The following is a 72,089-nucleotide window of genomic DNA, read 5'->3' on the forward strand; positions in this document are numbered from 1 at the left end:
TTGAAACCCTAATGGGTGACAAGTCGTGTGAGGGTGAGTGAGTGTAGTGGTAGAGATTCCTAGGGACTAGGGTTTGCATCATTCTAGGCGTCCCTTCCCATTCCAATCATTGCATCCTTTAGAAAAGAATCCCATCTAATGCATGCGTGATACTTGGTGAAAAGTGGGTTGGTCTCTCTCTTAGATAGGCATGAACCCCCTTTTGGTCGAAACCCTAAGGCATCTTGGAGGCATGTGCTTAAGTCTCTTGAGATCCCCTATGTGCCACTTCCCTATGCAATCATCTAGGAACTCTCATAGTCTTGACAAGTTGGAAGAAATATGGGTGGTTGTTGAGTGGGTGCATTGGCCGAGAGTCAAGGGGGATGGATCTTATCTTTCCCTAGGCATCTCATGATTTCTTCCTTCTAGAACCCTCCTTCTTCATGTGTCACAAGTGTAAAAAACAGTGGCCTTTGTCATCATAGGCATGCTAGGGCTTTTGGGTAAACCCTAAAGTCTCTCACCCTTATTTCCCTTAATCAAGTCTAGGTTCATTGTGCCTTGTCTATGACATGTGGCCAAAATTTTAGTGTGTTGGGCGTGTGCCCCTTTTCCCCTAGGGGTTTAGGCTTTAGCACAACAGGGTTGGCCGAAAACCAAAGGCCTACTGGGCCTCTCTTCTTGTCTTAGAAGTTCAATGCACCAAGAAAAAAAAATTAATAAAGCCCAAGCTTTCTAAGTACTCTATACCTCTTGCATGTCCCAAAATCAATTATAACATGGTGAAAAACGATAGGTGAGGACTTGGCTAGATTCCGGTTGTCACATCCTCCTCCATTTAAGAAAAGATTTCGTCCTCGAAATCGGCACTGTAACCATTAACTTAGAACAACTTGTACAAGAACATACTCGATTTTACCTCTATTACTAGTTGTCGTGGGATCCTTAGATGATGACGCGGATGGCACCTCATTCTCTTCTTCTCTCACCAGATCTTGTGACATGTAGAATATAGTGTCCAAATCATAATCGTAATATATACTCACTCGCATCTCATTCAGCTTATGTTCTATTTCAAGTTCACTGTCCTCTATGGGCTAACCCTCCTTATGGAGACAAATACGATCTGTAGAGGTATCTGAGGTCTCAAAAGGTGTATACCTACTAGCACAAGCTTATGCAGTGCGGCTAGTTTCTGCCTCTTGATTGAGTTCGAGTAAACACATTCTCTCGGCATCCTTCCATACTACGGGTCGTGTTGGGGTTGTTGCTCTTCATGTGGTAACGCTCGTCGTAGAAAAATATTTCCTTGAGAATTCACATTCATCACATGAGTGCGATGATGCTCGAACTTATCCATTTGTTGCCAGTGAGCAGCCATCATTCAATCTCTTTTCTCATCGATTTCTGCAAGTACGTTCTCGTATTTCTTAATTTGAGCTACTTACGATGTAGACATACATGCAACTTTTCTAGGTCATGCCATGCCCTATTTCAAGGGTATTATGGTAGGCGCATACAATGTTACCAACAACGAAGAGATTAGAAAAACAAACAAGAACTTATATCCAATCATGCCAAAGTACAATTAGTCAGACACAAATGCTTATCAAATGACTAAATCTAAGATACAAACAAATAAGGGTATTTAGCCCTCATTGAATCTTCTCTTTCCTAGGTTGCTTCTTGGAAGTTTGGATTATTCCAAAGCACTTTTACTAGGGATGTCTTTCAATTCCTTAATTCTTTCTCCTTACAATCCACAATCCGCACAGGCCATTCCTCATATGATAGGTTAGGTTGAAGCCGAATAACGTCGTGCTCCATCACTACTAGTCGTCTTTCTCCAAACCTCTTCTTTAGATATGATACATGAAACACATTATGTACTCCTTGCATTTCGGTTGGAAAATCCAATTGGTATGCCATGGATCCAATTCTTTCTACGACTTTGTATGGTCCTACATACTAGGGACTCAACTTTCCTCTCTTGCCAAATCGTACAACTCCCCTCATTGGCAAAATCTTAACATATACCCAATCTCCTACGGAAAATTCCAGATTTCTTCGTCGCTTGCATCCTTTCTCTGATTAATGCTACTTTCTTTCGAACTTCTTGCAAATATTCAGGCCCTAGTATTGTATTCTCTCCAACTTCATCCCAATACAATGGGGACCTACATTTTCTCCTGAACAGTGTCTCGTTTGGCGCCATTTGAATTGTGGCTTGAAAACTGTTGTTGTAGGAAAATTCTATCAAACGCAAGTGACTTTCCCAATCACCACTTAGTTCCAACATACAGCAGCATATCCTCCAATGCTTGGATCATACATTCAGTTTTTCCGTCTATCTATGGATGATATGCACTACTAAACCTCAAACTGGTGCCTAGCAACTTTTGCAAACTCTGCTAGAAACGTGAAGTGAATCGCGTATCTCTGTCTGACACTATGGACTTGGGTACTCCTTGTAATCGAATTATCTCTTTAGCATAAATTCAAGAAAGCTTATCCATAGAGACTGTATTAGCTATGGCTAGAAAATGTGTGCTCTTCCTCAGCCTGTCGACTACAACCCAACTAGAATTCATTCTTGATGATGTCCATGGCAGACCTATTAAAAAGTTCATGGGCACATTCCCATTTCCACTCTGGGATTGACAATGGTTGTAATTCTCCAGCTGGCTTTTGATTTTCAGCCTTCACCAATTGGCAAACTGGGCATTTTGCTACGAATTCTGCTACGTCCTTCTTGATTCCTTCCCACCAAAATTGACCTTTCAGATCCCGATACATCTTAGTGCTACCAAGATAAGCCGTATAAAGGGTACAATGAGCTTCCCTCAAAATCCTCTCCTTCAATTTCAGGATTGCAGGAATCACATTCCTCTCCTTATAACACAACATCCCGTTCTTACCAATAGTAAAATGTTGCGGTCCTTTGGATTTTGCAATCCTTTGTCGATGTTTCTCGAGTTTATGATCTTTTTGCTGCCCTTCTAAGATATCTTCCTTAGCTAATGGTATGATCTCTTGTACTGCTACCAATATGGCATCCCTGGGTGGATTCCCAATCAACAAGCTCCTCATTCCTACTAATAGAGAGGGCAAGTCGGTTTGAGCCTTGCGGCTGAGGGCATCTGCCACCACATTAGCCTTTCTGGGATGATACTTTATCTCGCACTGATAATCGCTAATAGTTTCAACCCACATTCTCTGCCTCATGTTCAAATTCTTCTAACTAAACAAATACTTGAGACTCTTATGATCCATAAACACTTCGCATTTTTCTCCGTACAAGTAATGTCCCCAAATCTTCAATAAGAAGCTATTGCAGCTAATTCTAAGTCATGGGTAGGATAATTCTGCTTGTGATCTTTGAGCTATCACAAATCATAAGCGACGACTCATCCCTCCTACATCAGTCCACATCCTAATCCCATCTTAGAGGCATCACTATAAACCACATAAGGCTTATGCGGTTCAAGTAAACCCAATACTGGTATTATGGTTAACCTCTTTTTCAATTCTTGGAAACTCTTCTCACACTCCTTACTCCAAACATACTTCGCATTCTTCTTTGTCAATGTTGTTAAGGGACCAGAGAGTTTAGAAAATCCTTCCACAGACCTCTGGTAGTATCCTGCCAAACCAAGGAAACTACGTATTTCATGGGCATTGGTCGGCCTTTGCCATTTCGTTATGGCTTCTATCTTATAGCTACACCTTTACTAGAAATGATATGTCCCAAAAACATCACCTCTTGAAGCCAGAACTCACACTTACTAAGTTTGGCGTATAGTTGGTGTTCTTGCAAAGTTTCCAATACTAACCTCAAATGTTCCCTACGTTCTTCACCACTTCGGGAATATATCAATAAATCATCTATGAATACTACCACAAAACTATCGAAACACTGTCTAAAGATCTGATTCATTACATCCATAAATGCTGCTAGGGCACTATTCAATCTGAAAGGCATTACTAGGAACTCAAAATATCCATAACGAGTCTGAAAGGCAGTCTTAGGTATATCCTGATCCTCGATCTTGAGCTAGTGATACCCTGATCGCATATCTATTTAAGAAAATATCGAAGCTCCTTGTAACTGGTCCAATAGATCATCAATCTGTGGGAAGAGATACTTGTTCTTGACAGTTAGTTTGTTTAATTCTCGATAATCGATGCACATTCTCGAAGATCCGTCCTCTTTTTTACGAATAGGACTAGTGCTCCCCAAGGAGATGAGCAATGGTGGACAAAATTCTTCTCCAGAATTTCCTCAATTTGAACCTTCAATTCTACCGGAGCCATTCGGTAAGGTGCCTTGTGCACTGAGGCTATTGCTGACTCTAGTTCTTTTATGAACTCCGTTTCTCGATTCAGGAGTAATCCAGGCAAATCATCAGCAAAAATTTTAGGGAAATCTTCTATCACTGGTATTCCCTGGACTCCTTTAGGCTCCTTCGTTATACTAGTCATAACCACAAGATAAGCGTCAGCTCCTTCCATCAAACTCTTCTTAACTTGTTTGGTTGTTACTACCGATAGAAGTAACTTAATTGCCTCTCCCATGCAATAGATTCTATCTTTGGTAGGTAAATCGAATACCACCTCCTTCCTTCGGTAGTCTATCTTGGCATAATGCCTAGATAGCCAATCCATCCCTAAAATTAAGTTGAATTCGATTAGATGGAAAACGATTAGGTCAGTAGTCAAAGTTAAACCTGCTACTTCCAACGGACAATCCTTAACTACATGCATACACCCAACTATCTTCCCGTCCGGGATAGCTACTAGAACCTTCTGAGACAAAGGTTTCGCTTTCAATTCACATCTTCCCACACAACCAAAAGACACAAAACATCGTGATGCTCCAGAATCAAATAGAGCACAAGTCGTGCGTTGCATCAACTTAACCTTACCTAATAAGGTAACTAAGGTTCTTCAAGGATTCTCAAACAAGCACTATTAATTAGTTAGGGTAGGGTCGGAAATGTTATCGGTGATTACTCCAGCATTAGTTGCCTTGTCTAGCTTCCAAATCTACCTCTCCAAGTGTGATGGCATAAACCTTAGCCTTCACGGGAGTCTTTACTTTGCCACCAAGTGTCATTGCTCCTCTAGGCGTGTTATGTGGACAATCTCAGATCAAGTGGCTAGTCTGACCACACTTGAAGCATGCTCTATATTTCTCCCACTTTCGGCATGGGAAATATGGCCCATATTGCGTGCTTTGCTTTCGTGGCCCATACCACCTCTTCTTTACTTCATTCCATGGCCCATACTGCGTGCTTCGCTTCCATTCACATTTTCATAAAGATCCAAATCTATAGCTATAAGATTGAACCCTATAACTATAAGATTTCAAACCTAGTATTTGGTATCATGTTCCTCTAGGACAACTTTTGGGTTTACCCAGAGACATAATTGCTCCAGTACCAGCATCTATGATGTCCCCAGCCCCTGCTTGGGACTGGCCGGTGACTAAAGCGTCAGGACATGTAACTCAAGACTACATACTTCCGTACATGACAGTTAAGATACAATACACCTATTGTAATTCTAGCAATGTGCAATAAATTGCAGAGAAATTTGATGTAAATCTAAGTAAGATTTATAGTAATTTTGCGAAATATCATGATACCATAAAACTAAATATCCCAAAAAGATTTCATTGTTTGAACATCCCAAAATACAAGAGGGTCCAAGGGATAACAACTCAAACCATTCCCTCTTTTGACTACAAATTTTAGGATCCATCTCAAAATTCTACGAGGCCTTCTCTACTTAGCCTTGTCCTTGTTGATTATCTTCCTCAACTCCTCAAAAAGTTGTAGCACTTCAATTATGAATTGATCAATGGCTTCTAGTCTCTCCACTAAGGATGGCTCTGCCGAGCACTTAGGGCTCTCTGAGGCCTCTTTGATTATCGAATGTGCTGGCCTCTTGCATTTTCCCATATCTGATCTCTTGTTCTGAAACAACTTCTACCATTTCAGATTGGGAATGGTAGTTGAAAGTACCACGGTGAGATTTCAAAAAATTTCAGTAAGTAAATAGACAACATACCACAGATAACATTGGCATATAAAGGCAAACCATGAAATGAATTCATGGACATGTACTTTGCACAAAACTTAGTTCATGAAATTTGACTTGTTTGAAAACATGTAACGGAGATCCTTTGACTTTTTCAATAAAACATATTTTCCATTTGCACATTTCACATTTCACATTACAAATAGCACATCATATCTCATTGTCTTGTACCCTTCTTGTAACATGTAATTTGGATACCTCACAGTTCCTCTATGCACTGTTGGTTCTCTGCTAGTTACCACATCACCCAATGACCCACTTGACCTTGGTGACTACGTCCTAGTTCTTACTATGCAGCAATTCACCATTTCGCATTCACTGCATATAACATATGTGACACCCACTAGCTTTATGTGCTAACCCGCTCTAGTATCCTTTTCACAAGGATCATTGGAGGCCCGCTAACTATACTTCATTAACCCAGGGGCTACCACTCCAATTTATGCACTCCAGAGTCGATCGATGAGTTCCACTAGGACATTCCTCCATCATAGCATTTGGGGTCGTGATAAAACATGTATAGACTCTTTTCTTTGAAAAACAATATAGTACACAACCCAAATGCATGTGACATGAAACTTGTGACACTTTTCTTTTAATGCATCATGTGAACATGTAAATGCTAAAATTCATATAACCCTGTGACACAACATTGAACATCTCATGTTATGAAAATATTAGAACATTCAAATGCTCAGTTCACAAAAATAGGCAATAGCATTCGTGTGACGCCCTTGGATTCTGCTTGGGATCGGACGGACATCCGAAGCATGAAGACATCCAACACAAGGTTACCTGCTCCTGTTCATGACATATAAGATGCAATGTTCCTAACATGCATCTAGCATTATGTAATATTCGCAGCGGATAATTTTTTTTTTAGCAATACTATGCACCAAACTTATAACATCCCAAATAATTAAAACATAATCCATGTATTCTTAACAAAATAAACACCCACGATTATAGCACGGGTCTCAGAAGACTGTAATAACAAAACAACAGAGACCTGGCTCCATACTATCCAAAGACCTAACTATGGAGGCTGCAATCTCCGTGTTGCGTCTAGTCAACCTCCTCCAGTCTGCCAGTGTATGCTCTCTGCTCTGATCTTGGCACATCGCCTACCATTCATAGGGAATGGTAGTTGGGACTACTACGGTGAGATTTGCTTACAAATCTCAACAAGTTAACAGGAAACTTCCACATAGGTTAATGATGCATGCATGGCAGTAAAAGTATGAATGCATAATCAAAGTCATAAGTAAGCATAGCATAACTTGACATATAGCATGGCGTAAATGACATAACTTGAACTGAAACTGAAACTTAGTTTAACGTGACATCACATGTACGTGAACTTAAAACATAACATGGACTAGCAACACATCATGAACGTGAACTTGAAACATAACATGGACTTGAAATATAGCATAAACATGAACATACATAATTTGAACATGGACTTGAACATAACATGAACTTGAGCACAACATAACATAAACGTGAACTTGAAATATAACGTGAACGTGAACATGACATAACATAAACGTGAACTTGAACATAACATGAACATGAACAGAACATGACATAAACATGAACTTGAAACATATTATTGTCTCATGTGGTCACCATGATTGAGTAATCTTATCTCATGGGGTTATCGTGATTGCTTTCATGGGGCTACCATGATTGACATGAACTTGAAATTTGACATTAACGTAAACTTTAACATAACATAAAGTGAAACATGACTTGAACGTGAAATACATGAATTTGAAATTTTATTCAATGGACTTAATTAGTAAAATGACCATACGGGTGCTACACGGGTCCCCTTGAGTTGTGTGTCCCTGCCAATTACCGCATCACAACACAGGTGTCTATATCAACTGTGAGTATGTCAATACATACTCCACAGTTGTTGTGGCACCACGTATTCTACATGTCATAATTGTTGTGTCTCACGTAGTGTATGCTCCACAGTTGTTGTGACCCTATGACTTGTTTGTGCCACACTTGTTGTGGACACACGTAATATAAAGTATGGCTCCATCGGCGATAGTGTCTGGCGCACTCCGGTGACCAGCTAGTTAGACCTCATTCTCAACCTGTTGACTGTACTTCATCAACCTAGGAAATTTCACATCTATTTAGACACTCCAGTGTGAACAAAGGAGTTCCATTATGATATTGCCATATCCTAGCGCTTGGGGTTGTGATTGACATGAATAACTTAAATGACATACATGACATTTCGTAACGTGACGTGACATAAACGATAGAAGTCCTAACGTAGCATAACATGACATGAACATAAGACGATAGACATGACATAAAACGTAACAGACAACATTTAATAACATGGGATACATGTAATAGACAATATTTCACAACATGACATAACATATAACAGACAACATTTCGTAACATTGCATAACATGTGACAGTGAATATTATATGACATGATATATATGTAACAGATAACATACGTAACGTGACATACTTGTAACAGATAGTAACATGAGACAAAATATATTGTGTAACAAATAAATATTTTGTAATAGAATAATTCGTGTAATAGATAAACATGTGACGACATGAAGATATAACAACATACGAATATAAATTATAGTTCTCTTACCCATCACATATACACAGTAAAATGATAGTAAGTTAAGAGCTAACTTACCTCGATCGTCGTGTTCTAAGAGAATAAAGCGCGAAACACAAAGAACTGTAAGAGGGTATTCTAAAAGGTAAAATTTAATTACTAATAATTAAAAACGTGGAAAGAGACAACTTAGAGTAAAATTACCATTTTACCCTCTACATGTAGAAAAATGATCATTTTGCCCCTAACTTAAGGATTTTATACCCTAACTCCAAAAATTATCAAAATTTACATTCCTCATGTAAATTTTGTCCTAGACTCAAATAACAACTTAGAAAAAATTAAAATCATTGACAACTATGGAAAACTCACAATGGCCGAACATTCATAGGTCATTTCTCATGATTTTGGTTGCAATTTCTTCCATGTTCAAAATCCATGATTAAACCAAAATTTGTAATAAGGATCTTCCTATCCTAAGTTTAAAAATACACTTAAAATATCCATTAAGAAAAGCTAATCATCAACCCCAAATGTTTTGTAAAAATACCTAAATTTTTTAACAAAAGGTAAACCCTTAAATCACAAGTTTTGGCCTTAATAAAAACATCTCCAAGAATTTCAAAAAAATAAATCTTACTTCTAACATATTCATAACATCATCCTAAGATCAATCATGATTTAAAAGATAAAAGAAAAAAGTCACCAAAAAGCACAATATAACACTTGGAGTTTTTGGTTTTACACTTAGTCTAAAAACATTAACTTTTCTCTCAACTAACTTTGATCAATCTCTTGATCCATAACTTAGAGAAATGTGATCTTCAAACTAAAACATCTCATGGTTTAAAAGTGTGTCCTAAAGAAGATCCAACCATCAAACTTAAAATCACATTGCTAAAACTCAATAAAACATGAATCTAACCCAAAAACATCAAATCTTAGTCCAAACCGAAATCCTCTTGCATAGAAGATCATATCTTTAAAAATAATACTAAATATCTTTGAAATAACATCCTAACATGTATATAAGAGGCTTAGGATCATTATATAAAAATATCAAAACCTTTGGAATAAGATCAAATCACAAAATATTCAAACTTTCACAAAACAAAAGCTGTTATTCCACTTTCAGTTTTCAAGTTTCGAAATCTAAGGAAATCTATCATCAAAAGCTAACAACACTCCATAAAATTTTCGGACCAAGATATGTCCACTAGCTTGGTCAAAAATTCCAAAACATATCATACTCTCCAGTTTAACGCCTAGAATGACTTTTCTATGGTTAAAAATACTTTTGACTGACCAAATAAGCATGGAATGAGACTAATAAGATATACACGAAAACTATACTCAAAGAAAAATAATATTTATGATTCATTATGAGAAAATACTTACAAAGGGTCAAAAATGGCCACGCAAAAAGACCCAGAAATCTGTCCAAGAGAGCTTTTTTGGGTTTCTCTCTAAGAACGGGGTAAAGAAGTGATAAAATGGAGAGAAGTGTGTCTTGCACGACTTTAGACTCCTAGAGGGGGAAGTTTTGGGCTTGAATGACCCTTTATTGGGGTTGGTTATGTGACATAAAATTGAGATTAGAGAGGAGCAAGGACAGCTGTGAGAGATGGAGGTTGATGGAGTGAATTTCTCCTTCACATCAAGGCACTATTGGGTGCAGCCAATGGCAGTGGATGGTCTGCCATGTGGGGGAGGAAACTTCTTCAAGAAGTTTTGCCAAGGTGGCCAATTTCGTGGGCCTTGGTGGGCCCCAACCAAATGACTTCAATTGGGAGTTTAAAGAGAGTTTGGTTAGGTTTTGAGATGCTATCGAGCCCAAAACCAATTTCTTATTGGTCCAATCAAATTTTCAAGGTTTAAAAGGTTGGATAATGATGTCATAACAAGGATTTGATTAATTAATAGCATGTGGAAGTGATTTAATCAAGTGATTAAATACAATGCTAGAAATCTGGTTAGAAAGGGTTTGAGGGCCAACTTTAGGGTTTGGGGGAACCGTTTAGGGTTTTGGTTTTTAGTCAAGCTTTTGGGGTTACAATTGGATTCCAACCATTTAGGATTTTTCTAGGATTGAAACATTCTTTGGTCTGGCACAATTTTGTTAAACAGATGAAACAAAGTTTTACTTAGGTGGCATGATCTCACACCTTGACTTCCTTCATAAATCCATCTAAAGGTTCATCTTTGTGCCAAGTGTCTAATACCATTTATTATGTGTGGCTAAGATCTTATCAAGTGTCCAAATAAAATTTCTCTAACCTAATTTGGACATTCCACACTGTGATTTTGAAAACACTACACTGAGTGCGCTTTTCGAGGTTACTATTCGCTCCAATAAAATACATAATAAACTTAGTACTGAAAAATTCTAAATATTCATATTAACCTATAATGAAAATATTTTACCGAAATTCAACACCGAAGTACCCATAAAAATAATTTCACAATTTCGAACAAGCGTTTTGTTCGAAACTATGAAAATGGGCTATTGCGTCATAAAATCCTAAATAATTAACTGAGTCTAATGGCGTAAACCAAAACACATTCTGACACTACTAACTACCTCAAATAATTAAACTCATATTTCTAGCATCATAGTGAGTGATAACACTGACTATGTTGACAGACTAAAATTTGTGCGATTGGTCATTCGTAAAAACTTAGGGGTTTTCACGAGATTCCTAAAGTCAATAAAAATTCCACTACTGAATTTCTAGAGGGCCGTTACAATTCATGACATGCCAAAGTGGAAGAGTAATATCTTAGACCCAAACATGTTATAAGAAGCAACTCGAGCGAATATCTCTAAGCATATCCAAAATATCATGAACAAGTAAAAATAGCAAGAACATCATGCAAATCCGATTATAAGGCATCACACAACAAAATGTTATAATCAATCAACTAATTTGTATGATAGCACAAAAGAATGCAAAGTTCACATGATGTATACAAATATTATCCAAACTAGGTTGAAAGTCCTCTTACAAAAATCCAAAGTAGTGAAACTTGATCAAGTGAGCTGCAAAAAGTGTTTGCTCAAAATATGAGAAACAAGAAGACGTAATCTAAATTCAACGTGGGTGGTCTAGCTAGGGCTTCTTTTTTGCTCATGGTGACACTCCAAGCATTCTACTTAGAGATCCTTGGTTAAGGGTAACCGTGTTTTTCCTCTTGACCTGAGAAGGTCATAGGCTTGCGCATGAGTGCATGGTCAGGTGCATGTTGTGCAAAGTGGCCAAGATTCCTAAGAAATGAGGTGAGAATCTCTTCTCCTAGTTTTGGCTTCCCTTCTTGGAAAAACTCTAGTTTTTCCTCAAGAAATTCTCTCAAAAAAAGGTTGAACACTTAGGCGTGATGGTGGTGGTCTTCCTTGGATCCAAAACCCTAGTGACCCCATCACCCTTGTGTGTGTGCGTGACTTGTGAGTAGTGAGAGTTAAAGTGGTACCATGCAATGTGTTCCTTGAGAATGTGGTTGTCACCTTCTTCCCTGCTTGTGACTAAGAAGAGAGAGTGGGAGATGGTGTTTGTTTAGAGAGAAAATAGAGAGAAAGTTGTAATTGTTGGCCTTCTAACCGTCGGCCTCTATCCTTTTATATGCCCCTTCGGTTTCCTCTCACATTTCACCTTGGTAATGCATGAAATCATTGCATGGGTGCCATGTGGTACATCCCTCATCACTTGGCCGAATCCCCTCTTCATCTTCTCGTATCTTTGTTTTTCTTGGGAACTCAAAGGTATCTTAACAAGTGGCGTGTAAAGCTCCAAAAATGAAATCCTAATACCTTTTTGAGCCCCTCCTCTAAGAGCCCATTTGGAACATGTTACAAGAAGTGAACAAGGCAATGAGTTAAGTGAACATGTTACAAGAACATGTTACAAATTGCATGAACTAAGCTTGACACTAAGTTTTGTATCAAGTACATGTCCATGCATTCATTGTATGGTTTGCCTTTATATGCCTATGTTATCTCTTGCATGTTGTTTGTTTACTTACTAAAATTTCTCAAAATCTCACCTTGGTAATTTCCACTACCATTCATAACCCAGAATGGTAGAAGTTGTGACAGGTACTTAGGACCCTAAGCAAGATGAATGAGATTAATGACTTAGTAGAGGATGAGTTTACTGTTGAAGCTTGCTATAAGTACATTGCTATTTATTTAGAGCTTGCCACTCAGCGTCTTAAAGACATTCAAGATGTTTCTCAATAGGGATAACGACGGGTCATGATCGTCTGAGTCAAAGAAAGCTTCCAATTTGAAAGATCATGTGGATTTTGTGAATGGGCATCTTAAACATGCCAGTAGTTACTTAATCGAGGCGAAGAAGGTTGACTCAAGCCTGGGGCTTCTAGAGCCTGAACCCTTGCAGACAAGGGGGATCTTTCTGACCCTAACTAACGAGGGATTCTTGTGTTGTGTCGGTTTCCGGTGTGATTGTCAAAAAGGAAATTTTTTATTTATCTTTGGGAGATCCCTAATGTTATTAGGAGACTTCATAATAATGTTTATTTGGGTAATTTGAACAACGAAATCTTTTGGGATATTTAGTCTTTGTGGTACCATGATATTTAGCAAAATTGCTTTAAATCTTAGATTTACATGAAATTTCGTTGCGATTTATTGCATACTGCTAGAATTATAATAGGTGCATTGCATTTTAACTGTCATGTATGGGGGTATATAGCCTTGAGTTACATGTCCTGACACTTCAGTCACTGTCCAATTCCAAGCGGGAGCTGAGAGAATCACACGCCCACTCTCCCAACGATGATTAGGGTTTTAGTAAAAAGACACTTAAACCCCAAAGGTTCATTGAACTTGGACATAGAGGAGGGACACGAAGAGGCATTAGGGTTTAGGATTAGAGCTCAACGTGCCACTTGTCAAGAGGCCTTTGAGTTCCCACGGAAAAGAAAGATATGGGAAGATGAAGAGGGATTCGGCCAAATGATGAGGGATATGCCACATGGTGCCCATGCAAAGATCTCGTGCATTTCCAAGGTTGAGTGTGAAAGGAAACCGAAGGGCCTATAAAAGGTAAGGGCAAATGGATAGAAGACCTTTTGGATGCCATCTTAGTTCATGCTTTGCAATCTCTTCCCCTCCCACACGCCCAAACCTACTTTCTCTCCATTTTCTCTCCAAACAAGCATCATTTCTCACTCTATCTTCTTAGTCACGAGCAAGGAAGAAGGTGACGGAACACGTTGCACGATACCACTCTAACTCTCACTACTCATAAGTCACACACGCACACACACAAGGGTAATTGGGTCACGAGGGTTTCGGATCCAAGAAAGACCACCACCATCACACTGGAATGTTTAACCTTTCTTTTGTGAGAGCTTATTGAGGGGAAAATTAGGGTTTTCCCAAAAGGGGAGGTCAAAACTAGAAGATGAGATTCCCACCTCATTTCTAAGGAATCTAGGCCACCATGCACACGTGCACACGCCTACGACCTTCCCAAGGTTAAGGGAAAAACATGACCACCTTCAACCTAGGGCCTCTAGGCCGAATGATTGGATTGTCACCATGAGCAAAAGAAACCCTAGCATGACCACACAGGTCGGATTTAGCTTACGTTTTCTTGTTTCTAACATTTTGAACAAATATTTTTTACAGCTTGCTTGATCATATTTCATTGCTTTGGATTTTTGTAAGTGAACTCTCAACCCACTTTGGATAATATTTATATACATTGTGTGAACTTTGTATTCTTATGTGCTATCATATGAATTAGTTGATTGATTATAATCTCTTGCTATGTGGTGCTTTGTAATCGGTTTTGCATGATGATCTTGTCATGTTTTGCTTGGTTATAATATCTCGGACGTACTTCGAAGTTAGAAATATTAGCTTGACTTGCTTGTTATAACATGTTTGTGTAAGTCTCAAATGATTTGTCCATGCATATGCATTCGAGTTTAAGATATTGCTCTTCTACTTTGGTATGTCTCAAATGCTATTGCCTATGTTTGTGAACTGAGTATTAAAATGTTCTAATATTTTCAAGTCGTAAGATGTTCAATGTTGTGTCACATGGTTACATGATTCTCGGCATTTACATGTCCACATGATGCATTAAAAGAAAAGTGTCACAAGTTTCATGTCACATGCATTTGGGTTGTGTACTGTTTTTAAATAAAAGAGTTTGTACATGTTTTATCAAGTCCCCAGATGCTAGGACCGGGGGGGTGGGGGGGAGGGGGGAATGTTCTGGTGGAACTCCTCTATCCACTCTAGAGTGTGTAAATTGGAGTACTAGCCCCTGGGTCGACAAAGTACAGTCAGCAGACCTCGAATGGATCTTTGTGGAAAGGATACTAAAACGGGGTAGCACTTAAAACTAGTGGATGTCACCTGTGTTATATGCGGTGAATGAGAAATGGCGAACTGCCTCATAGTAAGAACTATGATGTAGTCACCATAGTCAAGTAGGCTGTTGGGTGATGAGATAACTAGCAGGGAACCAATGGTGGATGGGGGAGCCGTGATGTATCCAAATTATATGTTACAAGAAGTGAAAGTTAAATATGTGCTATCTGTAATGATATTGTATCAATGAAAAAGATGTTTTATTAAAAAGTCAAAGGATCTCTGCTATATGCTTTTGAAAAGTCAAATTGCATGAACTAAGTTTTGTGTCAAGTACATGTCCATGTGTTCATTTCATGGTTTGCCTTTATGTGCTTATGTTATATGTGGTATGTTGTATGTTTACTTACTAAGATTTCTCGAAATCTCACCGTTATAGTTTCTACTACCATTCCCAACCAGAAATGGTAAAAGCTGTGGCAGGTACTCAGGACCCTAAGCAAGATGAATGAGATTAATGACTTAGTAGAAGACAAGTTTACTGTTGATGCTCGCTATAAGTATGTTGCTGTTTGTTTATATGTCGTCGCCCAAGGTCTTAAGGACATTCTAGAAGCTCTCAACAAGGATGACAACGGGTCAAGGTTGTTCAAGCTAAAGCAAGCCCCCATTTTGAAAGACCAAATGGATTTTGTGACTGGATATCTTAAGCATCCCTGTAGTTACTCTATAGAAGCAAAGGAGGTTGCCTTACGCTTGGGACTTCTATAGCCAAACACTTGCAGACAAGGGGGATCTTTTTGAGCTTGACTAGTGAAGGGATTTTGGTGTTGTGTCAGTTTCTTGTATGATTGTAAAAAAAAAAAAAAAAATTATTGTTTACCTTTGGGAGATCCCTAATGTTTTGGGAGATTTCATGTAACACCCAATTCAACACCTAAGCCCAGGCCTAGGCCATGTGAAGCCCAACCCGTTGGAGAAGGAAACGACTTCGTTTCCTGGAGGTCAGTTTCTCCCTCCCGACTTTCTCTCCTCCCCGCTTCTACTTTCCCTCACGTCTCGCAAGCTCCCTCTCAAATTCTCTCATTCCCCACAATTGCTCTCCATGCACCACTCATTTAGATTTTTTGTCAGTTTGCTCTCTCTCCACATCTCAATTCCTTCCTCTCCCTCTATCAGTTTCTCTTCTTGCTTTTTTCCCCTCTACCTCTCTATTTCTTCTTCTTCTTTGCTCAACAGCCCTCTAGAAATCATTTCTTCCAGCCGAACTCTCTCTCTTCTTCTTTGTGAATCTTGCTTCCCAAGCCCCACCTCAGCCTATCCATCGATGGGCAGTAACGCCTGTCACAAGGGATCATCGAACTCCACCGTCTGACACCGAAACCAAACAACCACTGGCCACTGTTTGAAGATCCAATACCAACAAGCCAAACCGCCATGATCTACCCCACGGATTTGGACCAACCATTGTAAGCCAAACCAAAAACCCTCTGTTTCACCACAAAAAAAATAAAATATAATAAATAGAGAAACCACCTCCTTTGCTACTGCTCCTTCGTGTTGCACAATTATGAGCACCCTCGACTCTCTCTCTCTCTCTCTCTCTCTCTCTCTCTCTATGTGAGACACTCTCTCCCTTTGTCTTTCTCTCTCTTAGAAGTCCCACCACCGTTGAACCCAGCTGCACCGCTATCAAGATTAACCCAGATCGCCACCGCACGTAGCCTCTCTATAAGGATCAATTGCATGGCTCCTCTATGCTCAGTGGAGTTTTGTTTACAAGATGGAAATATATTCTTTATGTCTCTGGTAAAGGGGGAGCTTTGAATTGAAATTACATTTTTGCCCTTATTATTACAATTGGGCTTGGACTCACATGGGTTTTATTTACGTACTGGGCCTATTATTAATTGGAGTTGGGTCACGTTAAATAATTATGAAGTTAGACATGTATATTATTTGGTTGGACTTGGTTCAAAATCATCTTGGGTTTGGTAATATTTTGGTTACAACAACTGTTACAATACTTAAGTGGATTGGACTTAATATTTTAAGTGGGCTCAGTTTTAATTCATAATAGTCCAGAAACTTTATTTTTACAGAAAATATTTAAAGTATTTAAATTAGGTTGTTAAGTATTAATTTTTATAATTTAATTTCAGAAGTAAATAGTAACTGTGTAATTTTATTTTGAACGCTTTAAATCTGATTTAGTCTACTTTTATTAAATGAAGTTTTGTTGTTTACTTTAATAATGTTTGATATAAATTATATTATCTAGTATAAAATTTTTATAGTTAGATTTCAGTAGTAAATAATTTAGAGTATAATGTTTTAGTCAAAGAAATTAAGTGGATATCGATGAATTTGAGAAGTGATGGTATTTTAGGGTTATGAAAATTTTAAGTTTTAAGGAATTAAAATAGGTTATTTAAGTATTTCATGTGCAATTACGAAGTATGTTCAATTGGAAACTTACTCAAGTTACATGACTTTTCTATAGGTAACTATTGATATTCCCTTGGCACTGTTGTGAAGAAATTCAAAGAAATTAAGAAGTCCAGGTAAGTGGAGTTTCTATGCTAGACTTTGCATAAAAGAAATGAATTGAGGTTGATTTGAAAAAAAAAATGCATGTTTTGTTATGAAAATAAATTTGAAACAACCTCAGTTATTTGTTCTGCATTATTCATGAAATCTGTATAAAAGAGAAAAGTATTTTTTGACATGAGCAATATTTTGGCATTCTATTTCTGAACTGCATAAAAAGAGCGAATATAAAATTTGAAATTTTTTGCATGTTATATAAAGATGCTCTGAATCTGTTTTGATTATGTGAAGATGCTTTGAATTTGCTTTGATTATGTGAAAATGATATGAATTTGTTTAGTACTCTGTTTTGATAAGATGTGGCATTTGAAAAACTTTTGGCATGACATTCTAATTCTATTTCTGGTCATGATCTGATGATTCTGGTTCTCTTTTGCTCTGATACATGGCTCTGACATGGGTGATAATAGTAGCATTTGGCCTTGTCAAGGGTGATAATAGTGACCTATGACTCTGTCACAGAACATAATAGTGATATCTGGTCTTGTCACAAGACATAATAGTGACCTCTAATCCTATCACAGAATATGATAGTGACCTCTGGCCCTATCACGAGACATAATAGTGACCTTTGGCCCTGCCACATAATACAATAGTGGCCTCTGACCCTACCATAAGATATAATAGTTGTGGCGCCCCCAACCCCCATGTAAGGAAACACGGGAATCGAGACGCCAGGATGATGACAACACGGTCACACATCCCAACGAAACGTGCCCAAGTGTGTGTACAAGCGACAGTGTACAAAAACAGCGCAGCGGATTAGTCAACTAAGTACCAGAATTTAAATACAAGTAAACATCAGTAAAAGGGTTTACAAAATTATACAATCATCCCAAAATAAAGTTTAACACATGTCCCAAAATACAGATAAGTAAAATAAGATAACAAAGCCAGTGATCCCAGATCACTCTCACCATGGAGCCAAAGCCTAAGACTCATCATCCTCATCTGCATCAAAAGCTACGATACCATAAAACGGTACCGCAGGTAAGTATAACCCAAAATAACAACGTAATATAAATGCATTAAATACGACCAACATGCATGCATAAAAAAAGAATATACATTTCTCTCAAAACATCATTTTTCCCGAAAATGATAATTTTCCAACACACGCCAAAATCTCATTTTTAGTCAAAACATATAATCCAACATTTTCCCAGAAAATGATTTAAACAAAACTCAACAATTTATCGGACACTGTAGGCGGGACTCACAGGCGGGACTCTACCACCATCCCTGCTTACCACCATCCCTACCGCGTGCACCGTAGGCGGGAATCACAGGCGGGACACAACCACCATCCCTGCTTACCACCATCCCTACCGCGTGCACCGTAGGCGGGAATCACAGGCGGAACTCTACCACCGTCCCTGCTTACCACCATCCCTACAATTCCTTTCCACACAATAGATACATAACAGAGCACTGTAGGCTGGAATCACAGGCGGGACTCTACCACCATCCCTGCTTACCACCATCCCTACCGCGTGCACCGTAGACGGGAATCACAGGCGGGACTCTACCACCGTCCCTGCTTACCACCATCCCTACAGTCTCTTTCCCTTCTTCTCAAATCAATCAATCCAAACAAATCCAATTTCTCACACATGAAATCATAACTTTTCCAAATCACACATGCACATGAATGCAATACACGAAAACCCAGTTTTCTTTACAAACATGATCATGCATGAAATATTGATATGCACATGTACCAACACAAATCCACATTCCTCAATAACCAATAACCAATCCAACCAAACCAACCCAAACAACTCCAATCATCAATCCATCCGACCCCCGAACTCCTCGGACTCAGTCCGGCATGTCAAACAAATACAGTGTAATATGTTAGTGCAAAAATACATTTAAATTACGAAAGTTCTTTGGAGAAATACTTACAGTGCAATATAGCAATTTCCGAAGGATCACGAAGTTGGAAAAGGCGACGTCTGAGCAACACCACAGTGTAAAATACACTGTGGCCGTGGGTCACAAATACCAACTTTTCAACGGAGACAAACGAAGACCCAAAAATGGTAAGGTAGGGCCTAGAGAGGTCGGTGAAGCCAATGGTGGTGGTGGTTTGCCGTGGGTGGCAGCGCAAGGGGTGTTTTTAGGCCAAAAATGCCGAAATCGGAAGATGGGCTTGGTTGTGCTTCACCGGTGACGGATCGGAGCCGGGGTTGGGTCCATTGGGTTGCTAAGAGGTCGGGGATGAAGTGGTAGGAAGATGGTGGCCGGAGGTGGTGCGACGGCGGCGCTGGAGCGAAAGTGACGCCGCGGCTTGAAGGGTGCGTGCGGGCTACCAGCGGCGAGGTAGGGGCTAGGATTTGGAGGGTGAGGTCGCCGGCCGATGGGGGAGCTAGTCGGCCGGGCGGTGTCGCGCACGGAGGCGTGACGGCAGCGGTCTGGGTGAAGGTGACGGACGCACGGGGAGAGAGAGGGAGCTGGGTCGCGCACGGGGGGAAATGCAGCGGGAAAAGAAAGAAAAAGGAAAGAAAAAGAGAAAAAGAAAAGAAGAAAGAGAGGAAAGAGAAAAATAGAGGGAAAGAAATGAGGTCCAGTCCTCATAACTTGGGTCACGAAAATGATCTAACGAAAACGATTTTAAAACCACAAATTAAATAAAATAATTTAAACGTAATGGTAAAATCAAATTGAAATAATTAAATCCCACAGTGATTAATTTAAATATTAAAAGCAATTTAAATGCACAACAATAAATAAATAATAAGAAAGCACATAAAAATAATTTTCACCAAATTAAAAATCCTAAAAATAACCCAATTAAAAATCCAATAATTTTAAAACAAGAGAATAATTTTTGAATAAAATAAAGATAATCCTTCAATAAAAATACACTAAAATACGGGGTGTTACAATAGTGATCTCTGTTCTGAGTGCAATCGCTTTGGTATCATGGTGATTTATGTTCTGCTTGGATTTCTGCAAAATGCGCAACCCTATCACGGGGGTTAAACATGGTCTCTGTTCTAATATGATTTTCTAATATGATATGATATGATATGATGATGATGTCCAGTCATATTATGCCAAATGACATTTCTGAATATGAACATTTTTGGACTATTGGTCTGATATTCTGATAACATGTTTTTGGATCTGCATTCTGAAACTAAAATGTTTTGTTTTGCATTCTGAACTATGTGAAAAAACTCATGTTTACATTCTAGTATATATTTTCTACTTACTGAGTTGTTGATAATTCACTCCTTATCTCCACAATATTTTCAGATGACATGAATGTGTCGACTGAGGATCAAGAATAAAAAGCGGGAATAAGATTGTTGTGTGTAGGGGATAAGTGCTGAGATTTATGGAGACTACTATCTAGTAGATTGATTTATTTTATCGATTTGGTTTATTGGAAAGTTAACACTTTTATTAAGACTTAAGGAGTTGGTTTATTTGTTAGATTATTATTTTGATGACTTTGTAGAGAGGGAGATACATGTCTATTTGGTGGAAATAGATGAATTTATATTTATGGAGTTTTTTAAAAAAATAAAAATAAATGAGGTTATGTGTATGGAGTCTTTTGGAATATCTATTTGTATTGTGAAAGATGATTTTAGGTGACAGGTAGCAACTCTTCGAGATCGGGACGTTACATTTCATAACAGTGTTTATTTTGAGGAAATTTGATCAATGAAATCTTTTTGAAATTTTAGTTTAATGGTATCATGGTGTTTTGTAAAATTGCTCTCGATCATATTTAGACTTCCTTGAATTTACGTTATGATTTATTGCATACGGTTAGAATTATAATAGGTGTATCACATCTTAATTGTCATATAGGAGATTTATAACTTTGAGTTATATGTCTCAATATTTTAGTCATCGTCAAATCAAGTGAGACTGAGAGCGTCATAGGCATTGAAATGTCAATATGAATAGTACATGTCACATTTTCCTTGGAACCAGAGTGCCCAGACTTGATTTTGGTTGGAACTTTGAGGTAATCGAAGAACTGGTGGACAGAGCAAGAAAAACAGAGACAAAAAGGAGGAAGTTGGAAATCAAAAAGATTTAGTAGTAGTTTAGATTCAGAGATAAATAAAGATGGGTTGAGATGGTTTGTAAATAGTAAAATAAAAGTTGAATTATTTATTATATTTTGTGTAGAAATTTAGAAAATATTATTTTGAAATTTAAAAAAGTTGAATTGGTTATTATATTTTATATAAAAATTTAAAAAAATTATAATACTAAAATAAAATAAATTGAGAAAAATTGAGATAGATTACAAATACAAATGACGATATGCCGGCGAAGACAAGTCAATTAGCAACGTAAATGAAAAGCCAAAAAAACTAATGGAAGCCTACAGCCAACTTGGAAGTCAAAGGACATAATAGGCAAAAATGCATAATTATTTAAAGGGCAACCAAAATGTGCAGCTGTAAGACTACATTTTGAAGGATATTTTTGTCCATTCAAAGTTTAAGAAAAGAATAACAAACTCTCATTGTATTTTAAGTTTGGTTTGTTTTCATGAAATAAAATGAATTAAGATAAAAGTTAAAAATTAAATAAAATATTATTAAAATATATTTTTTTAATATTATTATTATTTTAAGATTTTAAAAAAATAAATTATTTATTTTATTTTATATAAAATTTGAAAAAGTTATAATAATTAGATTAGATTAGATGAAATGATATGTGCTGTGAAAACAAACGAGATCAAGCTTTGTTTGAATTTAAAAAGTATCTCAACTCATCTAATATCATTTCATTTAATCATTACAATTTTTATAAATTTTTAAAATAAAAATATTATTTAAAAATAATATTCTAATAATATTTTATTCAATTTTTAACTTTTATCTCATTTCAATTCACTATACAAACCTCTCATTGACTAGACATATAGCCAATCAATGCCAATGTTCACGAATGGTGAAGTTTGGATAGTGAGATTATATGAGATAGTTTTAGATAAAAATTGAAAGTTGAATAAAATATTATTAGAATATTATTTTTTAATATTATTATTGTTTTGAGATTTAAAAATATTGAATTATTTATTATATTTTATATAAAAAATTAAAAAAATTAAAAATAATAAAATAAAATAAGATAAACTGGTTGAATTGAATATTGAATCCAAACCATATATGTTGTGATTTGCAAAAACCGTCGCCACTAGGGGTGGGCGGGCCCCAAGCTTCCCCTCGAAGCTAAAGCATTGTGGGAATGGTGGGGCCCTTTGACATGCATATAGAGGCTTCCTCCCTACTCCACATTAAAAAAAATTTTTATTTATATATATTAAATAAATATATTGTATATAAATATACACAATTTATAAAAGACTTAAAATTATATTCAAGTCATTGGATTGCTTTGGCCTCCTAGGCCAATCTTTATATAGGAGGCCAAGGCAATACAATAGTCATCTTTAAGCAATGTGGGACTTAGTAGTAAGTCCCACATTGCTTAAAGATGACTATTGTATTGCCTTGGCCTCCTATATAAAGATTGGCCTAGGAGGCCAAATCAATCCAAAATCTAACTCTAATGAGTTTAAATTTTTTTTATATTTATAAATTTTAATTTATTATTTAAATTATATTATAATTTTGGTCTAAAAAAATATTTAGACCCCCATCACCCCCTCCCCGCCTCCCCGCCTCCCGGGGGTGGGGTGCGGGGGAAAAACCCCCATCACCCGCATGGTGCGGGGCGGGGGGCGGGGAGGGGGTGCCCCCGCCCCGCACCATGCGGGTAGCACCCCTAGTCGCCACTAATAATAAAACCGACGCATCAGTTGCCTACAGCTCGAGATCCGACTTCAACGCATCAGTTTCACCAATGTCCTTGAACCTGAAAGAGAGTTTTGGATTGGATTAGAGATGAGTCGAGAGAATTTTAGATAGATTGAATGAAATATTATTAAAATATTAATTTTTAATATTATTATTATTTTAAAATTTTAAAAAAATTAAATTATTTATTATATTTTATTTATAATTTTAAATAAAATTATAATTTTAAAAAAATTATTATTTTATAATAATAAAATAAAATAAAATAAATTAAGATAAATTTTCAATTCAAACCGAGGCTAAAACACGTTGCATTAATCCTCAAAATCTATTCGCCAAAGCCAAACGCCGAGGTTCTTTGGATCAATTCGCCAAACGCGGCGTTCAAAGGCCACGTGAAAGTGGAGGATGAGCCAGGTAGGCAAACTGCCTAAACCGTGTTGGCTAGAAACACGAGTTCTTTATGAGGAAAAAGAAAAAAGAAACAGTAGTATTTGTCCGCGTGTTCCTCGTTTGAATTGAATCCAAGTCCTGCTATGCTACTGCTACTTTTCTTTTCTTTCTTCTGCATGGTTTGGTCTAGCCGGGTGCTTAGGTGGAGCGAGAAGGCCTCCTTCCGGGGGGCTGCTATGGTATTGGTCTATTTCTCGCACTCGCTCAAAGTCTGCCTCGGACTTCATGTTTACCTTTCTACCTCCATTACCAAATGCTTTCACAATCCCCTTCCACGAGCTTGGATCGCTCGCAGCTACAGCAGCAGCTTCTTTGCCCCTGTAGTAGACTATGGCGATTTAATCCCATCACCATTCCTTTCTCCAAACGAAAGAGAAGAAATCTCTCTGGAAAATGGAGCGTTTTCTCTTCTTCCATTCCCTTGGAGGCTCCCAACCGTGGTCTTAACGTGGAATTAGCCCATGCCGCGAGACGGAGCGCCAAGATCTTCGTACTGAATCCGTTTTCCCATGAAGTGTACGACGAAGAATTGCCCAGAGAACCGCCAATTCAATTGATGTCCAATTTTACCGAATTCCAGAACGACCTAATCTTAGATAAACTGAGAACCCAAATGGAAGTCATACGTCCGATCCCCTCGCCCCCGTTTAGTCGAAATATAGTCGGACTATTCGTTGTCTTTTTCTTTGTTGGTGTTGCTTTCGATAAGCTCTGGACTTCGAGGAATAGAAACCAAGCGGATGGTGCGAAGAGTAGGCGTGGTGGGGCCGGCTCCGGAGGCTGGCCACAAGTGCCGAAGAGCTTTTCCTTGCTTTTGGAGAAGGATTTACAGAGGAAAGAGTCGGTAGAGTGGGTGAACATGGTTTTGGGGAAGTTATGGAAGGTTTATAGAGGTGGTATCGAGAATTGGATCATTGGGTTTCTTCAGCCAGTTATTGATGACTTGAAGAAGCCTGATTACGTTGACAGGGTTGAGATTAGACAGTTCTCGTTGGGAGATGAACCGTTGTCGGTGAGGAACGTTGAGCGCCGGACTTCGCGTCTCGTTGATGATTTGCAGTAAGCTACCCTTTTGAATTATTTGGTTGAATGGAAGTTCTTCTTCTTACTTCTGCTCTGCAGTTATTATCTCATATCTCCGTGTTAATTTGTTCTGATTTAGCGGTGCGCCTGTTTTTGTTTGCTCCGTATGGAGTCCCAGAAAGCTTACCGGTGTTTTTTTTAGTGTCTTTATATGTTATCCTTTTAATTTCTTTGATAGTTCGAGAGGATTGAGGCAGAGAGATCTGCTGTTGTTGTTATTGATTGCTAGTCGCGCGCACATGAAGATATAGTTAATTTTTTATCCTGTTCATAATATGATTGTCGAATTTCTGAGTGTTTCATTCTTTGATCACTAACCAATAAAAAAGAATTTCTGAGTGTAGCATTCTTTGTCACTTTCACAAAGACGGTTCATTGCAAAGATTCTTGGAAAGAGGCCCCAACTGCTCCCCCTTTCTATTTAATCACTGACAAAACTTACCTTTCAATTCGACTTAATGAAACAACTTCGAGTTTAGTAGAGCAATTCATTGAACGAGCACCTTTCAGGAGTGTCAATACCGTCACATGAATCGTAAATGCATGAACGTGACATACCAAAAAATCTGCATTTCCTAATGGAATAAGTAATAAAGCAACTTTTCTGCCCACTGCCACTAAATCAGCACCCCCAAGTCAAACTAGTGCTTGGCCTTGTCCTCAAAGGGAATAAAGGCTAGAATAAAGTTTCGTCCCCCATGAGCAACAGGTGAAGAAAATAGTAGCTTTGCTTGTTGTCCCTTCTTTTGGCAGGATTAGTTAATAAATCAATTTGGTCTTCAGGCTTTAGCTAACCAAATAGGCATTCATAGATTTGAGAGGAGAATAAGTTTGTTTGATGGACATAAACTGTCTGCTTGCATGAGATATGGCAAATATTGAATGTGATTTGCTAAATTCCATCATTTCTGAAATTAATATCCTTGTATACCAAATCAATAATGCATTTGACTGATTTATAAATCTTTTGATGTCATCTAGGTACCAAATAGGCCTTCGATATGCTGGCGATGCCCGTATGCTGTTAATGCTCTCACTAAAATTTGGTATTATCCGCTTTACCGTGCCAGTTGGTGTTCAAGATTTTGACATTGATGGGGAACTTTGGGTAAGACTACGATTGTTACCAACAGAGCCTTGGGTGGGAGCTGTTTCATGGGCTTTTGTTTCACTCCCAAGGATCAAATTTGAATTGTCTGCATTCCGCTTATTCAATTTGATGGGTATGTCTGCTTCTTCATGGCTATCATAGATTTTATTTGTATACTTGCATCTGACTAAAGTAGTTACATTTATAAATTTTCTCTTGGTAAATTTTCTAATTTGGGTTTCTAACCAAATAAACCATAGTGATTAGGGTAATGATAGGAAATAATGAACAAGAGATTCTTGTGGGAACAAAGGATATTCGTAATATTTAAGCTCTTGGTTTTTGAATTAAAGGATGAAGTTTTTTGGTCACTACTGAAGCTTTTTTGTTGTTGCATGCCATCTTGTATTAATATTTTTTTTCTCAGGATTTTCATTATTATTTTACCATCTGAGTCTAGTTTCTCAGTAGGTGCTTTTGCAATATCTTTTCCATCCTCTTCTACAACAGTGCCTTTGGATGTTATATTGACCGCATTTTTCATCCTTGCCACAAAATGAACTTTGCCAAATTTCTCGAACTTTATTTTATTTAATTCAACAATAGATAATCCCATGTTAGGCAAATTCTTTTCCTCGATATAACTCCATTCTCTCACCCTATGCCCTGCTCTTCAACCTGAAAGTTTCAACTCCTGCTTGATGCATCACTGTTATTTCTTGCAGTTAACAGAGTAATTTTATCGTGTTCTGTTATTTTGTCTCATCGGGTAGTTGCCATAGCTTCTTAGAAAATTCGTTCCCTTTAGAGTATATTGCTTTGAGTAATGCTAGATACTGTTCTAGGATATGCAAGCCCGGCGCACTCCCTTTGAAAAAGAGTGTGGTCTATTATTAAAAATTTAATTTTTTCATGTGGGTCCCATATTTACCCATTTTTTTTAAAAAGAGTACGCGGGACTTGCACAACCTAGGACTGCAAATATCATTTCCCTACTGGGTTTTACCATCAGACATCAATCTCACTATTGTCATCTTGGGTAAATTCTCTTTAAAAGCACGTAGGTTATATAGTAGCCAGTATTTGGTAATACAAGGAACGGCTGGCAAGCCTGGCATCATAGCCACTTTGTGAATCTGCATTCTTTTTCTAGGATATGTTTTTTAACAAGTAAAAGTTTTCTAATCTAATTTAGACCATCAGTCATCAATCTCACTATTGTCATCCTGGGTAAATTCTCTTTAAAAGCACGTAGGTTATTTAGTAGCCAGTATTTGGTAACACAAAGAACGGCTAGCATCATAGCCACCTTGTGAATCTGCATTCTTTTTCTAGGATTTTTTTTTTTTTGAACAAGTAAAGGTTTTCTAATCTAATTTAGAGACCAACTACCATATGACATTATAGCTATTTGACAATCATACAACCTTCTGGAAGTACATCTTCATCTCTCTCTCTCTCACTGAATTCCTGACATTCTTGTAAAATCATCCTGCTGTTCACCAACTTCTGGGAATCTTCTTTCAATGTTTACTGCTCTAAAAGTGTTAAGGAGTTTTAATCTTCCAGCTAAGATTTATCAATTACAGATTCGAGTGGTACTATTATAAATGGGACATATATTCATGTATTGTCAATAAATAATATATATTGCTTTGTAGAAATGCCTTGCAGTTTCATTCATATCTAGTATGGGAAGATAAGATTTTTTTTTTTTTTTACTAATTTCCTTTTGACAAGTACTTGAGTACCAGTATTGAATGTGGGTATTTATATCTAGTTATCTATGAAGCCAATACTTGTCCAATAAAACATTATTAATGATAAAATTGAAGATCACAGGGTGTGTATACGTGAGAAATACCTAGCAAAATAATGAAAAAAGAATACGTAGAAATAGAAATGGAAAATAAGCAAACAACAAATGATACAAAGCTTTGAAAAAATAAATCCTTAAGGTCTGCGACCATTTTCTCCTTGTCCTCAAAGAACCTGTCATTTCTTTCTCCTCATTTACACCACAAAAAGCAACATGGGATCATCCTTAACAATGCTTCTCTTTGAGAACAACTAAACCTCCCTTTCCAACATGCTAAGAGCTCCATCACACTATGAGTTATGACTCAATCTAAACTGAAACAAACCAGATATAGCATTCCAGAGAGTGCTAGTCACCACAAAGGAAAGGAGATGAATATCAATTCCCCACTCCTACACATGCAAAACAAATCCATCAAAATGATTTTCCTCTGTCTCGAATTATCCATAGTAAGGATCTTCTGAAAAGTAGCACTCCAAATAAAGAAAGCTATTCTCACAGATGATTCGTTCCACGAAATATTCTTCCAAAGAAAAGGGTTACTACCATTGGGATATTGAACATAATAAAAATGATCTTACTGCAAACACACTATGCTTTCAAACAGATTGTCCTCACCATCCATTCTCAAAGAATACAAACAATCTGAAGACAAAGTAAGAATCTGCTTGATAAAATTCACATCCCACTTAGGAGCATCACTAATGTAAATGATCCACAATCAAAGTTTCCTTAAAATGAACAATGTTAAATAACTTTCAAAAAATTACCTGAAGAGACTAATACCACACCAGACATTGTGCTAGAACCTTATCTTTGATAAAGTACTATATATGTTACAAACTCTGATTTATTTTATGTACACTGAAAGGTAGTGCACAAAACAAAGGCTGTCAACCAGTTATAAACTCCTAGCCCCTAATTAGGATCACAGGAATCTCTTGTTCTATCAGTCAAGGGAATATCTAGATTATCTCTGCCTCAATCTCTCTCTTAAGAGGATTCTGAGAATGACTCTTCTGTTTTTCCTCTCCATTCATATGGTTGATTCATGTCTAAGTCTAGTAAAACACTTTCAACATATAAAGATGGTATTAGGAATTCTTTTGGGTTGGGTTGTTGCATGCTGAAAGTTTGTTTCTTTATGCATTGCTATAATGATTATGATATCACGAAAATGTGTAAGAAAGATAGCTTACGAACAGAGATAATATTTGAAATCTGAGAAACCAAGTCATCTTAAAAATATAGAATTAATATTTGTCTTATATGCCATCAGAATCTGACATAATTGAAGGAAACATAAAACGTAGTAAAGTCATTCAAGGCTCGAGAAGTCGAATTCTGCATCACGCAAGGACCAATTGAATCGAAAATTTGTGACAAATTTGAATTCGGTATTTTAGTGTTAATGAAAATATAAAATATATATAATGCATTTCAAACATCCAAACTCATGTATAAATGAGTTTAAAATATGAATTCATCGGTAAGCTTCAATAAGAATATGAAACGACAAATTTTAAGTTTTATGGTCATGTATGGTAGTATTTTGTGCATAGTCGCAACGTTAACACAAAATACTCATTTTTTTTCCTAGTTTTTCTCTTCAACTAAATAAAGTAAAGAATTTCATATTCCTATCCTTCAATGTTTCTACTATTATTAACAAACACAAGCTTAAAAAATGTTAATATATGTTCAGCTCTCTCGTATTTCTTACAAAAAAGAAAAAGAATGTGACCTCTGAAATACAATTCAAAAAAGAAAAAAAGTTTTGAATTCACTGGATCAACTGGGATCGGTCTACTTCAACTAATCTAACTAGTTTTGTATCTGAATCAATTAGTGCACTGAAAATAATTTGGTTTCTGCTGAACTAAGTTGATTTGGTCAATTCAATCCTTTCTTTAGCTAACAATGTGTCTTTTTTCCCATCTCAAAAAATGTCCAACTAACATTTGCCTAGTTCTCTTTAGCTTGGAGACAAACCGGTTGACGTTTTGCTATGAATGTTTATAAATATTCTCGGTATTTGTCAACTATTGGCACAATATAAGAAAGCCTCTATCATGCGTAGTCTTACAAAGTTTTATATATCTATCTAAAAGCTATGCTTCTTGATGTACAAGTTTTTTTTTGCTGAGTATTCTTGATATCGAAGATACTGACGCATGTTTACTCCATTTTTCTACTTTCATGCATGCTTGGGAAAATCAGCTATTCCTGTTCTCTCAATGTAAGTGGACTTTGTTACTCTTGGTCATAATATAATTCTATTAAATGCTATCAACGTAATTATCTTTTTGTTTGCCTTTTTAACTTAGTTTTATTTTATGAAAATACACTTTTCAACCTCTAACTAACATGTGTTTTGCAATGTGTGACCTAAATTAACAAAACTAACTCATTAAACCCTTCAACTATCGCTAACCGTCAATTAGCTCACTTGTCAAATGTAGCTATTAAGATGGATGAAAAATAGGTGAAAATATGAATTGCGGCACAATCTTAACAGTTGGGTCTTAGTGGAGCTTGCACATTGCAACTTGTCGGATATCATCCTCTGCAAATATTTTTGGATGTTAAGATGGAAAAAATAGATGAAAATATGGTATGTGGCATCATCTTAATGGCCAGATTTTAGTAGAGCATGCTCACAGCAACTGCAACTTTTTGATATTTGGAGGGTTCAATATGTTTGTTTTAGTACTTATAAAGGTAAAATATGCTTCCCATATTGGTTATTTAATCTGAGAGAGAGAGTCTTTTTGAAAGCTTCACTTGCGTCTGATTTGAGATATTGTTCTCATAGATGTTTTAGAATAATATTTGATTATAGTATTCTCGTATTTGAAAAAAGTAATTGAAATAATTTCCAGGGGACTTCAAGCTGGCATGAGACAAGCTTATTTCTTCAATTATTCGTTCACTATTATAGTTATGATTGTTTATTTATTTATTTTCAATTTTAGATATTTTTATTTAATGATTTGGCTAAGAAATCATAAATTCATCTACATAGATTTACATTTGTGTATGTGATGTGCAAGTGGTAGAATCCATCTGACAAACAGTAGGCAAAAAATACCACCTGTCTGCAGAGGTACTGTGGCTGTCAACTGCATAACTGTGCTAAGTTTACCAAGAGATGTCCAATGGCTGTCTTTCATCTTATGTTTCTGTAAACATGGACCTTCATCTCATTAGAAGATTGAAGTCACATTTGTATCCAATGTCGTCTTTACTAATTTCGATTCAGCTGATCACATTTGTAAACTTGGCCAAATCTTATACTTGATGGTGGGGTTTTAACACATCACTGAATCACATAAAACGTCTCTCTTTCTCTCTCAATTGTTTTCTTCTCTTAGATGTGTATGATTTAAACTTGGCTAAATCATGTACTTAGATGGAGTCATAATCTCCTCAATTAAATGTTTTGTTATCTAATATATCCTACTCAGTACGTCATTGATATCTTTTGTGTTTGTATGCCTGTTATCGATGTTTTCCACTCTTTAACTTAAATTCTTGACTGAATTATTGTAGGTTTCTGACAAAACTTCTCACCAAGGATTTGCCTCGACTATTCGTACGTCCAAAGAAGATTGATTTAGATTTCCAAAAAGGAAGATCAATTGGTCCTGCTACCAATGACTATAAATCTGGGAAAATGCAAGAAGGAAACAATGATTTTACTGGAGAACTATCAGTGACTCTTGTAGATGCTCGGAATCTGTCGTATGCTTTTTATGGTAACAAATATATCTCCATGTGTACTTGTTTCCAAAAATGATTATAGTTGCTTTATGAATTGATGAAACCAAATATGCTTAAATGATCATATACTTGGTGTCCATCCTGCAAATTTGTATCTTGTTTAGAGTCATATCTGACTGATGTTATGCTCGCACTTTCATTTTCTTCAACATTTATTATGACATTGCCCAAGAATTTGATCCTTTGTTCCATGTATATGTCCACCTTTGATGCCTTTATACGTTCTATCATCTCTATTTTTTGTCAGGCAAAACAGATCCATATGTTATTTTAAGCCTGGGAGATCAAACCATCTGCAGTAAAAAGAATAGTCAAACCACAGTCATTGGTCCCCCTGGTAAACCAATATGGAATCAGGTGATGCTTCGTGCAAGAAAGTGCTCATTGCATCATTGAATTCAGTTCAATCTGAAGTTTATAACTATAAGTAATGGTTTATATGTGGTATGTGGCAGGATTTTCATATGCTCGTTGTGAACCCTAGAAAACAAAAACTGTACATCCAAGTAAAGGATTCTCTAGGATTTGCAGAGTTGACCATTGGAGAGGGGGAGGTAAATTACTTTTTTCCTTTGGCAAGTTTTGGCTTGGTTGACTAACTTATTTAATTGGTATGTTTATAATCATGAGGTCTTTCCATTGGGTAGAAAGTCATTTTTTTCCATTTAGCTCTACTTTCCATAAAATACATTCACATGCTTGTGTGTGTGATCTCATTTTTTATCTGAAAGGTATTTTATATATGTTTCTAACATATAAATATATATAATCAGTATGCTAATAAAATACTATTTGAAACTTCTTTAAGAGCAACTTAGTTATCTGGCAAAAATTGAAAGGTTCCATTCGAATTGACATTTCATTTGACAATATGAATGTAACTAATAGATATGGACCTACAGTAACAAGTTTATGCACAAAATTGACTGCATTCACATGGAAACTATCTTGTCTTGTCAATTCTTTACTTTCCTATCTCTGCGGCTTCTGAATAGAATTTTATTTCCAGGTCAATCTGGGTTCTCTTCATGACACTGTGCCGACAGACAGGATTGTCGTCTTGCGAGGAGGTTGGGGACTATTTAGAAAGGGGCCCTCTGGAGAGATACTACTTCGACTAACATATAAAGCTTATGTAGAGGATGAAGATGATAACAGAAATGAGGCAGATTCTGCTTATGTGGGCATTTCGGATGATGAGTTGTTTGATTCTGATCTGTCAAATCATACTCACAAGAAGGGTCAAAGTGGAACGGATAAAGAATCATTTATGGATGTTCTAGCCACATTGATTATGAGTGAAGAATTTCAAGGGATAGTGGCATCTGAAACTGGAAATGCCAAACTTTTAGATGATCTCTCAGCTATAGGGTCGATGGTACCTAGATCATGTGGTCTTAATGCTGAATCCATCCCCTTTAATTCCACTGGTGTGTCCAAAGGTTCTAGAGGTTTTGTGTTAATATGAACTCTCTTAGGCAGTTAATATTTACAGTTCACAATTTATGATTGATTCATGCTTCATACCTTGTTGATCATCAAAACTTGTCCATTGCAGGATCAGCATTGTTTTGGCTTGCGGCGATTACATGTGTATCAGTGTTACTTGCTATCAAGACTGGTGGCCCAGGTTTCTTCAATCTTTGATATGCAACAGAGCTAGCAAAGAAGCAGGTTTCAGTCGTACTTTTTAATAAGCAACTAGTCGCAAACCCATGCAATGTGTGGGAATAAAAACTATAAGATATTTAATTAAAAACAATATATACAGTATAGTTTTTTGAAAGATTTTTTATTTTAGATTCATTCATACCATATGCCACAAAAATCAAGAAAAAAAGTTGAGGAACCAATATCTAGGAACCCTTTTTTTCTGCAATATCATCAGATAATGAAGTTAGTCATGTCTCTGTACTCTTTCTCAGGTTTATTTCTCATTTTAAAAGAAATGCGTTTTGAACTATTTTTTTATAAAAACTAGCAACTTGATTAAATAAAGGATTTCCCATTTAATAGTTTTAGTTCTAAATAAACATTATTGATTTAATTAGAGGATTGTTGTTCATTCAATAAGTTTAACTTAATTGTACATATTATTTGTTTCTCATTTAAAAATAATACAACTAGACGGATAATGTGGCTTTATAGGAATAATTTTCATTTAATGGTGTAATAAAATGAGAAAGTGGATGATGTGACTTCATAAGAAGGCTATGCTTTAAATCTATCTAGCACATAGATTCTTGAGACCTCTCTCCATATCTTTCATAATTCTGCCTTCCCACACATGTACTGTTTGGACTTTCGAGTAATTGTTTTCCATGTTCATAGTTTGTGTATCTATGCTGTATAATTTATGTGATTCCACTTTCTTGCACTTTGTAAACTGCAAGTTTGAGTTTTGAAGTTTTTCCTAAATGAGGTGTGATAAGTTGAACCATATCTTTCCATGGATGGTTATTGTTAGGAATGGCAGTTATGTATGTCTGGTTGGGGAGGTTGGGGACTAGTTCAGGTCTGCACCAAATGGGCAGGTTTCCTGGCCTACGAAGGGATGGGGTTTGGTGTTAAAACCCAAGGCAGGTTTGGGGCAGGGACAAGTTTTAATTGACCCTTTTTTGCTTCACCTTGGTTTTATTTTAAACTTTCATAAATTTATAGATAGGATCTTATACTTGAACAAAATCATAAATTCATGCCACCCTTTGTCTTTATAGCCTCTCTGTCTCTGTGTGGAAAGTTACGATGTTGATGGTGAGTAGATAGATGGCAAAAGGATGAGAAGGATTCAGATATTAGGAGGGATGTTGAGAGGTTAAGTGGGCTTTTCCACCTCTATAATCAAGAGCGAGCATGGCCCTTGTTGCTGCTGCTTTGATGTCATGGTTGTGATGAAGGGTAAAAAGATCGAGGACCTTTATTTGCCACATACAATACAATGACTTTCGCAATAGCTGCTGTTGTGTTTCCTACAGATTAAGGTTCAGAGAAACCAGACTTTGGCATATGCATCCAGGGCATATGAGTAGAAGAGGGATACTGGAATTAAGCAATTATACAGTAAAAATTGGAAAGTTGCAGTTCTGTGTATATTGGGTGATTGAGAAACAATTTTTACTTCAGTTCAGTGTTTCTGTTCACAGGATCATTCTGATTCATGAGGTCATTCTTGTGTTTCTTCCAAGTGTTGTGATCGGTATTTGCTGACCTTTAGTGATGAATTTTCTTTAAGCAATGGAAGGCTTGGTTGTGAAGTAAACAAAAAAGAAGATCTAGCGACTCGGTAGGATAATGGTCTGCAGTTCTGTGAGGTAAGTTGAATAAGTTCTGCAAGAGTGAAGGGATTATGAACCCCTAGGGGTTGGCTCAAGTGGTAAATGATATGAACTCGCGGGAATGAAATCCCTTGAACCCACAATCAATTTGAAAACTTCCCAAGAAAGCCAAAAAATCATGTCAAGGATGGAGAATTTAGACCCGATGAGAACTCGTTTCAAGAACCTAGATTATATTAAAATCTAGACCCGTTGAAGAACCCGTCTCAAGAGCCCAGATTACAAAGGAGGAACGCCACAAAGGTTGTGATTTACCTTTGATAAGTTCAAGAGTTCAATCAAGAACAAGAGGAGAAAACTCATCTCACAAATAAAATTCAATATTGTCTAATCTCTCAAACGAGGCTACAAAGAGTTTTTAAACCCAAACCTAATCAAAACCCTAGCCAAAATAAAGCCCCTTTTACCCAAAATTACCCTTGATGAACAGTACCGGCTACAGTACGCGCGGCTACAGTAACCCCTACAATAAATTGATGAAACCCTAGTTCCTAAAATATAACTTTCCAAATAAGCCCTTGGCCAAAATACAAGGCCTTTCCAAAAACATAGTTCATAAGAAATAAGACATGTGAGCCAAGCATCTTCAAGCCCACTTATTCTAAACTAATAAAATAAATCATTTAACCAAATTAGAAGCCTCCAATAACAATAGGCTGTATTTCTAAGTCATGTCTTCCACAGCTTGAATAAAGTGGATCAAAGCTGGTTCTTCTTCTTTCAGACCCATCTTCAGTGTTGGGCTCTTGCTGGCTTCATCCCAAGTGGATTGCACCAATCCTTGCATTGCTTCCTTGATCTTCTTGGCCCTTGATCTTGTAATTGGCCCATCTGGAACTTGCAAAGGATCTTTAAGAGTAGGCCCACCTTGGTTCCTATCAGTAAAGGCCTTGGGCTTGAGGGTATGCTCCCCCCTCAGGTCTAAGGTTCAAATCCCCTTGGGTGCAAACAATCTTTAGGGGCTATCGGACTGAGAGATTTTCCCCTTGAATTACCCAAGGTGCACTTGTGGGAAACTCCTTGCTAAGGGCCTATGCACCTCCAGGATTAGTCGGACACTGTTCTCAGAACCCCGGTGCCAATAAAAAAAAAAGAGTGAAGGGATTATGAGACCAAACAGCTAGAAAAACACCAAAATAGATGGGGTTGCAATTTGCAAAGCACATGAACATGAACTCTTGGAGTTTTGGGCAAGAGTAGTCAATCTAGCTTGTTTGTTTGTGAATAGGTTTCCATCATCTGTGGAGATAGAATTTAACTCTCTTAGAAGTTTGGTCATGTAACCAGGCTGTTTATTTTATATGAAAAGAGAAATATTTGTTCCACAAAAGTAATTACAAAAAATTAGTTTATAAATTGACATGGTTTGATGTGGTTCACCAGATTGTAAATCTCTTATTATTGAAAAGTATGTTTTACATATTATAGCAAGCATGCCAATTTGTAAGCTTTTGTTTTGTAATTCTCTTTGTACATCCAACACCTTTCATATGAAAATATTTGGTTTTCCAGCATATGCTCATCTAAATGACAATAAATTTGAACCTACCACTAAAAAAAAGTGTATATTTCTTGGTCATACATCTAGGTTGAAAGAATAAAGGTTATGATGTCTTGGTCCTAAAGCTCTTAAATCTAGCATTAGTGGGAATGTTACGTTTGATGAGTCTGGGATGCTCTTAGAAAGATGCAAACAGGCACTGTAAGACAGCTTGTGTAGGAAGATGCACTGGCTGTTATTAAAACAATGCACTAAGGAGCATGAGTATAGTACTTCTAATGGCAAACTGAGACAAGTTAGACTACCCCAGATATATTGTTATGAAGATATGGTGGGTTGTGCGTTAATTGCAGTTGAGTAAGTTGATATTCCACATCTCGTTTCATACCAAAGTGTATGATGTATTTCTGTTTTGTTTTGGTGGGGATTTTTTGAGAAGATTTTGTGCTACGCTTTATGAAATTAAAGTCAAGGTAGAGATTTATAGCGAAGTGGCTTGAATCGCTACACCTCGGACCAGATTCCCATGATGTCAAGTAGCCTCTTGTTATTGGCTTCATGCCTTTATTGCAAATTTTTGTGAGGTCTTGCGCTGTTATTTTCTAATTTCTTTCCTTCCTATGGTTTTTTTCTGGCCAACCTTAGGTATGTGTTTGTGTGTGTGTGTGCGTGCAAATGCGTGCGTGTATACAACGCATATACACATGCATATATACATGAATATAAATTTTATTAGCCTTGTCTGAGAGTGAGGTTATGGGTGTGTTAGCTAAGTTTATCCTATTGCTAGGTATAGGCTTTTACTCTGACCATTCTCTTAATCTTAGTTTCCAATGTAATAGGGTGTATTACCGCTTGAAGGTTGAGAGCTTCTCTCCATCTTTTATTTCATATTTTACTAGTGGTATTTCTCTTGATGTCTGCAGCTGTGAAAGTTGGCCTTTTTACCAGTTGATGTAAATATTGTGGCCCCCATTTGTGATTAGTTTCTTTTACTTTTTCCTTTTCTCGACTTAATTTCTAACCAAAAATTCATTTGTAACAACATATCTATCTTTGGAAGTTTATATTTTAGATGTTGGATCCATGTTAACAGGGATTTCTGAATTGCATCTCTACTTATGGTTCCAAAGTTTTTTTTTTTGAGGATTAAGGGTTATTAGGCCGATGCTAAAAATAGTTGTGTTGATTTGAATTCTTGATTTACTATGGAATTTTGTTTTCTATGGTTTTTGGAACATTGCTTTTCTGAATATGATCTTGTTCTGGGTGTGGCGGAGAAGTTGAAATATTGTGGGGAAGTAGAGGGCGGTAGTACGGGACAAGTTTGGGTTTTCCATTACATAAATGGAGCCAGGATGGGTCTACTTGCTAAAACTTGATGCGTGAACGAGGGAGACTGGGTGAGAATATTTTTAGACAACTAGGTGGAATGGTTACCCATTGGCATCCCTAGCTATTGTGATTGTTTCATAGACTTGAGTACTTCCGGTTGAGTTGTCTGGGATAAGGATTAATACCATTGGCAAGTAGCAAGAATCATTAGTCACTAAATCTATGGTTGGTTTGGGCATATCATTAAAGCATCATTTCTAATATAAATTTCTGATATTATAAATATATCATAGACGGATATGGCCACGCTATTGATCTGTCCTTTTTAAAGATTAATTAATTAGTAAAACAAGAAAAAGAAACTGGTGTAAGTAAAGTGATGTTCCTGTTGAAAAGAGCCAATTTACTTTTATAGTTTATTATCTATAAATCTATTCCTTATACATTCAGTTTAGCATGTTTTAGCTAAAATGGATTGCCTGCTAAATGAATTTCCCCATGTGATTGCAGGTTGTGAAAGAGCAAACTTTCCACACTGGCAATGGAATCAGCAAACGGTTTGCACTCAGTTGCCATCCTTTACATCTGTAAATTCACAGTTAGTGGCAGAGAAATGTTCTATTAGCAGCATGAAAGTTTTGACAACTTTGTCTCGATCCATATCAAGTGTACATGAAAGTCTCTAGAGTCTAAAGGAGAACAGCCGTTTTTCGGAGCCATGGTGACTGATTTTCAACTTTTCTTGTTTTGGATGTGGAGGTAAGTAATGCTGATCCTAAAGGAGCGAGAAATTAGTAATCACATCTAGCATTAGAATGTTGTAGGATGAAAGGTAGGCCCCAGGAAATGGTTTTCAGATGAGAAACATTATCATGTTATCTTTTCCGAAACATTTATCATGGGTCATATATGGTTCCTTGTATAGATAATTTTTTATTCAGAATTTCGAAAGTCATCTTGATGATATCTTATGGTACAACTAATAATAATAATTGTAATCCCCGTACGTCTCCATAGGGTTAAGAATAATGTTAATTTAAGAAAACAGAGGGACTGAAATGTTACTTGCCTTTAACAATTTTTTTTCTTAATGAAGCGTTAAGTACAAAAGATTTCATTTCATAAAAATGAAATGTACTTTATAAAACTGAAAGAGAGTTTGCTGAAGCATTTAACAAAAATGATCAAATCTAGTGCTATCAAAATCATAAAGTAAAACGGAAATATGTGATCTAGGCTTTTGCCTTTCTCCCTTCTCCCTTCTCCCTTTGCGAAGTTTTGTCGTACGGTTTCAAACCTCACTTTAAAGCATTTCCTGGGACAGACACATTAAAAAAAAAAAAAAAATGAATCGAACACTTAGTGTGACATCTCTAGATTTTGCTTGGGATCGGACGGAGTATGAAGTGTTGAGACATGTAACACAAGGTTACTTGCCCCTATTCATGACAATTAAGATGATATAATGCACTTAGCATGCATTTAATAATATGTAGTATTTGTTACGAATATTTTTTTTAAGCAATATTATGCACCAGACGTGTTATATCACAAACATAAAACATATTCTATAAACTGAAGATAATAGTTGTTCAAGTTATAATGTAAGTCCAGAATATCTGTAACCATAATAGTATTGGAGGCAGAGCTCCTTAAGTATATGCAGAAACTAAGGCAACTACTAGGTTAATCCATCAAGTAGCTCTCGAAAGTCAAAACTTGGTCAAGAATGCCATAATACTATTAATAAAACGGGGCATTGAAGCGATGAGCTCTGCATCGTGTCGTTGTCTAATTGACCGTTTCCAGGCGATCATCCTTCATTGCATGGCTCTTGGTCCTGGCACATGATCTACCATTTTGGGAGGAATGGTAGTGGGGACTACTAAGTGAAATTTGATTATAAATCTCAACAAGTTAACAAACAACTTAAACTGATAATTTATAAATGCATGCATGATAGTAAAAGTATGAATGCAAAACGTAAGCCATGAGTAAGCTTGACGTGACTTAACATATATCATGACATGAAATGAACTAAACTGATGTGAACTTAAAACTGAACGTGACATAACATGACTTTTGAACTTGAACATGAAATAACGTGAACTTGAACTGAATGTGATTGAACTTGAACATGAACTTAGAATTTTGATCAATAATAACTTAATAAATAAACGTGAACTATGGGTGCGGCATAGGTCCCCTAGAGTTGTGTGCCCCTACAGATACCGCATCACATCACAACTATCTATACCAACTATAAGTGCATTAACATACATATCAATTCACAGGTATCTGCACTTGCTATGAAAAACATAATGTACATATTTCGTGACAGGTATCTAGCATCTCTCCATCGGTGTTGGTGTCTGGCTTCACTCTGGTGACCAATTAACTAGGCCACATTTGAAATTTGTTGACGGTATTTTGTCAACCCATAGAATTTCACAACAATTTAAACACTCTAGCGTGAACAATGGAATTCACGAGAATATTATCTTATCCTAGCGCTTGGGGTTGTAAACAGTTTAAACATTTACTCATGTAAATCTTGTCTAAAATCCAAATATCTAATTAGAAAATTTAAAACATAACACAACTAGGTCAGACAGGCATTCGCCAAAACATGTATAGGTTAAAACTCTTGTTTTTTGTTGCAACTCTTTTAAACACTCTCTTTCATGCTAAAACCGAAGTATGCAACATACAAATTCACATCCTATGCTTAAATAACATGCTAGAACAACCAACAAAATTTATATTATAAAAATCACAACTTTCTTCATAATAAAACTTCAAGTATTTTGATCTCAAGAACAACCATTGATGTTCATGGTCTATCTCTTTTCAAAACAACTCCAAGAACTCCAAAATTTCAATAACATACACTCAATATGTTCATAAAAAATTCATAAGAACTATCATGCTTTGAATCATTACGCCAAAACCACAAAAAGTCACAAAATCAAACTTAACACAATCTCAATGGGGTTTGAGTTTCTAATAAACTCAAATCCAATTTTTATTGGCCCAATAAAATTACCAAGATATAAAAGAATAAATAAGGATGTAATGACATGAACTTGAGTGGTTAATAACATATGGAAGTGATTTAATCAAGTGATTAAATACTAAGTTACAATTGGTTATAATTAGTTTGAAGAAAATATTTGGGGTTTTAGTTTTCACCAAGACTTTGGGGTTTCAATTGGATTCGAAGTATTTAGGGTTTCATTATGGTTGAAACCCTCTTTAGTGTTGGCTTAGGTGGCATAATCACAAAACTTGATTTTCTTCACATTTTCGTCTCATGGTTCCTCTTGGTGCTAAGTTTCCAATATAATTTACCAAGTGTGGCTAAGATCTTAACAAGAGTCCAAATAAAAATTCTCTAACTTAATTTGGGCATTCCACATTGTGATCTCAAAAACACTAGACTGAGTGCCACAAGGTGCTTACACTAGGGTCACTATTCATTTCGAAAATGGCGAAAATAACTTTGCACCATAAAATCCTAAATTTTCATATGAAACTAGGAGCGTATTTCTTTTTGTGAAATTCAACTCCTAAGTACCTCGAACAATTCAAACACATTTTTGAATAACTGTTGTCCGAAAAATGATTTTTTTTTTTTTTGCATTATAAAATCCTAAATATTCATCTGAGACTAATGACATAGACCATTTCTCATTATCACACTTAAAATAGCTCAAATAAATAAAATTACATTTCTGGCAACCTAGTTAGTAGTAAAACTGACTGTGCCGACAGACTAAAACATGCGCGATTGCTCGATTCATGAAACCTTTCAAAGTTCCTATAGCGTAAAGAAATTCATCTGTTGAATTTCTGGCTAGCTATTACACTCAGTAAGGATTGCTTTATATTGTAGACGTTTGAGAATATATGCTTTGATTCATGCAATAACATTCATAGTCACACTAAGTTACATTCATCATATTTAGTCACATAAATACATATACATATATTCCCCTTAATTTATCAAGGTCTCAATCATAAAGTTTAGTCATGCAGTACATAAAACCAAGCCTACATACATACGTGAACGCGATGAATTAAACAAAATTGAAAAAACCCTCTCTCTAGAAAAAACCCTCTCCCTTCTCTTTAAAGTCCCCAAAACTCCAGATCAATCGAAAGGGGGTTGGAGCTTCGGCTCCCCCCCCCCCCTCTTCTCTGTCCATTTTATTTATGTGTAGTGTTTTTGTTTTGTTTTGTATTTTTTAGGCCAAATAAGGGAGGATCGTCGTTCGAGTCTTTCCAGCCGTCGCACTTCTACACGCGCTCCACCGGCATGACGTACAACCGTCGATCTTCACGACCTCCAAATCTGGCGTCCATCGAAGTGGAGCGTAGCCCGCACGCGCGGGATGAAGTTTTCGGATATCGTCTGTGCGTGGCCATCAAGCGCCACCGAGGAGCCCTCTGCCGATGCCACACTCGGTTTCTATGGAACCTCTGACTCTGGGACTTTCAAGTCTGACCGTCGGCTTTCCTCCCAGAGTGAACAGTGTTATGCACGAGCCACTGCTGGCCCATTGTGCACTATTCATCCATTTTTATTTTTTATATTTCTTTCTTGTTTCCGTTTCAGTGTTTTGTAGTTGTTTTGTTTTTCTGTTTTTGTTGTTGTTGTTGCTTTTTGTTGACCCGAATGTGGTGTTGGGCCTTTGGATAGAACATAAGCCGAGGCAAGAGCCGTTCGAGAGTGGTGGGTGATGCTACAACTGGTGGTCATACGACTAGGCTATTGTGGTCCGTGCTTGAGCTGGGTGCTAGTTCTGTCAGGGTTCGAGATGCCGATGCTTGCGATGGGCGTGATGTCCGGGGTCTCACCAGTGCTTGTGGTCTTGTAGTTGTTAATGTGTTTATTTGTAGTTTTTTGTTAGTTTAGTTTTTAATAAAATAGGAATAGGCTATTGGATTTTGTGTCCATAACAGTGTCCCGTACTCTTCCTCCCTGGGAGGATAGAGGGGGCTTTAAGTTCTATTTTACAGAACGTTTTCTCTGTTATGAGAAAGTTTGTTTAGAAGTTAAGACAATATCCGCTACAAAGGAATTTGTGTGTGGGGATGCCCCAGAGCTGATGCGTAGTTTGGCTTATAGTCTGGATTTTCCATGTATTGGATTTTCATATATTGATAAGTCACAGTTGTAACTTCGGTTCATTAATGAAATGAGTTTGTTTCCATCAAAAAAAGTCATGCAGTCTCATTTAGTTTGAGTCATGCCTTCACAATCTTTTCTATTTTAACCTCATGGCCAGTATGCACTATCTATCCCCGTGTGTTTGGGTTAGCGACCCTTACACTCATTGCTCTTTTCGTGGCTAGCGGATAAAATCCCAGACTCCTCAAGAATGGGCACCACTAGGTGCACTAATAGTGATACTATAACACCCCCACCTATTTACCCTTATAGATTAGCTCTTAGATCAACACTAAAATAAGAAGACTAGCTCATTAGAGTAGTCCACGACCCTAAGAGCTTTAGAAATAATTAAATTAAGTTTAGAATCTTGGTTAAGAGTATTGATCGATCACCACACGATTAGTGATCTTGAAACCATGTTTTAAGCTTTATTTATTTATTTTTTATTTATTATCATTTTTCAACCTTTTGTTCTAAAATTTCCTTATTTGGTTATCCATTTCTATTACTCTTAGATCGTACTAGAATGTTAGATAAACTTTTATACATGTCAAACCCTAAAATCATACCCAATTGGCACCCATGTGTACTTTTGTGTGCAATGGACTATGTGCCCCTAGCTCGAATATTTTCATACCATTTTTTATCAAGGACATTTCTGTCACTAGACCCTCAATTTATTCATGAAATTTCCTACCAAGCTTGATTTTCAAAAACCCTAGCTAAAACCCCAAATTTTGTCCAATCCGAAAATCCCCTTGAATTTTTGACAACCACTCATGAAAATTCTCTATTTATTTGATTGCCACTTCACCACCCAATCTCCACCGTCTACCACTTAAAGAGGATACTCAAGTATGCCTTAAACTAGCCACAAAATGCCAAAAGGATAGTCCAAATGGACAAGACAAAAAAATTTTGCCTTGTGAATTACCCCATAGCCTACGGCATCATTAACCCTCACCACCCTTTCACCATTACCACACGGCAAAGCCCCTCTCCCTATAGCCATTTCAGCCTACTCTAAGGTGCAATGATCAACAAGTTAGCCAACCACCCAAGGAGGTTCTAGGCTAGGTGGCAACATGACCACCATGCAAACCCCCCAATGGGAGGCCACCTTGCCAACTAGGGGTGATCTCGGTCCAGTCCGGTCCGGTCTTGGGCCATTTTGTGGATCGGACCGAACCTATTCGGCCCAGAAATTCTCCACCTTGGACCAGACTGAGTAACGTATAGGACCGGTCCAGTTCGGTCCATTTCGGTCCGGTCCAGGGTCGGTCTGGACATGTCTAAAATGGGCCATTCAGCCCATGTAAATCTGATTTTTTTTTTTTTTGCCCAATTTCAATTATTTTCAGCCCACTTCAAATTTTGTACATTTTTTTAGCTAAAACTATCAAAAAAAAATTTGATCTTGAAAAATATAATGATAAAAAAAGACTAATCTATATAAAAAACTAATAAAATCAAAAAATAATAATAATAATACAAAAGTTATTACAAATTATAAACTATAATCCAAAACTTAACAATTTAAGTACTTAACATATAATGGGTAATTTACAGAGCTTTGAAAGACCAAAATATTAGAACGAGGTTGAAAGTTCGCATCAACAAAACTGGTTAGTGATATTCTAGCCAGTTTTTAAAGAGGAGTGACGTTCATATCTGCTTAACAACTGGAGCTCAAGTTTCCATGTAGGAAATCCCTGCAACCAAATTTATGCAATAAAGCAAAAGTTACCAAGGACCCAAAATGAAAAACACCTAAAATAAAAATCTTATGTTTTGTCAATACCCAAAACTTACAAATCATATATCTTATGGCAAATAGACAAGATTTTTCATATTAAAGTTGCATTATGCAAAACCAAATCCTCCACACCACACTTGGGAGTGAAAAAGGAACAGACGATAAATATCCAATTAACAATAAACACTTCACATGGAACACAATCCCCACATGCATTCCAGATTCCCACGAAACAAATATAGACAGATTAATAAATCATAACCCACATAAAGAGATCATCAGAGCCTAGCTTACCAACAATCTTCTCACCTCTTTAGTCTTTAATCAACATTGGGTGTAGGGCCATAGGCATTGAATTTGACGCCTCCACAGAATCAGCAAAGTTCGGGTCCCTAACAAGTTATATCCATAAAAATTTAAAACAAAACAAGTTAAATAAAGTTACATAACATAGAAGATAAAACAAAATAAACCACAAAAGATATCAAAGGTAATTTTATTACATACCCATACTAGCTGCTTCTCAAACTCCTCTACTTCATCCATTAAAGTCCTAAGGCTTATTGGAGTAGAAGAGGAATGAAGCTAGTTTTGTGCACATATAAGACCCTCAATACTCATTAGATTTAAACTACTTTGGAAAGGGTCAAGTATACGACCTGCACTGCTAAATGTAGATTCAGAGGCCACAGTAGATACCGATATTGCAAGTACATCACATGCAACCTTTGAAAGTACGCGATATCTAACTGAATTCACCTTCCACCAAATTAGAAGGTCTAAACTACCATCTTCATCCTCACATCTTTCAGCTAGATATCTATCAACCTCTGACTTACTTTCCAAACTATCTTCTGACTGCAACTGTTGCTTAAATTCAGCCATCAAATTTGCTTTCTACTAGCCACCTTATCAGCATGCCTAAAGGGCAACTCATCAAGAATAATCATATCTGCTAAGGCTTGTCGGCAAGCCTCAACACTAAATGCAATAGGCACAAGTCCTCCACTAGCACTACCACTTCCTCCGTCCACCTTCCAACCTAGAGTCGTTTGGGATTTATCCGTCTTCTTAAACAGACATTTCTTACATTGATGCTCAATGTGATACTTCATGTTTTTCGTATCACATGCATTCGAAACACCACAATAATTACATGCAGCCCTAGGTTTACTTGGATCACCTTTTGGTATTTTTGTAAATTGATCCCAAACAAAAGACCTAACTCTACCTCTTTGTGACCCACAAACTGATTGATCACTTACATTGGATGGGGGTGGGGGTGAAGGCATGTTTGGTATTGACTCTTGCATGTTTGGTGTTGACTTTTGCACATCATTTATAGAAGACTCCATCTATAAAAAGGACAAACAAGACAAAATGACAAAAGAATTAGAAAACAAACATTAATATGTCTTATGATAGTTGTGTAGAATTGCTTATGTGACGGATTTTTATTGGGGGCTGTTAAAGCCTAAGTAACAGACAAACCATTTCAAAGTCTTGTTTATCATTTAGATTATTTGATAAATGAGTTTGTTTTTAAAAAATTTATTGTAAAAAAATATGATACAACTAAACATGTGAGAGGCAAAAAGCAGCTTAAATGAGCCTGTCCAGTCATGATGGAAGTCACACCAGGGCAATCTTCCCATACTATACAAGACTAGTTCAATTAAAATTAGGCTGTAAAAAGCTCTTAGTTGTTTGGGAGTATTTTGGGCCCTATGACTCAACTACTGTAATTTTACCGAAAAGAATTGTGACATTTTCATCCTTCAAACATTGAGCATAAATGGAAGCAAGACCATGAGCTACTTATAGCCCCAAAAAAATCATTTCCACATTCACAGCAAGACCATGAGCTACTATAAAATGTACCTTGCCAATCGCAACAGTGGTACGTGGGAATCTGGGATTCTTTCATTTTTCTACAAATTAATGCATCTCAACTAGATATATATATATATATATATATATAAAATATATATGAGTATATATATGTATGTATATAAATATATGAGTTATATTTTCTCTGTGTGTAAAAAAATATACTGTGTAAAAAATTAATGCATCTCAGATTCTCAATACAATGTCACCGAAACCCACTGGGCCACATCCCAATTCCAAAATACATCAGAAACCAGTAACCACAAACTGACAAAAGGACCAACAAAAAACAGCGAAAAAAAAAACCAAAATCAGCATTCAACAGTATCAACAGATTCAACACCATCAAAATTCAAAAGATTAAAAACCAGAGAGAGAGAGAGAGAGTACCAATCGGCAAAAAGATGCGACGGAGGGAGGTGTCCGAGGGGCTAGAGGTGGGGGATGCGATGGAGAGGGGCTAGGGTTTTCACTTTTCGCGGCTTCGCCTTTTGGGGGAGGGCGGCGAATTGGGGAAGTGAGAAGGGGGTGGAGTCAAGACTAAAACTAACGTTGAAACGGCACCATTTGGATTGGACCCAAACGGCGTCGTTTCAACAGATGGTTTATTTTAAAAAAAAAAAAAAAAAACTGAGTTGCATGAAATGATGCAACTTAGTTTCAAAATTCTCCCCCTCCTGGACTTAAACGACACTGTTTTGGCTTCTTGGTAGATGAGGCATCTCCCCTCTTGGACTTAAACGACACCGTTTAGTATTGTTTTATACTAAACGGCACCGTTAGGTCCTGTTTAATACATTGGCAGCACATAATTTAATTTAAAAAAATTATTTAAATTACTAAAATTAAAATTAAGTAAACTATTTAGTGTGTATTTTTTAATTAAGTGATTAAAAAAATTAATTATAATTATATTTATGATGTTAATTCTTAATTTGTTACTAACTTAGAGTATGTAAATGTATTAATACTCTGAATATATGTTAATTGTCAATATATTAAACTTTTTAGTTTTTAGTTTTTACATTTTGTATATGATTACATTTAGTTAATTACATTAATATTTGTAATTGCTTAATTTGCTTTATACTAAATAACTATAGATTATACCAATATTAATAGTGATACTAATATTATATATCATATAATAATACATTAATACTATAGAGTTGTAGTGATTAGTTATTATGAATCATGATTAGTATAAGTTATAACTATATGATAGACTAATAGTATTAGTATTAGACTAATAGTATTAGTATTAGACTATTAGTAATATAGTCTAGCTATATATTAGTAATATACTAATATTAGTTATAGTGCTTTAGTATAAGTTATAACTATATTAGTATAAGTATAACTATTAACTATAGTCTTAGTCTATATTAGACTATTAGACTATTAGCATTTTTTTCTTATACCATATTAGTCTAGAAGTAGAGTCTAGACTATTAATATAATACTTGTATTAGTATAAATATTAGTATTAGTTAATAATTACTTAATGGTGAGTTAGTGATAGGATTAGGTTAATTGGTTAAATGAAAATTATATAATTAATATATATAAATTATATATATTTTTTAATTCTATCCGGTCCGGTCCAAAAAACTCCTGGACCGGACCGAATTCAGCTGGTCCTATGAAATTTAGACCGGGGTGGACCGGAACCACTCCCGGTTCGGTCCGGTCAGGACCAAATTGGCCTATCCAATCGGTTTTCCCTGTCCAGACCGCTCGATTCTCACCCCTATTGCCAACACTGCACACACCCCTTGGAGCCAATTTAAACTCCATTCCACCCCCACTTCTTCCTCACTTCACTTCCTCAAACTCCCTTGAGTGTTCTTGAGAGTTCTCATCCTCTAGTTCTTTGAAGTTCTTAAGTGTTCTAAGTGAGTTCTTGAGTTGTGAGCTTTGAGTGGGAAGCTTCAAAGGTTACAGAATCTTTTTAAGTTTTCTCTCTAGATCTTAGTTTATATGCTAAGTTGTGTTTTAGAGTTTAGCATTATAACTCTGGGTGATTATAGCATGAGATACCATGTTTAACTAGAAGCAGAAATATTGGTGAATAGGTTTATTGTTTAAATTATTTTGGTGAAAATATTAGTTATGGCATGCATTGATAATTCATAATATGACTTGATTATGTCTTAGAATAGTTTTTGAAGGTTTAGTTTGAGGTTAGAAACTTGCCATAATAGGTTTTAATCTCTATCTTGTGTTTATCGTCAAAGGATGTATGGTTTGACTTTTAATAATGCTTCATTTGAGGAAATTGACTTATTTTACTTAGACTTGAAATATGAGCATTTAAAAAACCTTGTGATTGGGACAAGAAAAATGCATGATTTAATTCTAGCATGTCATTGATACAAAGGTCATATCATGCATCACTTGAGGTTTAGTTAGAATTTAAGGATTTTATTAGGCATGATTAAGTGTTGGGAGGGACTTGCTCAAAATTAAGATTTTATTCGTCATTGAGGATTTATAGTGATCATCTTTTTATTATTATAATTATTATTATTGGAAGAATTTTTCATGCATGCATTCATGAGGATCAATAGTCAAAATTTCGTATAGGCATCAACTAGAGAGCATGCCATGAATTGAGAATGAATAGGCTAAGATCACTTTAATTTTTTTAGGGCAAGACGGTCTTAGAATGTGCAAGATATGAGGACTATGCATTTTGGTTTAAGATTGGACAACATTTGCATTAGTATGGTTTCGCCGTGCAGACTTGGTTTCGCCGTGTGAAATTATCATCTCAAATTGGCATTATTGTGGGTTTTCTTCCGGTGGTTATTACTTGGAGACTCTGGCGAAGGCGCTGTTTGGCGCGTATGGAGGGACGCTTTGAAACTGCCTCTGACATCATTCATTCTGTTCGTCGATGGATTAGTCTTATTTGTTGTGATATTCATGCTGGTTCTCACATCTCTGGTTTTGATTTGCAGGTACTTGAGAGTTTGCAGGTCCAACCTAGTTTCCCTCCCATTCGGCGTTGCAAAACTATTAATTGGAAACGGCCTTCGGCGGGTTGGGTTAAACTGAACACAGATGGTAGTAGTTTGGGTAACCCGGGGGCCTCTGGCGTAGGTGGGATTATTAGAAATGATCATGGTAAGTTAATTTATGTTTTTTCTGCATTTATTGGTACAGGTTCTGGTAATCAGGCAGAGCTTTTAGCTCTCCTTCATGGGCTCCAGGTTTGTAAGTCTCTATCCCTCAATTATATGAAAATTGAACTTGATTCTATGACTGTTATATTCTTGGTGGAGAAGTAAAAGATGTGGGGTATGGTATCTGGAGGATTTTTGGGAAGAAGTTCTTGACATTATGAGTTCCATAACTTGTTCAATTCACCATATTTTTCGAGGGAAATAAAGTTGTAGATTGGTTAGCCAAGCATAGGGCTTCTGGTAGTGATTCAGTTTTTTCTCACTTGATGGAGACTCCCTGAGTTTTGTGTGGCCTTATACGCATGGACTACTCCGGATGCCATCGCTTTGTATTATTTAGTCTCGTTTTGTCTTATACTTGAGGTTTTGTTGTTTCTTGTTTTTATTTCTTATGGTTTGGTTATCTTTTAGCATGCTGGGTTTAGTTTGTACCACAGATGCTTGATTTGTAACTACGGTTTTCCTTCGCCACAAGTGAGGGTTATTAATAAAATTGGGGAGGGGCCACTATTGGACAGGTGACCCTAACTCTTTATAAATTAAAAAAAAAAAAACAATCACATTAACATAACATCATAATGTATGGCATTATCATAGTTCCTCATATGCATTGTGAGTATTTACTGGTGACCATAGTATAACTCATGTTAAAACTACGTTGTTTGCAGACTCGTTCTCAATGCATTGATAACATAACATTATCATCATCATAACACATACATCCACCAGCCTTAGGTGTCATAAAATTTTGACTTTGCTTCAGTGTTATTAAAAATAAATAAAAAAAACTCATTCATTGATTGTTCTTCGTCAACCCAGGGGTTACCACTTATTTTTTACCTACTACAGAGTGGACAGATGCGTCTCACTAGGATAAATTCACATTCTAGCCTTTAGGGTCGTGAAAAAATTAAGTTTTCATGTTATGTTTGAGAATATTTACAAATATGTTTAATATGAAAATGACCATTTTGTATAAAATGGCCCAAATGATGAAAAATTGCACATGTCATGTAAACAAGTAGTCATGTACTCAGTGTATCATATAACATGATGTTTCATGATCAAATGAAATTTATATCATGAATGTGATATTTATCAATAAATCACAAATAAATTATCAAAGTGTAAGTTAGAGGTCAACTTACAAACTGTTCGAGTTTGGAAAAAATTAACGGTTGTAAACAAGGTTATACTAAGTTAGGATTTGAGATTCTAAGGAAGATGTTCATAATCAAAAGGGTTCAAAAATTAGTATTTACAAAAAAAACCCTAAACTTTTCAAAATTGTCACTATAGTCCTAAATTTTTACGATTTGCAAATTAACCCTAAAATTAACCAAACTTCATAAATCTCATATTTTCTACGTTCTAAAACCATCTATACCTTCAGAATTTTAAGAATCAAAGTGTAACTATGCTAATCACACCCAACCTGTGGCATGCATTCCATTAATGACTAAGTGTGATTTCAACTAATTAACCATCATGGATGCATGTGTACTCAATTTCATTAAGTACCATCAATAATTACAACCTTAATGACAAATTAAAAACCTAAGTTCAGGTCATACATTTTCATCCTGATTACGCCCAAACTAGTATGCGGCGTTGTAGTATAGTTCAGGGTGTCGATCCACAGGGAGTCGGAAGAAATACTACAAGACGCAAGTTTAAAAGAAAAGATCAAATTACAATATGACAAGAATCTGAAAATTCTACCTAAAGCACGTAATTAAAATGAGATTAGGGCACGGATAAGAAGGCAAGTAAAGTTTTGGGCTTCCATCAACCAGATCCAATACTTTAACTTTTTCAATCCAAAGTATATACGCAATTAAGAATTATAGCACAAAATTTCTAATCAGAAGATATGACATTATATTCATCTACTTTCTCAAATTTAATTCTAGAATCTATTCTCCCTTTACAAACCACAGCTTTCATATTTGAAAATGAATATCAGATCTAAAGACGACACTACATTCACAAATAATAATACAGTAAAAGATCACATCAATGGCAGTTTAAGTCACAATCATATATTCATAATCCTATAGCTCAACAAAATCAAGTCATAGTAAGATTTAATATAATTATTTCAAACTTATTATATCCAAAACAAATAGAGAATTGAATTCTAGAATCTTAAACAATAAAGCTTAATCTATGAATTGAAATATAGTCAAAGTATTTTTACCAATCAATTTCCGCTCTAGACTTTACTCAAGATTTAGTTCTCCATAGAAGAACTAAAAAATAAAAAATGGTATTTTCTCTTCTCTAGATCAGTGCCTCCTCCCTTCAAAAACTCCTCAATTTTGTTCTAATGATATGCTAGTATAGGGTAGGAAAGAAACCATAATGTCTTAATGATTCTCGCATAAAAAATCGTCTAAATTTTAGGACTTAGCTTGTCAGCCACGTACGTGCTGCAGGAGTTCTAATTTAGAAATTTTTATTAGAAATAAATTTGTATCCCTTTAAGATAGCTTTCAAACGCATCAAGAATCGTATCAATCCGATATGTGAGTGAAAGGTTACATTCAAAATACTAAAGTATATCCAGGCTGTCTCCTAGCAAATTTCGGACTTGGACTTCTTGCAGTTTCGTTTTGTGATTTTTTTTTCTTGATCCAAATTGCTCTCAAACCCTATCATTATCTTTATTTGAAGAGTCCTACACTAGTTGAAAGTTTTTAGCTTAATCCAATGTTGAGCCCATTTGAAAGTCCTCCTTTAAATTTGATTGGGCTTTGAATTGCTCTTTTATAGATTCTGAAATTAAGCATAAAAATCTACTTAGGAGTATCCCACCGTAAGCCACCCCAAAGCAGAACTCCTCCTCCAAAGTTTCCTGTGAATTAGCCACCCCCTACGCACATTCAACAGCTTTAAGCCACCGCATCGCAATCTTCTCTCTCCGAACACCACTGTGCCATCCACTGAAACCTTGGACGAGTGTGCCTTGTTGCACCACCCTGAAACATGGGAGGTATTTTCCCACTGTAAGACACTACAACCACCCCCACCGAGAACTCCATCACGATGAGACCCCACAGAAAAAGCTGGCAAAAACTTCCCGTCACCCCCAGTCCTCCGCACACCACCTCAATCAAACGGTGAGCTTCATCTCTCTCTCTCACGCTTGACTTGCTTATCTCGTTACCCCTCTCTCTCTCTCTCTCTCTCTCTCATCAAATGGTTTCTCGCTCATCGCCCTCTCTCTCACAGTGCTCCACCTCAAGCTTGCTGGCAAATTCATCTCAGCTATCCATCTCCGTCGACATCCAGCTTCGAGTCCCTGTCGCAGTTAATCCAACTCTCTCTCGGTGAGCTTAGTTTTTACGTATGTTCTGGCCGGTTCTTTTCTGTTTCAGAAACTTTGTCTGTAAAATTTTTTTTAACGTCCCATTTTATTTCCTAAAACATCCCTTTAGGTGAGTTTTATATTTATAAGTCTAGTGCTCATTTTATGAGAGTAATATATATATATAATATTTAAAATATGAATTTTTGAAGTGATTAGTAAGTACAAAATTTTATTTTGAATCATTTTAAAAGAATATTTTTTATTTAACCAAAATTATGACTTTTTTCTACTTATAATGATTTTGATATAATTATGTTATTTAGTCTTATATTTTATAGTTAGACCTCATTAGTAAACGAGTTAGTATTTAATACTTTAGTCAGAGATTAAGTTGGATATTGAGAAATTTGGGAAGTGATAATATTTTTAGGGATTGAGAATTTAGGTCTTTGAGGAATAAAAATAGTTTATTTTAGCTTCTTAGGCTTAAAAGATGGGCACCAAGATGAACCTAATCTTAAAGATCTTTTGCAAGTTTCAGATGAGCCAATTACAAGGTCAAGAGCAAAGAAGATCAAGGAGGCAATGCAAGGATTGATGCAATCCACTTGGAATGTGTCTAGCAAGAGCCCAACATTCAAGTTGGGCTCGAAGGATGAAAATCTAGTTTTGATTCATTTGATACAAGCTATGGAAGAGGACAATAAATATTTGTTTTGCATATGCATAAATTCTATATAAGAGAAAGTACTTTTTGTCATAACTGTATAGACATGAGCTAATTTTCTGCATTATGTTTCTGATCTAAGCAAAAAGAATGAATATGAGATCCAAAAAGTTTTGCTTTGATTAAATGAAGAAGTTTTGTTTCTGCTATTCTTGAATATGTGAAATGATCTGAAACTGTTTAGTACTTGGTATTGATATGATGTGGCATCTGAAAACTTTAGCATGAGATTCTGAATTCTGATTTTGTAGCTGAATATGATATGGTTCCAATGATGTTCTGTTCAGTTTCCGATACGACCCCGCCATGGGCATAATTGTGGCATATGGCCCAGCCACAGGTATAATGGTGGTTTATAACCCTATTATAGGAGTGAAACATGGTATAGGACCCAACCACGGGTATAATGATGCTTTATAACCCTACCACGAGGTTAAACATGGTATACGGCCTAGCCACAAGTATAATGGTGATTCATAATCCTACCACAGAGGTTAAATATGGTTATATGTCTAGATATAATGCTCTGATATAATATGAAGATGATGTTTCAGATTTTGATATGCCAAATGATTTTTGAATGAGGAAGTTTTATGAAAGTTTCGCTTTGATATTTTTGATAACATGTTTTGATTACGCATTCTGAAAGCAAATATTCAAATTCTGCATTCTGAAAGAAAATGTTTTGTTCTGTATTCCGAATACTATAAATGCTCATGTTTACATACTAGTATATGTTCTTTGCTTACTAAGTTGTTGATAAATCACCCATTATCGCCACAATATTTTTCATATATTTTGATGGTTTAATTGAGGATCAAGATTATGAGGCATTGGGTGAGATGATTTAAGTATAGTGGATTAAGTATAGAAAGTTTTTATGATTATTGGCGATTTTTATTAAAAAAGTTCTTGTGTTTTGATGACTTGGCATTTTGAAAAATTGGTTATATTGAAAAAATTAGTTTGAATCGAAATTTCTATATGATATTGAGAATTTGGAGTCTATAATTATATTGTTGAAATGTAAATTTAAGAGACAGGAAGTAACTCTCCGACCCCTGCGGGACCAGGGCATTACATTAATCTAAAATAAAATCAATATTACAAACTCTACAATAACAAATATGAGCATAGATCCAGAATTGCAATCACAACAATAAAAACATCAGCTTATTGAGAAATTTCAATATTATAACTCAACAATAATTAAATTGTAAATTTGAAATAAAATTTAAATGGATTACTGCGGTTTGATTTTGGGCCAAGCGGTTTGACCCATTATTGATCTGTTTATTAATCATGTCTTAACATGTCAAGTTGTTTTGACCTAAACTCATTTATATCAAACTCAAATTCGTTAATTTTCGTATTGTATTTGTGTTAGATTCACAGGTCGTGTCACACGCGCTTCCAATTTTATTTTAGATCTTTAAGAGGTTTATACAATAATTATGTTTTAAGACTATCTGACACACATACTAATCTTCATTCGTTTCCAACTATTGCTCATGGGGAAGAGTAAAGTGACAATTAAGTCGCATACTCAATCTCATTGCTTTTTTTTCAATTATCTCAAAGTTACTAACCTATACACATTTAATTGCACACACATCTAAGAAATTTACCACGTCAATCTAAGTCAGAATAAAAAATAATTAATACACGTTGCAAGATCGAAAAATCGCTAACCTTTTTAATCATCTCTTGTGTCACAATGTCTAATTATTAATTTCTAACTTAATTTTTACGTAAATTTATATCATATAGAAGATTAATTCCAAATCAATCTTACTACTCCCACTAGGATAAGCAATCTACAGAACATGCAAGAAAAAATTTCTTCTCCGATCAAAGAAATTCATTGATAAATTAAGCTCATACTATGACATGTAAACCCAATACATATACAAAAAATTCATCACATTTCCTCCAAATAATTATCATTTGCAAAAAATAATAATCTTATAACATAAAATAAAATGCCTAACAAATATGATAAAAACATGATATCATAACATCATGGCATGCATGTATCCAACAGCCATAATCACATGCAAAAAAAAAGAATTTCAAATAAAAATATTCATGTGGCATAACTACATACTGGATAATAAGTTAAAACAAAGCAGGAGTCACGACATTAGTAAGAGCACTCTCATTGGATTAGCTAAAGTTAAAGTACATTTTTTATGAATGCAAGATGAATTTAGCATTTAGCTATTACATTCACATAAATTTCTACATTGGAATAGCCATTTTTTCATTATATGATAATAAAATAATATAAGATAAATTTAACTTTAACTATTCACATCAAATCTCCAAATTGGATTATCCATTTATTCATTATATAGTAATGAGTAATTAATAATTTTTAATTTTTTAATTTTTTTAATTATGAATTTATTTTATTTTATCATATTTTACTATTCATAATATTATATATTAATTAGTAATTGTATTCTAATTATATTTTTTCAATTGTCATTTAAAATGGAGAGAGAAATAATTGATATTAAAAGGAGAGAGAAAGAAATAATATAAAAATGATTTGATGAATGAATAGTGTGTTCCAAATTTAGAAATTAGTTTAGATATTACTGTAGTTATATTCTAAATATTTAGAATATAGCTAATTCAATGTGAGCAATTTACTGACCTAATAGCTAAATTCTCATTAGATTTAGCTTTTAGCTAATCCAATGAGAATGCTCTAAGGCACAACTCAATGGTTCAGCTCAATGCCATGGGCTTTGAGTTCCTGGATTATTGGGCTCACGACCCAAATCTCCCAGAGATATTTTTTTTTTTATTTTAAAAAAAAATTGAGTTGAGTTTTTTCTTTAAAACCAATATGGGCCGAGTCTAAGATTTATAAAAAAATGCAGGCCCACGTTTAAGCCCGTAACCGTTTATAAAAAAATACCCACAGCTGGGCCGGATTAAATAATGGGCCGAGTTTAAAAATATTAACAAAAAACCTAGAACCATCTCAAGAACCCAAACCCATTTTATGAAAAAAAAAAAAAAACCAACTATTCATCTTCTTCCTCTCCCATTACGGTTACTGTTTAATTTAAAGGAAGAGGAAAAAATTTTCATGTAACCGCCACCACCCTTCAAGGCAGTCAGTCATGTGCCATGTATTTTTTCAGGGGTAAGCTGCTTCACGGCAGCTCTACAGTACCGCAATTTTGCAAAACTGCTCTACAGGCAGCAACGCGAGCTGCACAAGCCAGGACTACCTCCCAGTGCTTAACGCAGAAAGCGACTCCAATCTTGTGTGCGGCATTGCGTGCAGCAGAACCTACTGCCTTGGCCTGATGAGCGGCTATGCTCACGGCAAGGCTTCCCTCAGCGCTTCATCAGCCTGGTGTCTGCAGCTCAGTGCAGCACAGGGTGCACCGTGGCACCTGCGCTGCCTGTCCGCAGCACCAAAAAAATGGAGTTGCCATGCTCTATGCGCAGCAGAGCTTGTAGCACAACCATGGTGTATGTTGCTCTGTGCGCAATAGAGGACAGCGCCTCCGTCGAGGCGCGCGCAACTCTACATGTAGCAGAGGTGGCCATGCCGCTACTAGGTGCTTCTCGCACCTCCAGGTGAGATCCGCACCACGTGGTAAATTTTTTGAAGTCGTCGCTGGCCACGACCCTTCGTGTGTGCTACGGTGGCAGCACCCTATTGCTGTGTGCCGCTTTGTCCGCTGCGCCACCACGGTGCACACAGCTCTACGTGCAACAGATCACATTGTGAGGCATCGTTGAGCGCTCTAAGCGTAACCCTCAGCTGGCCGTTCAGCCATCGAAACCACTTCATAAGCCCCAATAGAAGGAAAGGAATGTCCACTACGAGTGCCCTTTTATTACATAATCAAAGTAAAGGCTATTCTTCTTTTCCACGAATCTACGGTTCTCTTTACTGAGAGAGACTCTATCCATATTCCTACTGGGGGTTATTTTTGTTCTTGAACAGTAAAATGAAATGAAATTAATTGTGATAAAAGTTGAATAAAAATATTATAAAATTTATATATTATTTTTAATATTATTTTTATTTTAAAATTTTAAAATTTTAAATTATTTATTATATTTAAAAATTTAAAAAAATTATAATAATTAAATGAATTGAAATGATTTCTTAAAAAAAAAAAAAAAAGAGAGACCTTAATTTTACATCTAATTAGATTTGTTTGATAGGTTAAACTAGGTTCCATTTTACTTTTTAGATAGGCTTTTGGCCTTAACTAAAATAGGCCAGGGGCGGGTCAGAAGGGTGGGCAGCTGGTTAGTCTAAAAAAGGTCCGGTAGTGTAGGTAATTGAAATATTGGAAAGAAATTACAGTTGGGAAAAAGACCTACCTCCATCTCTTGGTGGACCCACTCTAGAGCATCTCCAACCTTGTAAAGAGGAACAAGCATGTCCTGAATTATATCCATCTCATGGTAATAGTACCTGATTGCTTCACCTTGAGTACCTTTGAGCAAAGATACCTTAGGAGGCATTAACCAGCCAAAGAGAAACCTAAACCAAAATTGATCTGCAAATGGAAGGATTAGCTTTCCCTCCCAGTACAGACATGTAGTGTGCCTATGGTAATAATCCCTGGTTGGGATGTACTCCACAAACTCCCCTTTCTTTAAAGCCATCTGTGCATGCTGGTAAAACCACGGTTTGAACTACCACCCGACACGGTTGATTACATTTCCCTTCTTCTTGGCCTCTTCGTTTGATGCATACCTACCAGTCATGCATATAGCTTCAGTCGGAGAATAAATCATGGTCTCAACAAAATCAGGATTATCCTGGTCTCCATCTCTGGGAGCAAAGGAATCTATATATGCCTGTGCAACTTCCTTTAGATTACCCACAACAGGCTTGTATGTAAGCCTCATGGATTCTTTAAGAAAAATGATAAACACAAAATACTTTTCACAATATATTTCACAATCATGCTTTAAAATAAGGGGTATTATTATAAAATACTATATAAAAGTAACACATCTTTATAAAAATATCCTCATTTTGCATCATGTATTGTGAAAAGTGTTGTAAAGAGTGTTATGTGTGTATCATTACTCCTTACTAGCCAAGTTGCTGAATGCCACAAACACCATCTTGGCTCAGGATACTCAGATATAGTGCATGGAAACCAGCCAAAAGGCCAGTGCTCAGTATATGGGGGTTGATCAAGTCCCAAATCTAGAACACTCAGGCCACACGGAACGCTGCTTGGGGGTACGGCTATAAGGAGGGCCTCGAACGGCTATGGGACCATCTATAGGAGTATCTTGAGACGGATCTCAACACCTTGAGTTTGGCATCCCCTTAGGCTTATGCGTTCGTCAAGAACCTTGGGAAGCTAGGGATGCCTCCACTCTTCCCTGGCGCTCCCCCTCTATCTTCGTAGTTGCTTTTGTATAGGCTCCGAGCCCCTTTGTCGTTTCCCTTTTCTTTTCTTTTTTTGTAACCCAAGCTCCTATGTAAACTTAACTCATATATATATGGATCATATTTTCCTTCTTTTTCATTGCATACTTGTTCTTTCGCTTTTTCTCCCTTTCCTTTTTGTTTGGACATGGGTCTCAAGACTCACTTCGTTGGGACTTTTGTCTATGCAATTATGTGGGCAACCATGCGGCGAGCCTGGCCTTAACCTCACAGCCTCAACCCCACTTTGGGTCTAAGTGCTAGGCGTTGCTGGCCACAAGGCTTGGCAAGTCTAGGGACTTGTGTCCAACTGGCCATTGGTGGGGTAGAGACTTGGCTTGTAGCACGAAGGTCGGCAAGTAGAGAGACTTGTGTCCAACTGGTCATGTGGGGCAGAGCTCGGGAGGCTCTCGCCCTAACCAATGCTTCGCAACAAGTCTAGAGACTCAGCTTGTAGCACAAAGGTCAGCAAGTCGAGGGACATGTGTCCAACTGGTTGTTGGTGGGGTTGAGCTCGAGAGGCTCTGGCCCTAATCGTACTTGTTGCCGGTCCAAAGACATGGCTTGTAGAACAGAGGTCGAGAAGTCGAGGGACTTGTGTCCGACTAGTCGTGTGAGCGAGCCTAGGGGCTATGGCCCGACTAATGCATCGCAGCGAGTCCAGAGACTCAGTTTGTATGATCGGAGCTTTTGGATAAATGCAAATGGAGATGAAATATGATTAGTGCTTTCTTATTCATAAGTCATTGGTTACATTGTTGGGCGAAACCATGGCCTTTACATGAAATACTTTCTCAAGTGCTCGACAATCCATGGGTGGGGAAGTTTGCGACCTTCCTGGTCCTTCAGATGGTAAGAGCCAGGTCTTCCCTAGCCAACACCATAAAAGGCCCTTCCCATCGGGGACCTAGCTTTCCTTCTTCTTGGGTGGTGACCCCTGTCTGCTTTAGGATCAAGTCTCCTACCTTAAAGGCCTGAGGTCGGACTCATTTGTTAAAGTACTGTTCGACTTTCCTTTTGTTGTTCACCATCTGACTTGCTGCTTCCTCTTGCCTTTTTTCCAAGAGGTCCATGTTTTCTTTTAATCCCTCATCGTTGCAGTTTGGGTTGAAGTGTTGAACTCGGTACATAAGCATTCCCACCTCTACTAGAATTACAGCTTCGGTCTAGTAGACAAGCGCAAAGGCCGTTTCTCTCGTAGGGGTCTTGACGGACATTCGATAGGCTCATAATACACTGGGGAGTTCTTCAGCCCATCTCCCCTTCTGGTCTCCTAGCTTCTTCTTCAGGATATTTAGCAAGGTCTTGTTGGTTGCCTTTGCCTATCCACTGGCATGTGGGTGCCCCGGAGATGCGTACTTGGCTTTGATCCTGAACTACTCCTAGTAATGCAAGCAGTCGAACAATCTGCCGTTGTTTGATATGAGGCTCTAAGGAATGCCAAACTGATAGACTATGGATTTCCAGAGGAATCTCATGATGGTCTCGGTCGTGATGGTTGCAGTTCTTCTGCTTCCACCCATTTTGTGAAATAATCGACTGCTACTATTACAAACTTCACTCTTCCATTGTGAGAAGGGCCAAGGGGACACGATGGATGCCAGTTCTTCCAGTAGGCAGTGGGGGATGGGTGCCTGTTCTAGGCACTTAGGGCATTTCTTCAAGAAGTCCTCTACATCCTGGAGTGAGTGGGGCCAATATTACCCCGCATGCGTGACCCTGGCAGTCAAAGCTCTTCCACTAGAGTGATTTCCGCATATTCCTTCATGTATCTCAACTAGGACATACTGGGCTTCCTCAGGCGAGATGCACCTGAGGAGGGACTCGGAGAAACCTCTCCTATACAAGACTCCTTCCAACTACGTGAAACGCGTTGCTCTATTTCTTATCTTTTGTGCTTCTTCCTAGTTTCCTGGGACCAGGCCTTCATCGAGGTACTTCATGATATCGATAGCCCACTCTGGCAGTGTTGGTTGGGTGATGAATACACTGGTCTCGATAGCTTGTGTGTCAATCGTCTGGGCTACAATATGATCCGAAAGAGGGGCCCCTTCCTAGCCCGAGGCGTCCTTTGCCAAACGGTTCTCTTTGTGGTTCTCCCCCCTCGGGATTTGCTGGATATGGAAATGCTTGAAAAGGTTGCACACCTCCCGCACCTGCTGGAGGTACTTCTTTAGTTTTCCCCTTTTGTGGCGAACTTCCCCATTAGTTGACCGATTACCACTTGCAAGTTGGCTCTCACCTGAATCTCGGTTGCTCCCACCTACCTGGCTACGTATACTGACATTCCTGCCAGTAGTGCCTCGTACTCGACCTCGTTGTTGGTAGTTTTGAAGCTAAGCTTGATAACGTAGTCATGCTCCTCCTTGAGCTCTGTGATGATGTTTACCCCTACACCCGCCAGCCCAGCAGGCCGAGCTATCAATGTAAACCTGCCAGCGCTTGCCTTGGGGTGCAATAGGTGTCTCTTCGGGGAAATCCAAGAATTCAGCTACGAAGATTGCCAACACTTGCCCCTTGATTTCCGTGTAGGGAGGTACTCAATGTCAAACTCACTCAATTCAATCACCCAATTCTTCATCTGACCAGACACATCAGTTACTATAGTATTTTTCTGAGGGGAACATCAGTGAGAGCACCTTCATCGGGTGGGCTTGGAAGTATGACCTTAGCCGCCTTGTGACGATGACTAATGCAAATGCTAGCATTTCTGTTTGGGGGTATCTAGCCTCAATTCCTCGAAAAGCACAGCTTGTGTAGCAGACATGTAATTGCTCCCCTTCCTTGCTACAAATTTTTATAGCGGGACACAGCATTCGGGGTCACTGCCAGGTACACGGTCAAGCTTTCTCCTGGTTTGGTCTAACTAAGAAGTGGTGGGTGGGCCAAATACTTTTGACCAACAGGTCATCCACATATACCTCCATGTTCCATTCAATCTGCTCCTTGAACATCCGATTAACCAACCGTTGATAAGTCGCGTCGGCATCCTTCAGACCGAACGACATGGCCTTGTAACAGTAGAGTCCTCGGTCAGTGATGAAGGTCTTCTTCTCCTCCTCGTCCAGGTTCATCCTGATGTGGTTGTACCCCGAGTATGCATCCATGAAACTGAGCAAGGGGTGCCCGGCCGTCGAATTCACTATTAGGTCTATGCGCAGTAGGGGGAAACTGTCCTTCAGGCAAGCCTTGTTTAAGTTGGTGAAGTCAATACACTTTCTCTACTTCCCACCCGCATTTTTCACCAGGACCACGTTAGAAAGCCATTCAGGATAATGGGCTTCCCTGATGAACCCCGCAACTAGGAGGCGGTCCACCTCCTCGCGATGGCTACATACTTCTCTGCATTAAAACTGCGACGCTTTTGCTTGACGTTCTTAGCCTTGGGATCCACACTCATGCGATGTTCGATGACTACTTTGTCGATTCCAGGCATTTCTTCGTGGCTCCAAGTGAACAAGTCTTGGTGTTCGACGAGGAGCAGCTACATGGATCTTCTTAGCTAGGAAGCCATTCTGGTTCCCACTCAGAACATTCATTCTGGTCTTTGCGGGTCCATTGACACCAACTCCAAAGTCTCATTGGGCTCTACCTATTGTAGTGCCTGCTCATCCCTGACTTCTTCATCCAGCTCCGTCAGGGTCGGAGGTGGTGGTGGGTCGTTAGCCTCGCGTACTCCTTCGAGAGCTCGGACCTCTTTGGCCTTCTACTTCAATTCCCATGCATAACATTCCCGTGCCAAAAGCCATTTGCCAAGGATCTCACCCACTCCTGCGAGAGTTGGGAATTTCTTCTTTAGGTTGAATGTGGAGGTCACCGCTTCAGGTTGTTAAGGGTTGGTTGCCCCAAGATTGCGTTGTAGGAGGAGGGTGCTTTCACCACGAGGAAATCCACCATGGTAGCTACCATTCTCGGGGCCTTCCCTGCTAGGATGGACAAGGTGATGGCATCAATTGGCTGGACTATGTCTTTAGTGAAAGCTTTGAAGGGCGTTAGGGCAGGGCGCAATCGATTAGGCGTGATTCCCATTCAGACAAAGGCTTCCCAGAATAGGATAACGGCAGAACTGTTGTTATCGATCAGGACCCTTCTGGTTGTGTAGTTGGCAATCTGCACGATCACTACCAAAGCATCATCATGAGGGAGGAGGATGCCCTCCTCATCCTTCTCACTGAAGGTTATGATTTGTAACACCCCGCTTCCCAAAAAGACATTTTAGAATTTTCGTGGAGCAGGTATGCTAGTACTAAACGCGACAGATGCGAAAGATTTTCATAAAATAAAAAATTTCAATAAATACTGAAAATCCAAAATAAAGTCTGCGGAAGCACTTATTAAAAATACAGAAGTCTCATGTGCTTATCAAAATAATTTATTTAAACTTTAAACCATAGAAATAATCATAGCATAATCTGTAAGGGCCTCTGCCTTTCCTCCAGGGGTCAAGTCCTGTCCTGGAGTCTCATCTTCATAAATGTCATCACCTGGAGTGGTTTAAAAACATGAAAACAAACTAAAATGAGTCGAATACTCAATAAGCAACACATCATACAGTAAACATAATAAACATAAGGTTTCTTAAAAAACAAACGTGCATATTCATAAATACATTCATAAATAACATGAATATGAACATTAACTTATCTTTCACTTGTCATAGGCCGTTACCCACTGTTGACCCCCGTGAGTTAGGGTTAGCGAATCTAAATATAGATTTCGATTCCGCCTGTAGCCGCGGGTTGTGGAATCCATACATAAGGAAGACATACTGGGTGCACTACCAGCATGCACAACCTGGCAATGCAATATGCCCATAACATAGGTATCGTCTTCATATCATAACATAGGTCGTTATATATCTTATCATAATCATACTTCGTCATAATCATACTTGCATACTTGTCATATCATAGATTTCAAAAGAAATCACATGCATATTTGTCATATCTTGTCATATCATATCATAGATTTCAAATGAAATCACATTATTTCATAAATGTCATTATACATGTTTCATCGCATAAAATCATGATTTTTCATAAATACTTTAATGCATAAATCTTCACATAAAATCATGCATGGCTATTCATAATTTATTTTAATGCATAACTCTAACGTAAAATCATGACTTTTCACAAATCTGTTGATGCATAACTCATTTCATAAAATCATGATTTGTCATAAATAACTTAATGCATAATACTTCACATAAAATCATAGATTTTTCATAATTTTATCATGTCTTGGGTACGTAAAAAAGGGCTTCCAATGAAGGGCATACATGCATAATATCTTTTATAAAAAGACAATCAGTTCACTGTACAGACGTGTAAGGATATGATCATGCTACTTACCTTGCAACGCTAGTCCACTATTTCTGGGGCGCGACTGATTTCCTATAAGATAGACACGTAGCTTACGTCAATTTCTACTTAAAGACATACCTCGTAATTAAACCAGAAATTTCAACTTAATCTATATTTTCCATAAACTTTGGTCCTTCAAAACTCTAAAATCACATTGACTCCATAATATTGACATCAATTCTGTATATCTAGAGTTTATATGTCCCACTTAAATTTCCCGACATTTGGTAAAATTTTCTAAAATAGTCTAACCTTTCGTGTGTAACTCTCTTAAAACCATAAATATATATATATCACTACCACAGAATGTGCCTTTTGTGACAGAGGAAACTGTCACAAAAAGTGGCAAACCGTCACTAAACATATTTGGTGATGGTTTGAAACCGTCACCACGACCGTCACCTAAAGTGCGTCACAGAAAATATTTGGTGACGGTTTCTTGTTCAATCGTCACAAAAAATATTTTTAGTGACAGTTGGAAGTGTTCCGTTCGGTACAACGTTCGACCGTTCCTTTTTTTGTGACGGTTGAGAACTATCACAGAAAGTCACGTTCGGACGTAAAATTAAACATTCGAACGTTAACCCGACCGATTGGCGTTCGAATGAGAGAATTTGATATTCGTTGATTATCATTCGAACATATCATATTTACGTTCAAATTTTAATGCGTCTGAAAGTTAATTACAAAAAACGTTCGAATATTTGTTCGAACGTAAACGTAAATGTTCAAACATAACGCGTTTAAAGTTCGGACGTTATTTCGAATGTAAACGAAGGACCGTTCGAATGCAAGTTCTTTGTTCGAACGTTAATCGCTTTATCGTTCTAACTATTTGTTCGTTTTAGTGTGATGACGTTCGAATGTAAAGTTTGACGTTCGAACGATCCAATTGTATTTACATTCGAACGTTTGTTAGAATGTGAACCAACGTTTGAAAGATTTTTATTTACATTCGAACGTACAGATCAGAAATACTAATTTTATAAAATTTAAAAACATAATACTAATTATATCATATTACATACCAGCAATTAACAAGTAACAATATCTTATAAAATCACAAAATTAGATATTAAAACTAGCCAGAAATACTGATAAAATTTATTTCTTATTTTTCCCTCGCCCACATCGATTATGTTGCAACGACATAACACGCTCAATTTGCGCCATCATCTCCTGTTGCACTTGCACTTGCTCTTACACTTCACTGCGTATTCTTTCCTATTGGTTTCTCTGTTGGTCCTGCAAACGCGTCTCTAAATGAGACTGTCATTCTAAGAGAGACTCTAACTCTTACTGTCTCAACCTCATATACTCATTCTCATGCCATGCAGCTTCTAAATATGCCGTAACATTATTAATTTGTGAAGCCGATGAAGTTGAGGAGGATGAACATCTATGCTTAATAGATCGGCCCAAACCTCTTGCCATACTAGACTGCGGCCCGAGCACTTGCATGAATATGTCTATGTCACTAGGAGAGGATTCCTCAGAAGCCGACTGCATCTCCATCATTTTTCCCTGCAATTTAAAAGGTAATGATCGTAAATAATTAGTAATGTATTAAAAGAAATAGAAATAAGAAATAAACTATTCAAATGTTATATAAATAATTTATTTAACAAAATTAACACTGCTTACATAATTATCGGCAGCAACAGGATCCATCCACTCACTATACTCATTAGTGTGAGCAGCAGCATAGACATGAATGAGGGAAAAGTTTTCAGGATCATCACGTTTCTAACAAAGCGACATTAGCAATTTTAAAAAGATAATGTTAGTACTTAAATAAAAGAATATCAGGAAAATAAATGAATTCTATAATTTTTTAATTACCATTTTTTCAGTAAGACGGTGGAATGACCTTGAACTAACACAATGGTGGACAGTCAGAGTGGATCTATTTTGTGCATTTGTAGAACTCAAGTGCTACAAAATATATTAAGAATGTTAATTGTAATATGTATACATATAATATATAGAACAAATATGAATGTAAATAATTAAAAGATATAAATGTAAAATACCTAATAATCTGGAGATGAGAAAAAGATCACAACACTTTCTCCAATCATTTAACTTCATCTGCTGAAAAGGAGATTGCGTAGGCTCTTCCAACGTCTCAAACTTCTTGAAGTGGTCATGACATTGTCTTTTGTGACGTCGGAATAGTATAGCCATCAACTCATTCATGGTTCTCAAATCCTCGCTATGGCCAAAGTCGAGGTCGAATTCATCCTAACAAGGGAATCAGGACAAAAATATAATATACTAATCTAGGTGAAAAAAATGTACTGAAAAGTAAACTCACCAGCACACGACTTCGAATGTGCTCCTTAATCTCATTCGGAACATCTCGCCATGAGCGCACATAAAATGGAGCATAAACTCGAACTACTGTGCCAACATAAGAGGAAAGCACTGCTGCACTATCATTCACTCCTCCAGTGGAATTATCAGGAATTATGATCTTCAGTTTTACATACCTTCTATTTTTTTCAAGAGAGATTTCACGTGTATAGTCACAACCGCGACGTGCAGATGCATCAACTACATGATAATAGATAGTATAATTATAATTATATAGTTTTTGAGACAAAAGTATTAACTATATATATAATTATCAACGACAATATTTCCTTACTGGTAGGTGTCGACTAGCTATTGTTCTCTTCTGTGTTAGCTTGATCTTCAAGAATAGATTCCTCGAGTGGGGAGTCCTCAATGGATTCAGGACTTGGACTTGGCGGAGGCACATTTCTTCGTTGTCGTTTTGGCGACATTCTTGAAAATAATTAATTATATCAAAGAAAATTAATTAGAAGAAATTATGAAAATTCAAGATATTTTATAGTCACCTATATGAATAAAATATTTAGTACTTTTATTCTTCATCTTCAGATGAATTTTCTATCCTTGTTTCAGAATCTCTATCAATAACATCTTCATCATCATCGTGCACATCTTCTTCATCGTCCTTATCCACCTCTTGCTCGGATTCTGATTCGTCTTCATCTTCTGACTCGTCTTCTTCTTCTTACTCTTCACTTACTTGAATTGAATGATCATTTAATATAGACGGATCGAGATGGATGGGTGGGACATCATCTTTACACAAGAGGAGCAACTCGAGTGCACTGAGGTCAACAAATAAGTTAATACCCTCTCCATCTTCCTGGTATGCCTCTACAATCGGAGTGGAGTGTCATCTTCATCTCTACTATTCTCGTAATCTGCACTCATTCCTTCTTCATATATATTTCGAGGAACAAATTTTTGTTCGACTCGCCAAGTTATCTTTCCACTATCTTTATCAGCACTTTTCATTGGATCAATCAAGTAATAGACTTGGGTAGCTTGACAAGCCAATACGAATGGATCATCTTCGTACCATTTAGATGCAGTATTGACACTCATAAAGTGATTATCCCTATGTATCGAAACCCGACCACCGCCTAGATCCCACCAATCACATTTAAAGACATATGTTACAGACCCACCCATATATTTTAATCCGATAATATCACGTACGACACCATAATAGTCAATATCATTTGTTCCATGACACCCCTCGACCAACACACCACAGTTTTGAGTCTTCTATTACGTTCACGGTCCAAGGTATGGAATCTATAACCTCGAACCGTGCATGCAGTGTATCGAAGTGCTCTATTTGAGGGACCATGGGCCAATGCATACAATTCATAAGAAATTGATCCGGGATCACGAGCACGTTGTTCCAAAATCTAACAATTGAAATAGTATATATTTATTATTTCATTATCCAGAGTTAAAAATTTCACAATATAACATATATATAATTTTAGTTCATACACGTTCTTCAAACCATCCGAGAAATTCTTCCTCGTGTCTTGCCTCTATATTTTCTACGCCTTTCGTTCTAAGTTTATCCATGTGCTCACTATTATAATATGTTGCAAAAGAAGTATATTTTGAGCACAACAATTATAGTTAATTTTAAGAAAACTATAATTATTCAAAGTAATGAAATGACATACCTGAGATAATTATCAATCTCCCGGCAATTATTTAGCATATACCACCGAACTTTACCCAACTATCCATCAATTAAATCGTAACCTGTTTGCGCACCCAATGGTCGTATATTCTGGGAAAACACTAATAGCTCATGAGGAGGCGGAGCAGCAAGATCAGCAAGATCAGCATTTCGCTCTTGACGATTAAATCGTGTCTCAACACCACGAAGAGATAGAGAGCAAAATGTTAACCATTCATCATGTATATAGGCCTCTGCTATTGAACCCTCATCTTTGGCTTTATTCCCAACAGTGCACTTTAGTCCATCCAAATATCTTTCAACTGGATACATCCAACAGAACTGCACCGGTCCACCCAGAAGTACCTCTCGCAGTAAATGTATTGTTAAATGGACCATGACATCAAAAAATGATGGTGGAAAGATCTGCTTAAATTTACATAATATAGTAACAATGTCTTCTTCCAATTTCGACAACACATCTCGATTTACTACCCGAGCGCACAAATCCTTGAAAAACATACAGAGTTCAGATATGGTGACACGTACATTAGATGTCAACTTCCCACGAATTCCCACAGGTAATAACTTCTGCAAAAATACGTAACAATCATGACTTTTCAATCCATTGATTTTCCAATCATCAGGACTCACGCATCTACCAATATTTGAAGTATAACCATCTGGCAACTTCACACCTTACAACCATTTGCAGAAATCCAGACTCTCCTCCCTCGTCATCGTAAAACATGCATGCGACATGACCACCCTATTGCATTCCACACGCAAATGCAGATTATGTTTAACTCCCATTCTCTCAAGATCTTTCCTCGTCTTGATCGTGTCTTTCGTCTTTTTGTTAATACTCATCAATGTACCCAGTGTATTATCACAAATATTCTTCTCTATATGCATTACATCCAAACTATGTCGCAACTTGCATGACGACCAATACAGCAAGTCAAAAAAAATACTACGCTTTGTCCAATTCAATTCTGTTGCGCCTCGTTTTCTCTTGTTCTTTCCTCGACCTTTGCCAAAATTGTTCGCTCTAACATGTTGCAGTTATTCCACTATCTCTTCTCCAGACAACTCTTTTGGTGCAATCCTATCCTCTACTCTCCTATCAAACTTGGCACATTCTCTTCTCCATGCATGATTTACTGGTAAATAACGTCGATGACCCATGAAACACAACTTCTGAGAATATTTTAGCGACTCACTAGCAGTTTCTTTATTACACGTCAGACACGCTAACTTCCCTTTCGTACTCCAGCCAGAAAGATTCTCATATGCCGGAAAATCATTTATGGTCCACATTACCTCAGCATGCATCTGAAAAGATATCGACATAGATGCATTATAAGTTCTAACGCCTATTTCCCGTAACTCTTTTAGCTCTTCATTCAACAGCTGCATGAATACGTCAATATCATTCCCAAGTAATCTAGGGCCAGGGATGAGTAAAGTTAACAAAAAGTTTGGCTTTTTCATGCACCTCCATGCTGGAAGATTGTACGAAATCAATCCCACGAGCCAAGTGCTATAACTTGTACTCATATTCCCAAAAGGGTTGAATCCATCGATTGTGAGTCTCAGGCGCACGTTCCGAGCTTCTATCCCAAACTCTGGATACTGATTATCGAAAGACTGCCACGCAAGTGAATCAGCTGGATGCCTCATATATGCGTCATTCTTAACTCTTTTCTCCTCGTGCCACCTCATATCATGAGTTGTTTTCTTACACATATATAGTCTTTGCAACCTAGGTTTCAAGGGAAAATACCGCAACACCTTAACCGGCATGTTTTTCTTACCCTTCCACCTGGACTCTCCTCATATAGGACATGTTTGTTTCTCCTCATTCTCCTTCCAGAACAATACACAATCATTCTTGCATGCATGTATGGACTTGTACTCAAATCCTAATCCCTTTCTCAACTGTTTTGCTTCATAAAAGTTCTTGGGCAATGCAGACCCTCGGGAAGCACCTCGTTAAATAAGTCCAATACCATGTTTATTGCTTTCGTTGACATCCCAAACAATGACTTAATGTGAAGCAACCGCGCAATAAACGACATTTTAGAATGTTTTGTACAACCTGAGTAAAGCTCGCGCTTTGCATCTTCCCACAGTGAAGGAAAATTTTCTCAATCAGTCCCTCCACCACTTGAGGCATTGTCGTTAACCTCATCCATAAACATCACAGCTCCAATGTCACCCAACATCTCCTCCATCTCATCCTGTTCATAATCATCATCCATGTGCCGCAAATAATTGTGATGATCCACCAATACATCTGCTGACCCTTCATACGGCTCACCATGCAGTACCCATCGCGTATACCCCAAATCCATACCGTTCACAAATATATGACTATCTACTTCATCCAATCTTATCGCACACAAATTTTTACACCCTCGACATGGACACTTAATGTAACCACGACTATCAGCAGAGGCCCGTGCAAAATCAATGAAGGTTCTTACTCCACGTGCATAGAGTACGTAATCCTTTCCAAGTCTATCGCCCAAACGCATCCAATTTTTGTCTATTTCTAAAAACATCTATATATTAATAACGCGTACATTGAAAATTCACATGCATGTCATGCTCCGATTCTCATTGCTTTTTTGATAAGGTAGTTAGTCCTATCCCATTCGAGATTATATTCTTCATATTGTACAAATCTCGTCACTATACTACTTTCCACGTTAGTAGAAATTTCGGCAACACCTCTCCATAATTCTCTAAGTATACATGTTCAAATATTAGGATTGTGACCCTACGAATAGTATACCCGAACAACAGTAGAGAAAGACACCGAAACTTCATATTAAACGTGGAAAGTAACGAGTAACAAAAATGTGCAATATAGATAATATAATCTCAAACTGTCCACACTGGACAATTCAGGAATCAGTGGACACATAAATGTACACTAATTCCCAAACGGATCTATGGGTATTTATGCAATGTCACACACATCTATCAAAAAATCATAGAAACAATATCTCCATATTGTTTAAATTAACAATGTCACCTTCAAGTAGTGGTATATTGTTAAACTAAAGAGAGATGAAAGAGTATGTGACCCTAAGTTTCGTGTTTTGTACACAACGAGGGAGAATGATCTTGAAGAAATGTTAAAATTTTAGTCTAATTACTTAACTGTCACAAATTGTCCGACCTTGACAACTCTCAAGGCTGAAGAGACTATGACAGTCAAACAATTAAATTGAAATTCCAACATTTCTTCAAGATCATATTCCCTCTTTGTGTACAAGATCATCATTCTTAAAGTATAATTTTAATTGTTATACTTAATTTCAAAGGTTATACTATAATTTTAATTATTATAATTCGT

At 37.0% G+C, this 72,089-nt stretch overlaps 1 protein-coding gene across 3 annotated transcripts; it reads left to right on the plus strand.

Annotated features, from left to right (window-relative positions):
- The first annotated feature begins 23,968 nt into the window (after positions 1 to 23,968).
- Positions 23,969 to 38,815, plus strand: LOC108993477 (tricalbin-3-like). Of its 3 annotated transcripts, none has more exons than XM_018968408.2 (9): positions 23,969 to 24,964; positions 25,970 to 26,211; positions 30,118 to 30,136; positions 31,450 to 31,655; positions 31,928 to 32,037; positions 32,136 to 32,234; positions 32,690 to 33,131; positions 33,239 to 33,354; positions 38,362 to 38,815. In XM_018968408.2, the coding sequence occupies exons 1-8, from the start codon at positions 24,159 to 24,161 to the stop codon at positions 33,325 to 33,327; spliced, it is 2,013 nt and encodes a 670-aa protein (XP_018823953.1). In that variant the 5' UTR covers positions 23,969 to 24,158; the 3' UTR covers positions 33,328 to 33,354; positions 38,362 to 38,815. The 3 variants fall into 3 exon arrangements, with proteins under 3 accessions (XP_018823953.1, XP_018823954.1, XP_018823956.1); XM_018968409.2 differs by having other exon boundaries at positions 32,690 to 33,122; XM_018968411.2 differs by having other exon boundaries at positions 23,971 to 24,964; positions 32,690 to 33,110.
- The last annotated feature ends 33,274 nt before the right edge of the window (positions 38,816 to 72,089 follow it).

Source organism: Juglans regia, chromosome 16, assembly GCF_001411555.2.
Source record: "Juglans regia cultivar Chandler chromosome 16, Walnut 2.0, whole genome shotgun sequence".
In the NCBI taxonomy this organism is placed as follows: Eukaryota; Viridiplantae; Streptophyta; class Magnoliopsida; order Fagales; family Juglandaceae; genus Juglans; species Juglans regia.

Excerpts from the sequence above, each read along its gene's own strand:
- LOC108993477 (XM_018968408.2), top strand. The coding sequence starts at position 24,159 with ATGCTTTCACAATCCCCTTCCACGAGCTTGGATCGCTCGCAGCTACAG. Across the intron at positions 24,965-25,969 it reads CGTCTCGTTGATGATTTGCA|GTACCAAATAGGCCTTCGAT; the intron begins GTAAGCTACCCT and ends GATGTCATCTAG. Across the intron at positions 32,038-32,135 it reads GTAAACCAATATGGAATCAG|GATTTTCATATGCTCGTTGT; the intron begins GTGATGCTTCGT and ends GGTATGTGGCAG.